Raw genomic sequence first — 71,770 nt, 5'->3', positions numbered from 1 at the left:
AATTAAGAATTATTTAATATTTGTTGACGTGAAAGTTTAGGCCCACAGTTAATCTTGTTAAGAATTTTGTCAATTTATATTTATCCTTAGACATAAAAAGTAATCAGCCTATTATTACTAATAAGGAATAGGACAGAATTGTAGAGTTTAATGTATTCCTAGGCATTAAAGTAGCCAAACCAATGTCCATATATTATTCAAGTATGAAATCATCCAAATTTATTTGCTTTGTATTTCATTCTGTTTCTAAGGTTTTTTTCATTATTTAAAATACATCTGCTTGATTCTTGTTTATATTGCTTAAAGCAGTGGACACATTAGCCGAATCGTTCTGCCGAATCAATCGGCGCCGAATTTTATTCGGCCGAATGGGTGGACACACTAGACGAATGCTTCGCCCGATCAACCTGCCGATTGCATCACCTTTCACGTCACATGATTAAACATGGCGGCGTCTATCTCTTCACTCTATCACGTGACTTCTCAATATGAGTGGTGATTGGCTAATGAATTCTATATTCGGCCGAATGCTTCGGCGAAGCGGACACACCAGGCGAATATAATTCGCCCGAATAAATATTCGGCCGAATTTATCTAACCTGTTTGATTCGGGCGAATCATTCGGGCGAATCATTCGGCCGAATAGAAATTCGGCCGAATGACAGTGGACACACTATAGGCGATTCGGCCGAATCATTCGGCTAGTGTGTCCACCGCTTTAGATTGGTTATTTTGTCGTGTCGGCGGGTTGATTTCGTCGACTTGTCGACTTGTTGCCTTCTTCACAAGTCGACGATTTAGATTCATTTGAATGGCCGCTAACAGCCACCATAGTCTGCTGCCACTTATAGCCACGCCGCCTCTTTAGTCCGGATTAACCAGCCGGAACTATTTCAAGGTAAGAAGTAGACTGGATAACCTGCTCTAATACGCCAGACTCGCCCGTACGTCACTCCGTTTCTGACTTATATTATAGAAAACTTGTGTCGAATCCACGTCCAACAGGAATATGAAAACAATGGATCGAGGAATCCGATACGGAAGTGTTCTTCACTAGATAAATATAAAAGTAGATAAACAAAAGAGACACTAACACTGTTTTTTTTTTTTTGTTTTTTTTTATTAACTTGAAGAAGAAGAGGGTACCTCTTCGAAACGTTGGTCTAATTATATCTGACTGTGAAAACAGTGTTAGTGTCTCTTTTGTTTATCTACTTTTATATTATAGAGACAGGTAGTGGGCAGCCAAGTTTTGACGTAGTGTTACTAAAAATAGACGGGTATCCCTAATGATGGCGTTCAGCATTAAAATGAGTAAGCTAGAAGATTTGTTAAGCTTTTCTTTAATGTCTAAGATTGCTCTAGCCAAATTAAACCTTGATCGTGCGACATCTTATATTGTTAATATTGTTATCTTAAACACAAACAAAGCGACAGTTTAAAATCAGCTCTTTGTAGGAACCAGCCTGGCGTCATTTAGATTAGAACAGGTTGTCCAGTCTAGGTAAGAAGTCTCCTCCTAGACTGGATAACCTGTTCTAAATGACGTCAGGCTGGTTCCTACGTCACTGCGCGGGAAGCATTTTTTTCCATCCACCGCAACAAGGTAGTGTGCGCATGACTCAAATATACGTGTTTTACTAGATCACCAAACTGCACGCAGCGATCCATCTACGTCATACTTCGAGAATAATGATCACTGCCCTAGTTAGCCACCATTTAAAACGCTCATGTGATCATTTTGGGGCGGGACTTATCGACTGGACCACAGCTTTGTGTACACAACAGGGTAAAAATAACCCAATCAAGCACGTGTTTTATGTAAACACATGTCTTTGGGAAAATGTCAACTTCTGCCACTCCGCTAAAAGCGATATATAATATGTGTTAGTGGGTAATATTGCAATACATTCTTTGCCATTGTAAACTGTCTTTAGAGTTTCAATCTGTTTATTTTTCAAAACAAGGTTAGATACTCAAGGTTAGATCTTCGCCATATTGAATAATTAGCTAGAGGACTATTTTGTGATTCGGCTTTGATTAGTTTGACATCTTTCATACACACAGCGGCTAAATAAACATACCGGGAATCCTCGTATTTAAGCCCTGTAGTTATTAAGCCCATGGGCTAAATAACGAGTTTAAATTTCGAATTTAAGCACATGGGCTTAAATTTAAAATTTATTTTAGAGTAGTCTCCCTTTTAAATTTTCAAACCACATGTGAGCTATAGGCTACGAGATGTTCTCCAGTCACATTCCGGTACTGTACTGCCAGGTGAGGACGAACTCAGTGACGACCCGTTCAAGTATTCCAGTTCAGACGAGGACATTGATGGGTAACGGGTGCTCACCATACTAGTAAAAGCTAGCCTTGAGATCTGATTTGTTCAAAGAACTTTGAAATTTAAAGTTTATGGACAGTTTCTTTTTGTATTGCAGAACATTTATGTAACGGTGTATCACAATTGTGTTTTAAAAGCCATTTTTGTTGATGAATTTGGTTCGTTCCATTTAAAATTATAAAAAGAACCCAAATGTTTGTTGTTTTTCCTCTTTTCGAATTTAAGCCCTGGGCTTAATTTCCGAAGAAATGTTTCATCACTGACATGGTCGAATTCGAAATTAAGCCCATGGTTTAAATACGAGAATTCCCGGTATTTAATTTCATTCAATATGACAATAGAAGAGAAATAAATACTTCTAAAAATACTTGCCATGTGCCAAAGCGGGAGCACGTTGTGCGTAAGACTCATCAATGAACTAATTCGCTCGAATGTAGTCGTTTTTATTATATTTTCGTAAAGGAACACTATCGAGAATTATCACTGATATAAACAGATAATATTAGTGTGTATCGGGATTGTATAGAACGCGATTAATATTTTTAAAGGAGGAATAATAATAATGGAGAGTAGTGCCGTACGGTCAGAATCGAACGACGTTAAAGGGCCAATCCCGATAATATTTTGGAGAATAAACTGCTTAATTTTGTGTTAAAATCCCTTAACATTCTCTACCTTAGGGCCGAGCAACTAACCCAATATATGTGATACGTTTTTAAACAACTTAAACCCGTCAGTCTTCATATGGAAATGGAGACCGCTGTTCCAAGCTGTATTATGCGATGTCTGGATAAAACCAGACTTTTATTTTATAAAAATAATATGTAGGTGAAATTTACCTTTCGGTATCAGTACAGCACATGGACCATTCATTGTATATACCTCTAAATGACGGGAATCGATTATCAGGTCACCCAACGAAAAAATTGACCCGAAATCTTAAAAGGGTTACGTGTCCGGGTAAGCCGTTTTGGCGTTCACTTCTAAACGACTCAATATTTTGAGCTGAAATTTTGAGACAAGGTAAATACACCATCCCTCTATATTTTGGGGCTTAAATCTCATATGTACTCAGACCTTTATTTCTGAGACTCTGTTCAAATCGGGGTAGTCCCTTAATTTCGATGTTTTTGGAACTGGCATTATTATATAGACTATAGACTGTTAATTATTGTCGAATCATAAAAGCGTTTTATAACTTTGAAACTTTATCTATGTTGCGATGCCTTGTTTTGAAATTTAATCCCCATAGACTTTTTCAAGGGCACTTTGAAAATACCAGTGCCACGCTCCAGTTTGGATAAGGCCTTTCTTACTTAGGCCTAATTTAAAATTATCACAATGATTTATTTTTTTCCCAAGGGAAATACAATTGGCCCCTAAAAATTGAATTTCAAATAGATTTTTGAGTTGAGCCTTTAATTTTTTTTTCAAGATAAAAAAATACTTCTGGCCCCAACATTACATTGTCTCGCTGTGTTTTCATGATTTATGTTCCGTTAATTAAAGTATAGGCTGTAGTTTAAAAAAAAAATAAAAAAATAATTAAAGATATGAAAATTGAATTTCAAACAAATAGGCCTATAACATTTATCAATAAACGTATTTGGGCTTATTGGTTTATCTTTTTACAAATAATCTTAACCCTAAACCTACATAAGAGTGAATACTTTGCATACATTATATTTAACATAAAATTTCTTGGTGACATGCATAGTATGGTAGGCCTTTACCGGTTTTTTTTTATTTTTAACATATGGAGTATGGAGATAAATTGTAATAACTTTTAGAAATGTAATACAAATGAAATGAAATGAAATTGGATTTAACGTCCTACTGTTCTGCTCAAACCCAATCGGACTAGTCCGATCCTTAATGTAAATCCATCGGCTTTTCGGGTAGAAATCGCGGAATAAGCTTTATTTTAAAGGTTTCGGTGTTTAATGAAAAAAAAACATGTTGACATTTTTTCTGAGTAGGTCTTCATGGTATGGGAGGCCATTATCTGAGGGTAGCCATTTTTGATAATATTCCAACTTATTTTTTTTTAATTTTGACCCTATTTATAATGTTATCGACATATCAACTGTAATTTGGCACTGTATTAGTATTCACAGGGATCATGACTATATTTCAGATTTTTTCTCATCACTTCATGAAGGTATTTCCAAGATAGCGGCCATTTTTAGTGGGAAAATGGGACGATGTGAAGATTTTGTTTAATAGTAGTATTTGGTGTCAATGTATGTTTTCGGGGTCGCAGATTCCATTTCTGACATTTACAAACTTGTAAAATGATCATATGTTCACATAATTAGCATATTTCCAAGATGGCTGCCATTTTTGGCGGGAAATGGGACGATGTGAAGATTTTGATTAAGAAGTAGTGTTTGGTGTCAATATATATGTTTTTCGGGATCGTAGATTCCATTTCTGACATTTACAACCTTGGAAATTGATCACATGATCACATAGATACTTAACAGGCAGTTTTGGTGTGAATTGGGACATTTCCAGATTTTGATTAAGTAGTAGTCTTTGGTGTCAATATATATATGTTTACGAGGGCGCAGAATTCATTTCTGACATTTAAAACTTTGTAAAATGATCACATGTTCACATATTTAGCATATTGATAATATTGCTGCCACTTGTGGCGGAAAAATTGGACGATTTACTGATTTTGTTTAAGTAGTTGTCTTTGGTGTCAATATACATGCATATGTTTTCGGTGGGCAGATTCGGTCTCTGCCATATACAACTGCGCAAAATGATCAATGATCAATTTAGCATATTATCAAGTCTGCAGAACGTTTTCTAAACGTATTATTACCATATATTTAATTGTTGTTATTTAACGTTTCTGCGTCAAATTCTGCTACGTAGGCTATTAGCTTGTAGCACATTCCTGAAAGCCGGTACCGTGTCGGACCCATTTGGAATATTATCCAACGATGGAAATTACTGATCCGAGATGAACACTGAGCTGATATCGATTTTCCTGGGAACGAAAAGGCTATTCACTTGGACTTCTGGCATGAAGAGAGTGTAACGGCAGCATGGGGTTTGCGCCACATTGACACGCGCCCATCATGCTCCTGCCACGACCACATAAAGCGCTTTCTACGCCCAGCGCGCTCAAGATCTTAATACGCTCATGGCCAAGCCTTGGCTACGCGCACCGTATTCCCACCATGCTCTCGCGGTTAGCAGTCAGACTGGGATACGTTCTCACCACACTCCCGTGACGTGCCTACCAGGCGAAAGCCGCCTTTTCGCCGCGCCTATAATGAGTGCGCCATGCTCACTCCGTCCTCATTCACTTTCAAAGCAGAGAACAAGCAAATGCCAAGCAGCCAAGAACATTTTTTAGTTTCTTGATGTTTCCTCTTAGAATGCTAGATTGGAACGGATGAGCGAGGCTCAGTACCTTCCCTATATATACAAAAAGGTCGTAACAGCGTAGCAAGCTTGAAGCATGTGGTGGCTAGGAGCTTCGTTCCAGCCTGGCGGCAACGTGGTTGAAGGTAGTAGGGACGTGGCTGTAAATGAAATACTTACTAAGAAGCCCTCGTGAATAGATTATGTTATCAACTGACTTCCAAGCTGAATGTGGAATGAGCATGTGGAATGATGTTGCGTTGGAAACATAAAGTATGTCACCACTTACACAACGACGTGGCCGGCTACTTTTATATCACTTTCACCAGTTCTTTCAATGGTGATGGCAGTGGTATCATAGATGACGGGTCACGTCGTCGATTAATTGATGATATAGTTTGTTTGCAACAGCATTCCTTTGGACGACTCCTTCCACACGCAGCTTTATGTCAGTTGATAATATAATCTATGCCACGAAGGTTTTTTTTTATAGCAATTGTTACTATTTCATTTGCAGTCGTCCTTGTATATATTTCTTTGTATACCGCTTTATATTTAATATATTTAACATTTCTGTTCTACTTTTTAATTTATTAATTACCTTTTCAAAAGTTGTAAGTCTCACATTTTTAACCATCGTTAATTTTGTATCTATAACTGACAGACAACATAAACTGAAAGTCTCGATGGCGCCACCAAGTCTTAAAATCAGACTGATCGACCAAGTAAATATACTTTTTTCCTGGATAATCGATATTAGCTCAGTCAGTGGTCAAATCGAATGAGAAATTTTCATCGTTGGATATATACCTAATGGGTAAAACCGTTTCAATATCAGCACATCGTCCCATTTTCCTGCCACAAATGGCAGCTATATTAGAAATATGCTATATATGTGAACATGTTATCATATTACTCAGTTGTAAACGGCAGAAATGGAATCTGCGATCCGAAAGCAGATATATTTACACCAAAGACGACTACTTAATCAATATCTGAACACCATCCCATTTTCCTGCCAAAAATGGCCACCATCTTGGCAATATGCAAAAATAGATGAACAAGTGATCATTTTACTCAGTAGTAACTGGGGGAAATGGAATCTGTGCCCCTAAAAAGATATATATTGACACCAAAGACGACCACTTAATCAATATCAACACATCGTCCCATTTTCCTGCCAAAAAAATGGCCGCCATCTTGGAAATATGCAAAATAGATCTACATGTGATCATTTTACACCGTTGTAACTGGCAGAAATTGAATCTGTGCCTGAAAACATATTTACTGACACCAAAATTACTACTTAATCGAAATAAGCATATCGTCCGATTTTCCCGCCAAAAGTGGCCGCCATCTTGGAAATATCTTCAGGAAGTGATCGAAAAAAATCTGAAATATTGTCATGACTCCTGTCAATATATATACATTGCCAAATCAAAGTTGATATGTCGATAACATTATAAATAAGGTAAAAATAAAAAAAAATAAGTTGGAATATTATCGCAAAATGGCTACCCTCAAATAATGACCTCCTAAATTATGGAGACCTACTCAGAAAAAATGTCAACATTGGTTTTTTATCATTAAACATCAAAACCTTCAAAATAATGCTTATTCCACAATTTCTACCCGAATAGCCGACGGGTCGGAATTATGTAACAAAGCCAATCGGACTATGATACCGAACAGTTGGCATTAAACTCCATTTGATATTTCTTTTCACTTTATTACAATTGCCACTCCCTTACAGTATTTTCCTATTTTAGAGAGGAAATTACATATTTATAGATGCTTTGTTTCAATTCAAATATTTGTTAGAAATTTAGCCTCAAATCTAATCTTAACTAAAGGTTTACAGATATATTAGTAGAAATGCGGTTTTGGAAGAACATATATGCCCCTCCCCCAAAACACAAATTCGGTGAACCGTCAATTTTTTGGGCAATGGGCAATCAGAGAATGGAGAATGCGGCCACAATTATAGAATTGCATAATTGTGTAATTAATTAAAAATAAACAACCATCACAGCTTTGTGGAAAATTCGTTTTAGTTAATGATTGATTCATTCAGAAAATTTTGGTGACAAAGAAAATTTTCGGGCAAATAGGCTCAGCCCCCCTCCCCCTCCCAACTGAGATTGGCCCCCAACGCTTTAGCCCCTTACCTGTTGTTCAATCCAATTTAGTTTGTTGAATCAAATATTGTTTAAACTATTGTTTTCCCTCCCATCCGAACGACTGGGCATTGTCCTTCCATCCCACCCCCTTCCATCCCGTACCACTGACATGGGGGGGGGGGGGCGCACCGGGGTTGTCTTGTACATGTACATATCTAATTTGTTTAAGTGTAGTAAATGTGAAAATGAAACAAAAAGACTGTTAAAGAAACCGGATTTGAAGTTTATACATGTAGTGACAGCGATGATGATAACGACGAACTTTGAAGAGATTTACTTCAATAAATAATTAGTTTTTGTCTTATATCTATATTATCTATATTTGATAGCAAATTACACAATTGTAGATACGGTTTCAGTTTAAATGTTTGTAATTTGGCCTTAAAGATCTGAACTAGAGGTTTACAGCTACCTGTAGTAAAAACAAGAGCATCGCTAACACTGTAATATAGTCCACATTCCTGCTTTGATTGATATGGTACTTTTTAAAATGAAGAGAATGAAATATGAAATTGCTGTAATATGCAAAGACACAAAGAAAGGCTAGGCGTTGGGTTTGATTTGCCAAATTTACAGACAAAATATTAACAAAAAAGTGGGTGTGACACTGCCCCAGGGGGTCGGGGGATGCACCAAAATAGATAGTTGCTGTCTATACGGTATACGGAATAAATATGCAAAGTTCCAAGATGATCCATTTGGAATTCCAGCCTGTAGACAATAAACACAAAAATTGGGCGTGGCTCTGCCCCTGGGGGCTGGACAAAGACCAATATATATATAGGTACAACCCTATGTTGGATCATTTCGAATTGGATCCAAACCTGTATAATTGCAACCTGTATATCATTTACAGACAAACTATCAACAAAAAGTGGGTGTAGCACCGCTGAAAGGGCACGGGGTGGGGTGGAGGAGAGGATCGAGCACCAACATCAATAGTTGCCGTCCTTAGGTTATAAGGAATAAGTATACCAAGTTCCAAGATAATCCATTTAGAATTGTGGCCTTCGGGCGCTAAAGGCACAAATTGGGCGTGGCTCTGCCCCTGGGGTCGGGGCATTCACCAAAATCAATAGTTGACACCCTTAGGCTATAAGGAATACATATCCTAAGTACCAAGTTGATCCATTCAGAATTGCGGTCTGTAAACGATAAAAAAAAATTGGGCGTGGCTCTGCCCCAGGGTGTAGGGGAATGCAGTTGTTGTCCTTGGGCTATAAGGAATACATATCCCAAGTTCAAAGACGACCCATAAAGAATCGTGGCTTGTCGGCAACAAACAGAGACACAAAGAAAAAATGGATATGGCTCTGTCACTTGGGGTTAGGCAATCTCCAAAAAACTACATGGTATGGGTTATCTTAAGAATTGTGGCCTGTAGACGATAAACAGTCACACACACCCACACGCACCCACACACACACGGACAGGGGACGTATAATAATAGAGACTTTTGGCAAGCGGAATTTTCCCATCCGTATCACGTATCCGTATCGTATACGTGATACGTTGCGTCAATGTAGTTTTAGAGTTTTGGCAGATTTTCGCGTCGCGTACGTGTGCGTCGATCAGCTGAGCTTAGTTCTATTACAGCATGATGGCAGATATCGACTTCGACTCGACTGCAATTGTTGGTTTCACTGATGTATCATTTCAGAAAGTTTATACCTCTTTACCAGATTTGCAAGGTTCCGCCTCACTAAATCACATCAAATATACACCTTCGTGTTCTAGAATACACAAAGATTCATAAAAACGCTACGATACAACATTTCAGCGTGTAAAAGTAGCAAAAAGACTGTAAAAGGACACGACAATGTTATACGGACTTTTTCCGTATGAAAGCTGTTCGATACGTGCTGCCGTATCCGTGTGCCGTATCACGTATGATAAATACACGCACATTGATGACGTCTCACGCAAAATCCATACGGATACGCGATACGGACCAGAAATTTACGCTTGCCAAAAGTCTCTAATGTATGCTCTAATTGAAAGGATATGTGGATGTGGGTTTATAGGGATGTTCCTTAGGGTAGAAGGGATAAATATGCAAAGTTTCAAGGTGATACGCTCAGAAATGCGGTCTGTAGACGACAAACAAATAAATACAAGAAATGGGCGTGGCATGCACCAAAAACAATAGGGATCATCCTTACGGTTTAAGGAGTAAGTATGTAAAGTTTCAAGATGATCACTTAAGAATTGTGGCCTGTAGACGACCCACAGACACTCACATACACACAGACAGGGGCGACGGCAATATACGTTCACGTTATGAATGTGGACGTATATAATAATGTGTGGTCTAATTGAAAGGGTATGTGGGTGAGGGTTTATATATTAGTGGAAAAAATTACGTGGTTACAATGCGATTTACAAAACTACGGGCAGATTCTGGTCCCCATCATTTCATAACCACATTGCTCAGCCAATGTCAAACATATATCTGTTTGCTCATCAGGCTAGGCGCTCCGCCCATGATTTCTGGGTAAATACCCGCTCACCAACCCTTGAGGCCCCTGGGACCCCATTAAGAATATAAATATTGGGCTTGTGTGCTCACGCATGGTCTTGTGCATCATAAAACAGTCAACCCGTACCTTAAATACTGTTATCAACTCCAAACGGACACAGATCACCAAATATTCCTACGCCGTCTCCAAACGGACACAGATCACCAAATATTCCTACGCCGTCACCCCGTCACCCACGAAACAAGGGCCAAAGCTATTTTTAGTCTTCCTCTCCCTTTTCCTTTTTCCCCCTTTTGCATGGCGATTTTTGTTGACTTTTTGGTGTAGAATTGAGGAAAAGGGTTTGAAAATACATTTTCTGCCAGGTTTTGGTGAATATTCATAATTTTGATGCGGAAGGATACAAGAGTTGAGAGGTTGGTTACGTTGAAATGTAGGGCCTGAAATTGCATGTTTACTTGTCTCTACTTCCAGCTTGTGTATCTCAAGTTTTTCATGAAGAACCTCATACGTGCTTTTGGGCAAGTGGTTGCCACATGTTGCTCCATCTGTGGTAGAAAGCGTTCTACCCAACGAAAATTTGGGAAAAAGTTAGAGCCGGTCTAAGATACGAGAATTAACATTGGAGTCAATGGGAAATCTTTAGTGATCTGTGTCCAAACAGTTTGGCAGAAGGGAGATAACTCTTTAATACCGTCAATGGATTTACAAAAATCTGTATGTTCCCTTGTCCATTATGTTTTCTGCATTTTGGTTTAAATCAAAATTTAACCAATAGCATATTCTTTGCCGAGGATGAAGGCATTGGGTGTTATGGCCAATATTTAATTTTATGTCAACTTCACAATTGTTAGTTTAAATATAGCATTTACTTGACAATTATCAATTTTCATCTGGTCCTAAATAAATCGACGTATTGCAAACATTTTGCTTGGAACTCTCTGGATTTGTGTTCCTAGTGTTAAAGTCTTCCAAAAATGTATAGTTTGTTTAGTAGGGAGGACCTTGTAGCGGAATTGTGTTTCTAAGCAAGCTACAAATTTTGCTTACTGAGGCCCGATGTGATTTGCGTTGAGCTTTGCTACGTGGAACTATATAGCATCATCAGAGATGGTGCTATATACGGACGGTTGAGAGATGAGGTTTGTTATCTAGTAAATCACATGCCAAGGTCAGGAAAGCGGCAAGTTCAAGGCTAACCCGCTGATATACTTTCAATCGAATAAACGGCAATAAAATCATCCCAATCATTCATATCACCTCTCTACGACTGTCTGACCATGTGCAAACATTGCTACAACGTATGAAACTCTCACAATTGATACGTAAAGGTTAGTTCAACCTATGAACAGTTTTTTCTGACAAGGACAGCTGTCTAGTCCATCGGATGACACGAAAAACCGAGGTCCCGTGTATATATTGGAATGCACGTAAAAGATCCCCTGGTAGTTGGAATTCGATATAAGAGTAGGCGATAGTGCCGCTGCCCGGGCAAAATTCCCCTCATAGCACACTGTATGGCGTATGCCCTTCTTCATTAGCCGAGTATAGGAGCAGAACAGTCGGACGTTAAACCCCATTTCATTTCATTTTATTTGTGAACAGTTTAAATTTTAGTTCCGAAGCATATTTGTTTACGTATTCCGGCTGACGAAAAAATCGACACTGCGCAGGTGTAAGCATTTTAACTAAAATCTATTAAAATTCCATTTTGATTTTAGTTAAAATTCATTTTATTGATTTTAGCTTAAACCTGCATTATGCAAGAGCTAAATCTTCCTATTGCAGGTCTTTGCCTGAAATGATATCTAAATTATTATTTTTTATCGTACCGACTTTAGTAATGATGATCGAGGCTGGGCCCAAAATTCAGAGTGGATCAATTTGACTTATATTGTCAGCAAATTCCGTTTCGTTATCTAGTTTTTTTTAACTATTATTCTTATAGTGAGAAATGCCAGCTCTTTATCTAATCTCCGATAATGTTTGTGAAACGGGGCCCAGTCTTTATAAAAATAACGTGTAGGTGAAATTTAACTTTCGTTATCAAGTACAGCACGTTGGTTATTAACTGGATAGACCTGGTGAGTGCTAAATGATAAGGCCAGCTCAATTTTTCGTCATAGGTCACGAGATGTAAACAGGACCAGCACTAATCCCAACCCTAACCCTAGATCTGGACCTAGCCCCATTGCTTACTGATTTGGCAACAATCACAATGTATAAGGCGTAGACTAACACAAGAGAAAAGCCTATAGCTAGGTTAATTCATGCAAAACCAGCTTTACAGACATATTCCACAGCTCTGAACGGTATGGTACATGGCATGTTTACGGTACGGTCCATATTATTAGTAAAACAGTATTACGTAAACAACGTGACTATTTTAAATTTGTGCTCATGACTAACTGGCGAATTATCACCGTGGTATTTTAAATGCATAGCCGTATTTTGATCGAGGATCCACTGGATAAATGTACAGAAGGCACTAGTGATAATATAATCATAATAATTTGTATGTTTACATTTTAGGGCATCCAACGAGATTCACATTATCAGTCGATATATATCGACTTTCACCCCAGTGTCGAATCTGATTGGTTGTAGGTCTCTGATGGAATGCGGGCTGGGTTGTAGTCGGGATTATCTAATATAAGATATTTACGTAGTCTCAAAGACCGAGACTATCTCTACTGTCACGTGACCATTTCAGCGCGACGCCATTTTGCAGTGTATGTGGTGTGCAATAGAATCGCCCATAAGAAGGAAATCCATAATATCTCTCAAGATCGCTTTTATTGGGACGTTATTCCTAAACCCCCAAATTGACAGTTTTTATTTCTATTAATCCCAACAGATCTAGAAGTCTGTATCAATGAATAGGACTATCGGAAAGATTGTTTAGCAAGGAATGTGCTAAGAAACTGTGCAAGAAAAGATCATTTCTTTTTAGTTATCTGTCAGCGGGCAGATAGTCTTTTACACCAATTGACTATCAAATGGAAATCAACTTTAAACCTGGGGTCTGATTTTTATGAAATTTGTCGTCATGATTTTTCATTTCTTGACATTTATATAACGACAAAAGCGGATGGTTTGTTAATTGTGAAAAAGCCATTTAGGAGCCATTTTGTAGCAAGACTAAACTGTCTTGCTACCTCGAGTTGGAACAACAACGAAACATACGATTAAATTCAAGGTAATTTTAAAGCCCATCTTTATAAATATAGATCAAAGTGTCCTTTGGAATCTATATAATTTCATCAAATATTTGAAATATCCAGCCCGGGTCCAGAGTGAAATTCAAGGATAACAGTGGCGTGTTCTCCGTGCCCGTAAAATGTAAATCATAAAATGGAGTTTGTAATTCCGCTTGCTGACTGCTGTTATGAAGAACACAAACGCTTTCTATATTTCGATGGAAGGCGAACGGCCTTAATTCGGGAGGGCATTGCTTTTATTTATAAAAAAATTGAAATTCAAAATTTGCAAAACGGACAAAGATCTTGTTTATAAGTTAATTGCGTCTTCGCTATCCTTTGTTCTAAAAATAGCCTTGTAGATCATAATGAATGAGCACGAGCGCTGTGCGTGGCAATACTGAGCTGCACGCTCCATTGAACAGACACCTTAACCCGACCGTTATGCCATCTGTCATGTAACTGTATCGTTGTTTTTATAATAATTGCATGATTTTCCATTTCTTTTATGCAAAATAACAACGAAAATACCCCCTTTTCTACTAGAAAATATCATCGACGGAAATCGATGATTAAAGGATCGTACGTTTATATTTTTACATCAGCGACTGCAGGTCACGTGCTGTTAAAAATGTATGGAGGACAAGGGAAGTAACCCTAATTATTGATTTCATACCGTAAAACATCTAAAATCATTATTAAAGTGTGTGTGTGTTTTTTTTTTTGGTGTGGGTGGGGGGCTTATATTATAGCATTCTAGATATTTTTTTAGTGATTCAGATGAAATAAATATATTTGAGCATTCAAGATATTTTTTAGTGATTTCAGAATAAATAAATATAAAATAGCCTAATAGAATAATTAGATTCACATTGTTAGATTAAAAATGTTATGAGGGTTTCACACTATGTAGCTTGTGTAAAACATTATTATTGTTTTTGTTCGGATTATTATTTTTATTAAGCTTTCATATGAAAGCTTATTGTTTTTGTTAAGGCTTTTATTATTATTTTTTTTTTTGTTATTTTCCCACAAACTTTTATCTCAGAATCTAACTATGGGATCTTTCTGAAATTTTGACCTACCCCCCGTTTCTTGTAATTTCACGCGTCTCGCAAGATTTCTACTTTTATTTTTCAGTTAAATTAACTAATCACACAATACTGCATTGTTTTATTTTATTTTTAGTAACATACTTTATAAACAGCTGTCATTAGAAACAGAGCCTGCATTGTCTTAAATTTATGAGATATATTGAAGTATAACGTCGGTGGGGAGTCAAAAGGTCGTATCTGGCATATTTTGCGAAATTCACTTTTTTGCTTCTTCAGAATGAGGATTTTCTTGGGCATCTTTTCATCTAGTCGCCGTATTTCTAAGCCAATAAAAATGGTTTTATAGATATTGTTTCAAAATGTCGTATATGGGGTGTTCCAAAAAAAAAAAAAATATTAAGAGTCAAAATGTCATATTTTTTGAAAGAAATCAACTTTGTGTCTAACCAAAGTATTACAATCAAACGAAATGTAGCCAGTATTGTTTTATAGTTAAATATGTATTATAGAAATTATTGTTGAGCGTCTACTGTGTGAATTCTATGAAACTGAAGCAGGTAAAGGTGAATATTTTCCTGAGATACGTCTTTGCTGTATAAAATTGCAAATAACTATCTTTCACTCTTTATTTCTGCACTAAATGTTGAGCTTGATACCTGCGGATAGTTACATATTGTTTTAATGGCTACACATACACTTTGTACAGAAATATTTTAGAAAAGCTTCAGAAATATGACATTTTACATACAACATTTTGACGTGACGGTTTTATTAGAAATTTTGATTCTTAACCTCTGTGTGTTTTTTGGCTCTCCTGGACAATTTAGCAAAATCCAGATAAGACCTTTTGAATCCCCACCGACAATAAACTGGTTCAAATAAACAAAGACCACAACTTGGAATATTAATCAAGTTAGTCCTACATTTATAAACCGATTATTTTATCGTAGGCCTATTTAATTTTATGGGCCAATTTTTCTTGGCGTACACCGGCACAGTATTATATTAGACTAGTATACCAGTCACGAATCTCGATAATAGATTGCTACCGGGGAGTTGAAAAACATATGTCTTATATACCGCTTCGACTTATATATGGATGGAGGTTGGAAAAACAGTAAAATTTGACGATTCGACTTACACGCCACATCGACTTATACCCAGTAAAATACGGTAGTTAGTTGAATCCGTCTCCTATATCTGAAATGAATACATTTGTGAGTAGATGGGTTCAGGGTAAAATTTTTGGTATTTCAAAATTTCGAATTTCGTGCCGACAATGTTGTTTACGTGTGAAAATTTGCATTAACGGCTTTGAAATACTCAGAATAGACTGTTGTTTCGTGAATTCTTCTCCTATTTTACTAATTCTTTTTTCTTTGAGTACCATAAAACATAAACTTTAAATCTGCTATTTCCGATTTTTGATTTTCGAAAATTACGTCCTTGACATTTTGTCCCACAAGTAATCCCAAATTGACGACTTATTTCAATTTAATACAATTTTTGGTATGTGAAAATTTTGAATTTCGTCTTTGACCTTTTTACGGGACAGTTTATGTCCTTAATTTTTAAAATTTTAAAATTTTAAAATTTGACCTAAATATTCGAACAGCTGAGGTCAGTCTCATTCAAAAAATATAAGTTCTCTTCAAAGTTATCTCATTTTTAATATTTCGATATTTTCCTGCTATTTTTTAGTTCTTTCCCACCATTTCTGAAACTGGAACCGAAAGTTAATCCGATTACAGGAATACAAGTCTCTGTTATTCCCTTTATTTTTAAGATTATTTTTTTACCCAGATGCAATGTTTCTCATTATATACTCTTCAAAAAAAGTAGGGGATATTGAAATGCAAATACCTATGCAGGTTGTGATATGATAAATAATCATGGACATTTGACATGCTTTGAGAGTATGTTCACAGATGAAGAACTTGAAGGCCCAACAGAACCACTGAGCTGCACATGCGACACGCAATAGCGCCATACACGTGGGAGGGGTTCATTGTCAAATTTGACACTTCAAGGAAGGGTTGATGAAAACTGCTGCGTGCTGGTTTATCTATCCACATTTGCTTTCCTATCGGTTCTTGCATAAGATTTACTGTTTAGCATATCTTTGCTTTAGTGTGTTACGTTTAATTTGATGTTAAATTTCGAAACAATGCTCTATTATTTTTTATTTTTACAGATTTTCAAAAAAAAGGTTATATACTGTTCAAAAAAAGTAGGGGATATTCAGATGCAAATACCTATGCAGGTTGTGATATGATAACTAGTCATGGACACTTGACATGCTTTGCGAGTATGTTTACAGATGAAGAACTTATCGCCCTAACAGAACCACTGAGCTTCACATGCGACACGCAATAGCCCCATACACGTGGGAGGGGTTCATTGTCGAATTTGACACTTCAAGGAAGGGTTGATGAAAACTGCCGTGTGCTGGTTTATCCTATCCATGTTTGCTTTCCTATCGGTTCTTGCATAAGATTTACTGTTAGCGTATCTTTGCTTTAGTGTGTTACGTTTAATTTGCAATGAGATGTCTTCAACATGATGAACGTCTACGTGCTATTGGCATGCTTCAAATGGGTTCTACACAGCGATCAGTAGCTTAATGTGTCACAATCTGTAATCAGCAGACTGTGGAACTGGTACCAACAAACACACAATGTTGATGATAGACCTCGTTCAGATCGTCCTAGAGCCACTACACAAGCCCAGGATCGATACATTTGTACACAGGTCCTGCGAAATCGAGGACAAACGGCCAATCAGCTTTCTGTAAACTTGTACCAAGTTACAGGAATTCAAGTTAAACCCCAAACGATTAGAAATCAGCTACATGTAGCCCATTTGCATGCGCGACGACCATGTGTTGTGCCTCCCATTAACTCGACACCACATGGCATACAGGCATCAATGGTGTAGGAAGCGTAGAAATTGGGGTAATCGTAGATGGGCTCGTGTAATGTTCTCAGATAGTCCAAATTTACTCTGGATTTCACCGATCGGTGTGCTCGCGTTTGGAGGCGTGTGAATGAGCGTCATGCTAACGTTAACGCCAGACAGCATGACAGATTCGGGCGTAGGTCTGTAATGGTGTGGGGAGGAATCACCATGACTGGCAGAACAGACTTGCATATTGTTCAAGGAAGGCTCACTGGTGTGTACTACCGTGACCACATCCTGGGACTGATAGTTCTGCGCTTTGCTCACCGTGCAGGTCAACGTTTCATCTTTCAAGATGATGATGCCCCTGCCCACCACGCTCGTGTCGTGAATGACTACCTCCAGCGAGTTAAATGGGGCCATCAGATAAGCCGCCCATATGAACTGTTTATGTTCATTAGTAGGCAATTGGCTTGTTATTAACATACACTCCTCTAATAAAAACAGCAGTGAATTTCTGCAGTTTTGTATTGTTTCTGAATATCCCCTACTTTTTTTGAAGAGTATATATTCAGATAGCTGACCTAATTACGATTTTAACGATGTATAATATGTATTGAGTTATTAAAATTTAATTTTCGATATTTTAGATTTTTGCATTTTTGGCACCTTTGAACATACGATATCTCGGGGGAAATTTTATCTGATCAGATATTGTAATATATCATTATAGAGCCATGTTACAATTCAAGTACCAAAATCGGTTGTTAAAACTATCCCAGAAATGATCCCCATACCGAAAGTAATAAAAAAGTTTTTAAAAAATAGGCGCTCATGCTAAAAACTTGATTTCTCCTTCAGCTATTAGCGGACCAAATTAACTAAAGTGTCGTTGGATGGTCCTATTACAGGACTTTCACATGGCATCTAAATAATACGATTTTGATGGTTTGGAAATAAATTATGGTACGCCGAAAATTTAGTATTTTCCGTTTTGGAGCCTTTTGAGACGCCCTTGTCTTAAAACTATTCTTACTCAGAGTCCTTTCGGAGGTCTAGAAAGTTCAGTATCTAAACAACTTGCTAAAACTATCCCAACAATGATCCCAAAACCAGAAGTAGTCAAAAAAATATCTGATATTATGAAAAAAAACAACGTAAAAAGTAAAATAAAAAGAATGGTGCTTTTGCGAAAAAAGTGATTACTACACCAGATTTCACCGAATCAAAACAACTATAGTGTCATTGGATAGCCCAAATAATGGACGATCTTATGACATCCAAATGATACAAATATGATGCTTAGACAATAGATTATGGTACTCTGAAATCTAGTGTTTTCTTTTTTGGAGCCCATTCAGACGCTTTTATCTCGAAAACTACTTGTATTTATTTTCTTAAACTTCTGTTACTCAAGAATCCGATCGGTAGTCTAATGTGTGAACCCAAATTTAAAAGCCTCATTATGATATAAAGGGTCCAAAACTGACCTCAATCTTTAAAAAAAGTTGAAAAATTGCTAAATTACTGAAAATGCTTGTCTAATCTTTTTTTTTTAAACTGCTCAATGGATATTTCTGAAACTTCTGGTACAGGAAGTTAAGTTCCCATACCACTTGTTAAATCTATCCCGACGATGATCTGTAAATCGGAAGTAGTCGAAAAAATATCCGATATTTTGAGAAAAAAACGGGGAAAAAATAGGTATTCTTGTCACTAAATCAAAACAAATAAAGAATCATTTGGTAGCTCGATGAATGGGCTATTGTATGACACTCTTCCTGTTTGATTCCTGAAAGCCGGTTCAGTGCTGCTTGCAGGTCTAGTTGTTATTAGTTTTCTTTGTTATGAAGTCTACGGTTTTACTGGAAAAGTGGGTGTGACTGAGAGGGTAAAGCTATTTTGAACATTCTGCGAAATATCCGAAATTACCAAAGTTGTCGTTTTTATAGATATTGCCTTAATTTTAACAATAACCGTCAGCATATCCAGAGACAGGCCACACGGCTATGCTACATGTACTTTTGGGTTTTAATTTTTGGCAAATCGTCTTAGATATTAGACGCCAAATTTAGAAAATTTAAATTTTTACAAAGAAATTTTTCATTTATGAATATTTTTTTATGGTATTTTACACTTGAGCAAAAATGTGAGAAACTTTTGTCTCAGTAATTTGCGTTAGCCGCCATTGGCTAATTTAGTTTTTCGGTCCTAGATTTATTATTTAATGTTTGATTTGTATAAAACTCTTATTATTAAATTAACAGGATACGTTTGTTTACAGTAAGAGACATTATATAAAGAGATAGAAACATATTGCGTTATTCAAAAATATTGCAGCTTAAATGGTTAAAAGTTACTAAAAGGGGCATTATGGGAGATTAGATAAAGAGCTGACAGTTATCGCTATAATAGTTAAAAAATAGATAACGTAAATAGAATATGCTGAAAATTTAAGTCAAATTGCTCGACTCTGAACTGAGCTCACATGTCAGGTATTAGCAATTGAATTTTAGGCCTAGCCTCGATCATCATTACTAAAGTCGTTACGATAAAAAACAAAGTCTTGATTATGCATTTTGACGTAAAATGTATTCAAATCCAGTTAATATTGCAGGCTAGTGATGACATCAAGAGTTAATTATGGTCTGGATAAGTTGATTAATGATTAATTTAGATAACATTTCAGGCATAAAGAAAGACCTGCAATAGGCAGATTTAGCTATTGCATAATGTATGTTCAATTAATATGCATTTTAAACAATAAGTACATGTAGGCCTATTATTAACAAATTTTTCTGGCTTGCATAGATTTATTGCTGCTTTAGTCCCAATTTCCCTTTTCTGGAACTTCTGAAATAGGCTACACTTTATTAAATTAAACACAAGAGTTCTATAGAAACAATTACTGTATATTCCATAGAACATTGTGTTTAATTTAATGTGTTGAATTACTAGATGCTGTTTAAATGGTATACACTTTATTGTAAAAGAAGAAATTTTTGCCTATATGAAAATATTTGAAACATTTTAGATAAAAGGTTTTCTTTAATTTTGACCAAATTTTAATTAAGGTCAGTAATGGTAAGATCAAAATGTACATGAAAGTAATCTTTTTTCGCATTTTAATTTCCCTGTAGAAATTCTCGTCGGCTAACTTACCGGTACATGTAATTTAGTGACCAATTTTGTCAGGATCACTATTTTGACATATGTAACACATGGTAACAAATGGACAAATGTAAATGATTTAGTTGATTCTGCCTCTGTTTCACAACACTTGTGCAATGTTTGTGTGGAAATCTGTTCAACGGTTTCATTAGTACCGTAAGTTACTTAAGTTCATGGGTAACGTGGCACCGGAAGTGACATAAGTTCAAGGGTAACATGGCACCGGTGAAACCTGTCATTACTGCATCGCAGTTCTAGTTACTTCTAGAGTTATGGCCCTTGTTTCATTTTGTTCAACCTTGTTAATGCTTGATTGATGAAAGTTATCATCCGATATGTATGAAATTTATATGCATCATTTAAATTTGTAAAACAGAGATCTATTGAATTTTTGCAATTTCTGTCAATTATTTCTAGAGCTATGGCCCTTGTTTTACTTTGTGAACCTTGTGAAAGTTCGAAAGACAAAAGTGATCATCCGATTTGTATGAAATTTATATGCATTATTTAAATTAGTAAAACAAAAAAGCCTGTCAAATTTCAACAATTTCTGTAAACTACTTCCAGAGTTGAGGCCCTTTTTATACGCCCACATTGAAATGTGGACGTATATTGCCGTCGCCCCCGTTGGTCCGTTTGTCCGTCGTCGGTCGGTCCACCCGTCCACAATTTCTTCTGAATGCTCTTAACGCCAAAAGTTATCATCCAATTGTTTAAAAATTGATATAATTATGTTGTTTCCATTAGTGAAATGAAGAAGCCTATTTAATTTCAATAATTTCCGTTTATTACGTCTGGAGTTATGGCCCCTGTTTCACTTTGTTGAACCTTGTGAACGCTCTAATGCCAAAAGTTAACATACGATCTTTGTGAAATTTATATGCAATATTTAAGTTCGTGAAACAAAGAAGCCTATTGAATTTCAACAATTTTTTCATTTTGTAGAACCTTGTGAACCCTCAAATGACAAAAATTATAATCTGATCTGTATGGAACTGTCTTGTAAAGGCCCCCAATTACCTACAAAGGAATAAATATGCGACAACCTTTGTTGACCACCCGGACGATTTAGCTGCTGTGGGCGTATGTTTCGTTCCCTGACAACCTATCTTTAACTGGGTAATTTCAATTTTTTGGTGAAACATTGGGGTGATGTGAGGACAGAGGTGATCACAATAGAAGCAACAGTGTTTAACAGATTGTTTTCAAACATGTGAACATGTCAATACAGATCAGATTTTTTGAAGGCAGAAAATTCATATTCAAATCTGATCAACTTCTATGTTTCGGATTAGCTGCTGCCTATGGCTATAACTGCTGTGGAGGTATATTTTCCTGGCTATCTTGTTATATACATTACTGACTTATGCTCTTTTCACAGTACACTGGACCACTTAATATCTGAGCCTTATATTGTATTTTGAATCGAGTTTGAAAAAGAAAATATAAAATATAAGTAGTAATCAAATCACCCACCTTTACCTTATTTCAGGGATACAGTATTAAAGTAAAGTGATTTGTCATTACAATTGTAGGAACATAATCTAGTAGAAAGAATGAATTAAGATGAGTGCTGATGAATGTGATGAACCAGATACGGTGGCTCATGCTGGTGAGGAAAATGTTATAGAAGCCGAGAAGGACAGTGAAATAGAAGATGAAGGTAAAGTCGAGATGAGAGCTGTATCAGATGATGGTAATGAACAGTTAGAAGATGGGGAATTAGAGGATGGAGAAATAGATGATGAGCCTGCGGAAACAGGTACAGATATTCAAAGTGAGTTATTATTCTATGTACTGGTATTGTTGTTTGAATGTTCAATTAATAATAATAATAATAATAATCATAATCTATTTATAAAGCGCTGAATATCCAACAAGCTGTTTGCTCAAGAGCGCCATCTACATAAGACATATTTAAAAGATGAAAATAACCATGATACGAAAAACATTAAAACACATTGAAGGAATGAACAAAATAAATGTCCGAACTGGTAAAGCCTTACACCATGGCAATTTTCTGACCGAGATCAAAATAATAATCTTCTAAATAAAACGATCATTAGCTAAGGATTAGAATATATTTCTTTACTTTATTACTTTGCATGAATGCAGGACTGGAAACTAGAGTAGCCGTAGAAATGGCTTGCATAGATAATAGAGTTCACCTATTATCTTTGTTGTAAAGTCCAAGACAATTTGTTGACCCACCCAAATTTCCTAAAGTAAAGAGAATGAACTTACATTTAACTTTTTATACTCTATAAATTTCTTTATTTCTGGTCCAAGACTATTTGGTGACCCATCCAAATTTCCCAAAGTTAAGAGAATGAACTTACATTTAACTTTTTATATTTTATAAATTTCTGGTACCTTTACTAGCAGGAAAAAAACAAACAGCATCCCAGTTTCATTTTCATCCAAGAAAATGGAAAATGGTACAGTAAGGACTTGAGTTGAAGAAACTGATAGTACATGTATGATTTTATATTTATAGAAGAAAGTGTTGAGAACTTGGATGAAGTCCAACAGGATGATAAACCAAAAAGCTCTAAAAAAGACAAGAGAAAACGTAAAAGATCAAAACGAGATAAAAGCCAAGAAGGCGACGCTAGAAAGGTTGGTATTTGATGGTCAAGCAAAACGATAGCCATAAATAGCAGCTTATCCAAAAGGAAAACTTAAGTGTTGACCTATTTGATAAGGGTCCAAAGGGGCCTTCGTGAAATCTGATCTCTATCTTATTTACAAAATTGAAATAGAAAAAAAAAATGTAAAAAACTGTAGCCTCTATCGCATTCAAAGTTTTTCTGCAAAGGGGGGTTAACTCTTGAAAGGAAGGTCGAGTAACACTAAGTCCTATTTTCTTTGTCCTCAATCCAAGCTTTAAAAAATTCTCTTAAAAGCTGTATCATCTATCGCACTCACAAGCCAATTTTTGACGATCGACTGACAGGGTGATGCGTCCATACTGAAATGTGTGCATATGTAGAAATGGTATCAGGGAATATATTGAATGTTCTGTGTAAATAATATTATACATATTTGTAATTTATTGTTATCAGAGGTCAAAGAAGAAGAGATATGTTGATCATGATCGTATAAATGATGAAGATGATATGACGTGGATAGGTGAACAGGAACATAGTAATAGACGTCAGAAGAAATATACAGATCATGATAATATGGGTAATGGTGGTCATTCACCTACTGGTGATTTATATGATAGTCCATATGATAGTCCACCTGGTTTATATGACAGTCCTTCTGATGGTGAAGGTGATGACAGGTATACCACTTTTTGATACGCCCACTTTGAAATCTGGACGTATATTGCCATCTCCATCGTCCACAATTTCTTATTAACAACAAAAGTTATCATCCGATTCTTTAAAAATTGATATATGTTGTTTATATTAGTGAGATGAAGAAGCCTATTTAATTTCAATAATGTCTGTTAATTACTTCTAGAGTTTTGGCCCTTGTTTCACTTTGTTGCACCATTTAAAGCTCTAACATCTAAAGTTATCTACCGATCTGTATGAAAGTTATATGCGTCAGTTAGATTAGCAAAAAGAAGAATCCTATTGAATTTCGGCAATTTCCGTTGCTTACATCTGGAGTTATTACACTTGTTTCACTTATTGAACCTTGTGAATGCTAACGCCAAAATTTATCGTCCAATCTTTGTGAAATTTATTTGCATTATTTAAATTAGTGAAGCCTATTGAATTTTAGCAATTTCTGTTAATTACTTCTACAGTTATGGACCCTGTTTCACTTTGTTCAATCTTGTTAATGCTTGATTGATGAAAGTTATCATCTGATATGTATGAAATTTATATGCATCATTTAAATTTGTGAAATGGAGCTCTATTGAATTTCAGCAATTTCCGTCAATTATTTCTAGAGTTATGGCCGTTGTTTTACTTTGTGAACCTTGTGAACTTTTGAATGACAAAAGCTATCATCCGATCTGTATGAAATTTATATGCATTATTTAAAAATTAGTAAAACGAAAAAAGCCTGTCAAATTTCAATATTTTCTGTAAATTACTTCCAGAGTTAAGGCCGTTGTTCAGTTTGTAGAACGTTGTGAACCCTCAAAAGACAAAAGTTATAATCTGATCTGTATTAAATTGGCCTTTAAATGCCCCCAGTTACCTACAAAAGAATAAATATGCGACAACCCTTCTCGACTGCTCAGACGATTTAGCTGCTGTGAGCGTATGTTTGTTGCCTTTCAACCTATCTTAAATAAATTATTTTGAAAGCAGTAGTCATACTAATTTCTTTAACCTAGAAAATAAGCATTATAAATATAATCAAAATAATGTCATGAAAACTGGCATTCCTTGGAATTTAAACACAGACATCATGAAGGTAGAGGAGATAATTTCCCATTAATTTTTAGGAATGAGTAATGTTTGTGTGAGGCCAATTCTATTGCAACTCTCGTTTGAAATGTGGTCGTATATTGTCGTCGCCCCCGTCCGTCGGTCCGGCGTCCACAATTGCTTGTGGACGCTCTAGAGGCCAAAGTTAATATCCAATTGACCTTAAATTTATACACAGTGTTTAAGGTCATGAGACGAAGAAGCCTATTGATTTTCAGCGATTTCCGATAATTACTGCCAGAGTTATGGCCTTTAATCACTTTGAAAAATCTTGTGGACACTCTAGAGGCCAAAGTTAATATCCGATTGACCTTAAATTTATACACAGTGTTTATGGTCATGAGACGAAGAATCCTATTGATTTTCAGCGATTTCTGATAATTACTGCCAGAGTTATGGCCTTTAATCACTTTGAAAAATCTTGTGGACACTCTAGAGGCCAAAGTTAATATCCGATTGACCTTAAATTTATACACAGTGTTTATGGTCATGAGACGAAGAATCCTATTGATTTTCAGCGATTTCTGATAATTACTGCCAGAGTTATGGCCCTTGATCACTTTGAAAAATCTTGTGGACGCTCTAGAGGCCAAAGTTAATATCTGATTGACCTTAAATTTATACACAGTGTTTAAGGTCATGAGACGAAGAAGCCTATTGATTTTCAGCGATTTCCAATAATTACTGCCAGAGTTATGGTCCTTGATTTTCAACGATTTCCGCTCTAAAGGCTAAAGTTATCATCCTATTGACTTCAGATTGATACACAGAGTTTAAGATCTTGAGACGAACAAGTATATTGATTTTCAATGAATTTTTATGACTTGAACAAATTCATGATATTAAAAGTTTTGTATACAAAGCGTTAGCATGGGGCAGAACTTTATAAAAACCAAATAAATTCTAATGGTTTTTCTGATAATTACTTCAAGAGTTGTTGCTCTTAATCAGATTTTAGTGTATTATAAATGTTTCATTACCGAAAAAAGTAAGAATATACGACAACTGTTGTTGACTCCCCGGACGATTTAGCTGCTGTGGGCGTATGTTTCGTTGCCTGGCAACCTATCTTTACTGTATTCTGTAAAGATGAAGGCTATATGCATAATTTATTGATCACAGTTTTAACTATTGATTAATTCATGTTATCTTCTGTTAATCATGTCATTTTATGTGTCAATATAGAGGTATAAGCTTTGTATTTAATCCGATTTTGTATAGTGTACAAATCTTATATTATATCAAACACTATGATTATATGATCATGCATATATTTTGATTCCCAGTTAATTTGGATGTAAAATGGTAGCTCTTCCAAAAGTTGTCAAGAAAATGATAGATTCTTTTTTGTTAAAGAATTGAAATATGGATTTGCAGCAGTCAAGCCCTATCCATAAAAATGATTTTTGTACTCATATGTTTCATGAATCATAACTATAAAATAATACGATTTTTTTTTTTTACCTAACATTTATTTATCTGTCTGATTTTAGGGGTCCTATAAGTATGTTAGGATTAGTACAAGATGATTTTATGGATGTCAGTATTAGTGCACAGGAAAAACAATCAGTGGTAAGTTTTACAAATTATGTTATTTAATCAGTGTGCATTAGGCCACACAAAATAAATGTCTTGTTTCTCGGGCAACTGACAGCTGAAACTGTAGGGAGGGAGGGCGGTTTCTTTTTTTTTTTTACTCATTGATGGTGCAAAATAAAATTTGGCTATTGCTGAAAATTGTTGGGGCGGGAGGGCGGTCTTTCTTTTTTTTTTTTTTAAAATGAGAAAGTCATTACTTGTTTACGTTTTTGCTTTCCGTTATATTCAACTTTATTGTACATACTTAAAACATAAACCCAAAATCAAGTCTACTAAAACACTGAGACTGAACACTGACTGAAAGGAAAATAATTTTCCATATTTAATTCACATAATTGAAATTGGTTTAAAATAAAATTCCATACGACTATGTAATAGCCCTCCATAAAGACAACAATATTTTTAAAAACTAAGCCTCTTTCACCAGGTGTATCAAAAATAATAATCATGGTAAACAGTATTTAAAACTAAATCTAGTATCGCCGGTTTATTTATAATTATTTACCGAATTCCAACCAATGCATGTCACACCGTGTCATCGGTATTGGAGATTGCCGGAAATACTGTTTCTTGGGATATTCGGTGTGTTTCTCAGGATATTCGGTGTTCTATCCGGTGTTTATATTGAATGACTATTTAAATCTAACTAACAACTGGTCAGTAAAACCATCAAATCGGTAATCCAATTATTATTTTCCGGATTATCGAAACTACCGTAAATGTGCTAATAATGACCCAGATTCTAAGGTATGCATTATGACGACTATCGTCATCGTATCGTATTCTTAGCTATAATTAATTAACCTGTTCTACGGTTCATTTTTTTATCAATAGGATTTTCCAAACAAGGACCGACTGAAGCCGGCAATAATGAGCCGATTACGATCGAATGATTGAAATATTGTCGCCAATGACTTTTAACACGAATCAAATTCTAGTTTATCAGGGGAGGTAATTAATATCACGTGATACAAAATGGAGGTTCTTTCGAGATCAATAAAAAAGGCAAATCTGCCAAACTTCGCCATTGTTCGGATAAAAAAGACAGCATGTTCATCTGAATCAGTTTTAATACATTTGAATAGATATACATGTATGGCGGATGTAGGTACATGCGGGATATTTTTTTTACGACTTGCTTGTCGATGTGCGGGCGGGCGTTACATATTTATTTTTTTTCATCAAGACTAATAAATAGACTGCACGCGCAACCAATTTTGCGTGCGGGCGGTGCCCGAGAAACAAGTTATTTTATTTGTGTTGCCTTAAAAAGCTTTATGGAAGGCTTATTTTAACCCATTTAACCCTGAGCCAATTAAAAGATTAGCTATCCTACTCCTAAGCTCATTAAATCAGCAGGGCTCATCTCCCTGAGCCAATTAGTGGATTATTGTTAATTCTAATACCCTCTAAAAAATTGCAAATAACTAAAAGAATATTTTCTATACAAAGAAATACTCTGTTACAAAAATGTACAGATTGTCTTGTTCTTTCCAATGATATAAAATTCAATTGTACAAAGTAGCAATTATATTGCTATAAATAATATTGAAAAGTCAGTTCCACTAAAATTATGACTTTTCTCTATCATAATGGTAAAATAACGTGAACAAGTATGGCATGGTTTTTTTTTAAAGTGTACCATAGGTTCCCACTCCCATCTGAATTATGAAATTCCAATTCCTCTTACAGAATCCCTGTCTCAGAGAAGATTGATACATATTCTTCCAAAAAATATTTTAAAAAAGATAATTTTTTGCAAAATAATTTTTTTATTAAACAGTATACCTAACATCAAGGGTCAATATGGGCATGGAAAATTTAGTCTTCACTGGCTACTAAATGCTAAAAATTTACTAGCCAGCACCAAAATTTTAGTAGCCAGAAATTACAATGCTATTAACTGTAGTCTGTAACGTAAATCACTACTACATATTACGCGTTGTTTTTTATACGCCCACATTTTCATGTGGACGTATTATGCCGTCGCCCCTGTCCGTCCACAATTGTTTGTGGACTCTCTACAGGTCACAATTCTTATCCGATTTCGACGAAACTTGAAATATAGGTTTATCCCCAAAAGATCTCGGCTGCTTTTGATATTGGCATGTATCGGATCGAAACTTCATGGATTATGGCCCCTGTTTGTACGAAAAATCACGTTTTTAGTTTGTGGACCCTATAGAGGTCACAATTTTTATCCGATTTTGTTGAAACTTGAAATGTAAGTTTATAACCCAAAGATCTCGGTTCCTTTCGATATTCGTGCATATCGGACCGTAACTTCCTGAATTATGACCCCTGATTGTACGAAAAATCACGTTTTTAGCTTGTGGACCCTATAGAAGTCATAATTTTTACCCGATTTAAAAAAACATATTATTATATCACCGTTACACCCTAGGGAAGACTGAATTCGAATTTCGTGAAAATCGGCCCAAAATTGACAGACAAAATGGCCGCCGTTCGTTCCCAAATAGCGTAAGAATATGGTATATCAAGGTTGTGGACCCTATAGGGGTCACAATTTTTATCCGATTTTGTTGAAACTTGAAATATAAGTTTATAACCCAAAGATCTCGGTTCCTTTCGATATTCGTGCATATCGGACTGTAACTTCCTGAATTATGGCCCCTGATTGTACGAAAAATCACGTTTTTAGCTTGTGGACCCTATAGAAGTCATAATTTTTATCCGATTTAAAAAACCGTTCTATTATATCACCGTTACACCCTATGGATGACTGAGTTCAGATTTTGAGAAAGCTGGCCCAAAATTGACAGACAAAATGGCCGCCATTCGTTCTCGAATAGCGTAAGAATATGGTATATCAAGGTTGTGGACCCTATAGGGGTCACAATTTTTATCCGATTTTGTTGAAACTTGAAATGTAAGTTAATAACCCAAAGATCTCGGTTCCTTTCGATATTCGTGCATATCGGACCGTAACTTCCTGAATTATGACCCCTGATTGTACGAAAAATCACGTTTTTAGCTTGTGGACCCTATAGAAGTCATAATTTTTACCCGATTTAAAAAAACGTTTTATTATACCACCGTTACACCCTAGGGACGACTGAATTCGAATTTCGTGAAAATCGGCCCAAAATTGACAGACAAAATGGCTGCCGTTCGTTCTCAAATAGTGTAAGAAAATGGTATATCAAGGTTGTGGACCCTATAGGGGTCACAATTTTTATCCGATTTTGTTGAAACTTGAAATGTAAGTTTATAACCCAAAGATCTCGGTTCCTTTCGATATTCGTGCATATCGGACCGTAACTTCCTGAATTATGACCCCTGATTGTACGAAAAATCACGTTTTTAGCTTGTGGACCCTATAGAAGTCATAATTTTTACCCGATTTAAAAAAACGTATTATTATATCACCGTTACACCCTAGGAACGACTGAATTCGAATTTCGTGAAAATCGGCCCAAAATTGACAGACAAAATGGCCGCCGTTCGTTCTCAAATAGCGTAAGAAAATGGTATATCAAGGTTGTGGACCCTATAGAGGTCACAATTTTTATCCGATTTTGTTGAAACTTGAAATATAAGTTTATAACCCAAAGATCTCGGTTCCTTTCAATATTTGCCCATATCGGACCGTAACTTCCTGAATTATGACCCCTGATTGTACGAAAAATCATGTTTTTAGCTTGTGGACCCATTAGAGGTCATAATTTTTATCCGATTTAGAAAACCGTATTATTATATTACCGTTCCACCCTAAGGACAGTTGAGTTTGAATTTTGTGAAAATCGCCCCAAAATTGACAGACAAAATGGCCGCCGTTTTTTCTCAAATAGCGTAAAAATATGGTATATCAAGGTTGTGGACCCTATAGAGGTAACAATTTTTATCCGATTTTGTTGAAACTTGAAATGTAAGTTTATAACACAAAGATCTCAGTTCCTTTCGATATATGCGCATATTGAATTGTAATTTCCTGAATTATGGCCCTTGATTGTAGGAAAAATCACTTTCTTGTTAGCTTGTTCTCTATCCATCTCTCAAAAATGTGGGCGTATCCTGCCTGGCAGCCGCTGGTTTTAATCTTTATCATAATGCTAAATATAAAACAATGCAGAAAAAAGAACACCAGCTGGCGACTCAAGTGAAAATTTTAACTAGCCAGAAAATATATTCGATCGCCATGGCGAGTGTTTTAGTCGCCATGTAGGGCCTTGCCTAACATATTGAAATTTTTTGAATCGTATCACTCTAGATGGAAATTATATCAAATGCAAACAATGCACATTAAAATTCATATAAATAGCAATCTCTATAGGTAAAATATACATTGAATTATGTTAAATGAATGAAGATGCTATTATTTTTGGGTCATAAGACAGTAAAGATGACCATTTTAGTAAATATAAAATGTCTCTTTTGAATTGGACAGACGCATGGCACATTTATTTTCCTTTCAGATATTAACTGTTGCTTATATATACTGAGCGCCATGGAAAACGCATCACGTTTTTTTCCCAAATATTTTATTACTAGGTGGTTTTGTATGTATAATATTATGCAATACTATGAACTATTGTTCACACAATGCTCCCAATATCATCCCGTGTGCACAAAAAATATTGCACGAGATACACATGAAAAACCAAATATTCACGTGCAGCATTGTGTGTGAGCCCTTTAAAAGCATGTTTCCAACTTAATGTGCAGTACATGAACTGTGAAACATCAATCTATTGTAATTTGTTGTGTGCAGTACATGAACTGTGAAACGTCAGTCTGTCGTAATTTGTTGTTGGACGTGTGAAGGAATCGAGCTAGAGATGCCGAGACTTACTGAAAATCAACGGAATGAAGCCATGGGAATGTCCAGGGCTGGCATGTCTACACATGCTATTGTCATCAGTCCACTATTCTAAGGTTGGTGAAACGTGTTCGAGTTACTGGATCAACACTTGACCGTCAACGTCCTGGTCCACAACGCGTTACAACCCAGGCTCAAGACCGCTACATCCGGGTCACTCATCTGCGTGACAGATTCCGCCCAGCGACTCGAACAGGTGCAGCAGTCGTCGGAAGACAAGGACCAGTAAGTGCCAACACCATAGGACGTCGTCTAAGAGAAGTAGGACTCCATGCCCGACGACCTTATGTTGGAGCTATCCTCAGGGATCATCACCGTCAGCGGCGTTTGATATGGGCTCAAGGACACCAGACATGGAGAAGAGTAGACTGGCAAAGTGTGCTCTTCAGTGATGAGAGTTGCTTTCATCTTTATCACGCTGATGGCCGTCAACGTGTGTGGAGACGTCTTGGGGAACGTCTTGCAGACTGCTGCGTCTTCGAAACGAATCGATGGGGTGGGGGAAGTCTAATGGTGTGGGGAGGCTTCACATTTCATCACTGGACCGCCCTAAACATTTGCAAGGGTCGTGATGATGGCCCGTGGAAGACACACACGCTACTGACATCTGTGTTGTACTTTTGGTTTTGACCGCTCTGACTTTGTACCCTTGATTACAGATTAAACATCCATAAGTGTACTAATGTGTTGTTATTGATGTGTTCCCGTTTGAATATTGTCACAATAAGAAGCAAAATAAATAAGATATGTTTACCGGATCATTTTGTTATACGAAAAACTAAGTGATGCGTTTTCCATGGCGCTCAGTATATATTAATAATTTTCTTCAAAAGTTTAATGTAATAATACATTATCTAAATCTGAAGTTTCATGGGATATGATTTACAAATTAATTTTTAATTTAAAAATTAATTGCATTGCTAATGTTACATGTGGACAGACATTCTGGCAGATTTGTACCATTAGCACTAAAGTTTGAAGAAAATTTCTATTTATAGTGTTGATGTAAGTAGTTACTCAGATTTTTTACATGCTAAATAAAGCATAAGATTAAGAATTTAAGATTAATATAATCATATATTTTAATAACCTAAAATTTAAACATTTATCGGGCATGCAACTGTTGCTAACGTTACATAAGGACAGACATGGACATTTTATAAATAACCGTATTACTTGAATTATTGTTTTTAACAAAAAATTCAAATAGTCCGCAATGAAAGGTATTAATGAATTGTATAGTATTTCTACCCTTGGGCGAGTTTTAAATTTAAAATCGGACAAAAGGTATTTTAAAAGCACGTGCTAACGTTACTTAAGGACAGACGGTTTATTTAATCGTTCTGACAATTGACACATTAGCACTTTTTTGCGGGGGTCAAAGTCATTTTGATCGAGTGAATAATACAAGAATGCCGACCGCCATGTTTATCCATCGGGAATCGGAAAGCCGGTTTTCTTTTCTAAAGGCTGTAAAGAAAGTGATACATTTTGAGTAAATAATGCAGTGAAAGGCGAATTAGTGGTGCTAACGTATCAAAAGTGCTAACGTTAACATTTTCGAACAGACAACTGTAAAAATGGCATAATCAATCAACTACCCGTGTCAAATTATCCGTATCCTGTGTGGAAGATCGAGACTACACTCACGCTTCGTTTGCAGCGGTTATTCAAATTCTATCACGTATTATGAAGCCGAAAAGAAATATTAAAATAATGCCAACGTTTCGCTAAAACTGGACAGACATCAATTGGACGAAACGTTAGCAATATATAAGCATGAAAATTTGATTTTCCAAACCATTTTCCTGCTTTTTTTAAATGGCATATACTAAAACATAAACAGCCATTCCACAAAGGGACAAATTTATTTCCATGTGACATAAAAATACAAAGTTTACAAAACAAATGTAAGACCACTTCAATAATGTAGTGGATGGACAGACTAGTCAAATTTTCACTGGGGATCTAAACAATTCAATTTTTGGAACTTGTTACTTTTCTCATCAGTATATTTTGAAGTCTGTTTTCAAGAAGACACACTTGCCATTATAATTATACAAAAATAAATTAAAAATTTTAAAACAAATGTTATTTCAATGTATTCTAAAATCTTGATAAAAAATGATGGGAAAAATGTCTGTCTTAAATGATGTAATTCATTAAAATATTTGTAACTTATTTTAATAAAAAAGTACATCAATAAACCTGGGCCCTGTTTCACAAAAACTTAAATCTCCTTAAAATCGTCTTAAACTAAAATTCCATCCTAACTAAAGATAGATGCGTTTCACAAAACGATTTTAAGCATTTTAGATAAAATCCACTAAAATAATATTGTAAGTTAAAATTGTATCTTAACTTATAATAGTGGCGTTTCACAAAACTATTTTAGGGACAATTTTACTAAAATCAATTTAAACTTAGGACAGCCGTCACCCTCTCCTAACTCAAAATCACGACAGTAACAAACATTGATTAGAGCTACGATGTGAAATCTATTGCGACATATAGATAATGATAATATTGCCAATGGTCCGGGTTATATAATTTAAACATACTAAAATAATTTTCATTCAATTTCTTTTCATTGCATGGGAAATATAGCTTCGGCCCACCCGTTTATTTTATTGTAAGGCAATATAAGCAATTAGATGACGACCCAAATTAAAACCCCAATAACAACATCTAGGCATCGGAACATTGGTTATTTCGTGTATTAGTTTAAAAGTTGTTAAATACTTTTAAAATTCGACAATACTTTAGTCTAGTTTAATCGTTTGAGTCAGAAATATCACATGTTTGTGACAATTTCTCAATAGTTTCTGTTATCCAAAATACCATAAAACTACGAAATTCAAGCCATTTAGTATATCGATACGCATTATTTCCATTGACGCCTGCGAGTAAATCAAATGCCAAGGTCACGAAAGCGACATGCAAGTTCAAGGCCAACCAACTGATACATTTCAAAACGAATAATACGCAATAAACTTGTTTATTTCATCTCTCTATGACTGTCTGATCATGTGCAGACATTGTTACAATGTATGAAACTCTCCTCATTGGTATTGTAGCGGTTAGTTTAACCTGGCAACAGTTTTCAGTTCTGAAGTGTTTAAGTTTGCACCCCGAGTGCCCTCGCCGGAATTGTGAATAATCGGTTAACGGGTTGTGGTTGGGTTTTTAATGATCAATCGTTAGATCCTTATTTATAGAAACATAAATGCACCTGTATAACTTAGATCATATTTTTGTACTCAATAACTAATGTACACAGAATGTTATGGCAACTTTTTGAAATTTATCTGTTTATTGATATTCCTGTGTACCATTTTATTAGACAATAAGTTTTCTTTATTTTATCTTTTTGTAGGATATGGAGAAGGGTAGCAAAAGGTTATCAAGAAAAAAACATAAATCAAAACAATCAGAAGGCAGAGGATCAAAACATTGTTCTAGAAAAACACCACTTGTTGAATTACCGAGATCAGAGAGACCTCAATGTAAATTTTTCAAAGAAGGGAAGTGTCAGAAGGTAAGTTTTTTTTTTATATGCCTACATTTAATGAGGATTTATACTGTCTTCATGTCTTCCTGTCAGTCCTTCTAACCTTGCTTACAAATGCTGTGCATACTACAGTTCTTTTTGAGGGGTTGGATGGCCGAATGGTTAGCATGTGCGTGCTGTATCATGACATAAGGTCTGTCATTAAATCAACTGGTGTGGTTTCGATTCCTACAAGGAGTAGGGTCGCCTCTCCAACCTTGTGGGTTTTCTCTGGGTCCTCCGGTTTCCTCCCACTGGTAAATACCCCTATGCACAAGTGTTTGTTGAAATAAAATAGAACCATATGTTAGTCCCAAATGACCTAGTTTGTGTCGAGTAGACGTTAAACTCCATTTCTCTCTTCAGATATTATTCAGATTTGCAGGTAATGTTCAATTGCAGGGGTCAAAATTCACGACGGCGACAGCGACAATTGCCATAGTATTTAGCGAAATTGACGTAGAAAACAAATAAGAATATCACGACGGCAATTTGCCGATGTTGACACTGAATTCGCTACACTCTACAGGTCACAATTTTTATCCGATTTCAACGAAACTTGAAATATAGGTTTATCTCCCTAAGATCTTGGTTCCTTTCGATATTGACATGTATCGGACCGTAACTTCATGGATTATGGCCCCTGATTGTACGTAAAATCACTTTTTTAGCTTGTGGACCCTATAGAGGTCACAATTTTTATATGCCCACATTTTCATGTGGATGTATATTGTCGTCGCCCCTGTCAGTCCGTCCATAATTGTTTGTGTACACTCTACAGGTCACAATTTTTATCCGATTTCAATGAAACTTGAAATATAGGTTTATCTCCCTAAGATCTTGGTTCCTTTTGATATATTGACATGTATCAGACCGTAACTTCATGGATTATGGCCCCTGATTGTACGTAAAATCACGTTTTTAGCTTGTGGACCCTATAGAGGTCACAATTTTTATATGCCTACATTTTCATGTGGACGTATATTGTCGTCGCCCCTGTCCGTCCGTCCGTCCACAATTATTTGTGGACTCTCTACAGGTCACAATTCTTATCCGATTTTGACGAAACTTGAAATATAGGTTTATCCCCAAAAGATCTCGGCTGCTTTCGATATTGACATGTATCGGATCGAAACTTCATGGATTATGGCCCCTGATGGTACGAAAAATCACGTTTTTAGCTTGTGGACCCTATAGAGGTCACAATATTTATCCGATTGTTTTGAAACTTGAAATGTAAGTTTATAACCCAAAGATCTCGATTCCTTTCCATATTCGCGCATATCGGATTGTAACTTCCTGAATTATGGCCCCTGATTGTACTCAAAAAATAGCATTTTTAGTTTGTGGACCCTATAGAGGTCATAATTTTTTATCCGATTTAAAAAAAAACTTTTAGTATATCACCGTTACACCCTAAGGATGGTTGAGTTTGAATTTAGTGAAAATCGGCCCAAAATTGACAGACAAAATGGCCGCCGTTCGTTCTCAGATAGCGTAAAAATATGGTATATCAAGGGTGTGGACCCTCTAGAGGTCACAATTTTCTTCTGATTTTGATGAAACTTGAAATATAAGTTTATAACCTAGAGATCTTGGTTCCTTTCAATATTCGCGCATATCGGACCATAACTTCCTGATTTATGGACCCTGATTGTACGGAAAATCACGTTTATAGATTGTGGACCCTATAGCGGTCACAATTATTATCCGATTTTAAAAAACGTTCAAATCAGTGATGGGATTTCAAACTTTTTCTTGTCGGACATTTTTACCGAAAATAAATGGACATAACTCTTATCGTTATTTAAGATGGCAGTTTTTAGACCACACACAAAAATCATGTGTAAACAAAATATTCAAATTCGTCTGTAATAAATAAAATAGGTGCACCTCGTTATTTTTCATATTTAATTCCTGTATGGTATTCAAATTTATGTCAGTAATATTCCTACAAAATTCGTAATACGATAGAATGACAGCGTGCCGACTACTGCCGATCTGTACTGTTTCAAATTCCTCTAACATTACCGTATTTTTGGATCATAAGTTGCTACATTTTTCAGCAGAAGTCCGGCATTCGTCTTATACTCAGTTACAACTTTATGTACAGAGGGTAAGAATATGATATCCCGAAATTTTTGGCCAATAAACATCGCTATACCACAACGAGCGAATGACACCATCCGCTAAATATTCGCATTCTACTCTAGCACGCGCTATCGTCTAAAACAATTAAGTACTTGCACTATTCCAATCGACATATTCGTCAACATTGCCTAGATTACTTATTTCTTTATTTAAAAACATAAACCCCATTCAAAATATGATCATAAATCTGAGAATATGCCAAAATAAAATCTTTTCTTCAACATTAGAAGCATGTATTTTGTCACATATTCATTTCATAATTTCACGCGTCTCGCGAGATTTCTATTGTACTTTAACCGTCTGAAGCTGTTTTTCTTTCAAGTTTAATCAGATTTTCTTCAAACAAGGACAACTTTGCTCTGAAAATTCTAAACATGCTTCGAACGGCGCAATTTTGATAACTTCTTTCTAAAACCGGCAAGTTCGTAGGTACATGTACATATCACTTTCCGTCATACAGCGGAAACTAGATGTAGAGTAACAGATTCTGCCGAGGTTTCCCGAGTGCTGTAACCGCGTGCTAGCAAAGTCTAGTATTTTTCGTATATGTGTGTGTGAAATAGCTTTATTTAACGCTCGCTTCCACTGAAGTAATATCGCAGACGAATTATAATGACTGTCTATTGATCTGGCTGTTATATACTCTTACAATATGTGACTTCTATGACTAGTTTATACATATTGTCAGCTCACATCAATGCGATTAAAATTATAATGGATTGATGAATAGTCAGACAAAGGGGAAACAATGGCTTCTGTTTAAGATTAGATTGATGAATTGTCCGATAAAGGATTAAGTCAAGTCAATCAAGGCAGATTAAGTAGTTAATCAAGGTAGGTTTATAGACCGTATAACCCGATAAATACGTTGATCACTTAATTACCTAATCAATCCAGCGTATTATGGACGATAATCTGGTTGAGTGGTAGTTATACACTCAGTAAACTATATTAATTTCGGAATTTTGAATATTATTCCCCATGTCTTGATGTCCGATTGGCATATTCCCGGTCAGACAATTTTGGGCGTTTGGAAAAAAGATTCGGACAAGTCCAGAATATACGGGCAAGCCAAAATCCTATCACTAGTTCAAATATATCACTGTTACACCGTAATTTTGGTTGAGTTTGAATTTCGTGAAAATCAGACCAAAACTGCCAGACAAAATAGCCGCCCCTTGTACACATTTTGTGTTAGAAAAATCGCATTTTTAGGTTGTGGATTCTCTAGAGGTCACAATTGTTTTTCCGATTTTAAAAAACGTTTAAATATATCACCATTCCACCATAATGAAGGTTGAATTCGAATTTCGGGAAAATTGAAATGAAACTGCCCAACAAAGTGGCTGCTCTTTGTACGCTAATTGTGTAAAAGTATGTAATACGAAGGTTGTGGACCCTCTAGAAGTCAGAATTTTGATCTGATTTTGATGAAACTTGAAATGCATGTTTATAACCGAAAGATCTTGGTTCCTTTCGATATTCGGGCATATCGGATAGTAACTTCCAGAATTATGGCCCCTGATTGTATGAAAAATCATGTTTTTAGCTTGTTGTTCCTCTAGAGGTCACAATTATTATCCGATTTAAAAAAAACAATCGAATATATCACTGTTACATCGTAATGTTTATTGAGTTCAAATTTTTTGAAAATCGGGCCAAAACTGCTAAAAATAAATGGCTGCCCCTCGTACGTAAATAGTGTATAGCATCTGGTATATCAAGCTAGAGGTCACAATTTTTATCCAATTTTGATGAAACTTGAAATGTATGTTTATAACCCAAAGATCGCTGGTTATTGGCTATTATTGTGACGTCACATTAGCGGACGTATATAACATAGATACCGATAACACAAGTCGTCACGCGGCATTCACAGTTACACTGTTTGCATTTCATTCAGTTTTTTGGTTACTCAGATAGTTGGAAGTCAAATAGCGGCCAATTTTATAACAATGAATTTCACACCATCTACGCATGTTTTCATCTGTTTGACACTAGTTTATAGCATTATGAAATATGTATATATCTAAATAGATAAAACACAGTATCCCCCAAATCATCTGACCTAATTCTACAGGAACATAACATACTGGTGGCTGAAATGGAAATGCACACATCTCGTTGTCTGGGCCCGGTTCCTAGAAAATTCTTAAGCACAAAGTCATGTTTCACTTTTTCTTACATAAGAAACTTCATAAAGTACCGTCTCTAGAAAATTCTCAAGACCGTTCTTACATAAGCACAAGTCAAGTATGAGTCTAAACACAATGTGACTGGTAATCTGAGACTACGATGCTTTCTAAAGTCATAAAAACCATTTTGGTATGCGAAGTACATCATAAATTGGTCGTCTGCTTCCCGGCAAATGGACGATTTAGATGCATTTGACATGACCCCTTTACACATATAAAATGTGCCACAAGCTAAAAAAACCCGCAAGCATGTGCAAACAGACTGAATAATTGTGAGAGCGCCTGATCTTAAAGTAGCCTGTGTGTTTGTGTTGTTTACTAATTGGTAAATAAATAAAATGGTTTCAGGGTTGAAGTGAAATTTTCTATAGCATCCTTCTCGAGAATATGTTTCTAAAGGATTTTCTCTGTCTTTCAATTGTCTCTTTGGTATCAAAAGATGTAGGAAATGCCTTCGAATACCTCTACGGTCAGTCATCTTGTTTGAAGCAGAAACAGGCTTACAGTTGGTAAGCAACCCATTTACCTTGCTTGAACTTGTTCTTAGGTTGACAATGGTTAAGAACGAAGTTGTGCTTAAGTTTTTTCTTGGAACACATAATAATGTGCTTGTGCTTACACTGAAGTCTATTTAAAATCTAAACACAAGAACATGCTTAAGACTTTTCTAGGAATCGGACCCTGGTGTATGTAATCAATTTCCAGAAACAATTTCCAGAAATAAAGACTGTGAATAATTTACTGGAAAATATGACCAAATTAAATATTTAGGTCGGGAAAATATTTCATATAATATAATTTTTAGCATTTTGACTGGATGTGAGAAAAGAATTCCAGGGGGCGTTACATGTCTGCCGCACGCGGTACATAATATGTAATATAATGTCATGCACAGGTGTGAAGTCGTGTTTTGATAATCAATTTACGTTATTACGGATATTTTAGAATTGGAATTCAACACCACATTTGAAGTATTGATTGAAAATGCAAGTTTGGTACCATGATACTTATATTTGGTGGAATTCACGTGGATACGGATTATAGAATTACATGAATCTTCGTGTCACTGAGCCAAAGCAGATTCGCGGGTTTGCAAGAATTTCTAGGCCTTCTGATTTTGAAGAAATAAAACGATTCATATTATGATATTTATATGGACTGCAGTGTACGTAAAGCCCTAAACAATTTAAGGGTGTTTGCGGTGACCTAATTCTGGACGAATTCTGTAATAATGGTGATATGTCTGAATAGACATTATAAATGAAAACATTAAAATGCTGTGCTTTATTATTTATTATTCCTAATCTTTATCAATCAAGGTTTCCCAGTTTAAAAAATGCCGTAGTGATGAAAGTAAATTAAAAGTTTTACCTTAGTCAGTGTACATAAAAACTGCCGTAGTGAAAATTTTGACCCCTGAATTGGTAATAGGAAGAACAAATTTGTTAAAACTTATTGGTATAATGGTATTGTTTATTCCGACGTCAAAATGAACCACATAATTTTTTTTCACCTTAAATCTGAATTCTGCTTTCTGTCCGTCTCTAGAGGATAAAGTTATCATCCGATTGACTTCAGATTGATACAGAGTTTAACCCTTTCAGACTACAATTAACGTGACGTCATAATGCCCACGGAATCCATTTATTTTTGATAATCATATTTTAATTGACTGTTTTCTTATATTTGATCATTATGCAAATGCTTTTGATGGGAACTGACAAAAAGTATATATTTTCCTGAAGAAGAATGAATGGTGAATATTATGTTAGAAACATGAGTTCCCCCAAAACTATTATGCCTTTTCTTGTAACCATAGCAACATACATAAATTCTTGTGAATAATAACAAAAGTAAACCATTATTTAAATTCATTAATAAATTTCAAATATTTATTAATATTCAATAACATTTAAATAACAAAGATAAAAATAAAAATCATTATCAACAATAACAATAAAATTGGATATTTAGTGGTAAAATTTAAAATATCACAAAAATAGATATTTACAGATTTTATCATATTTAAATTTCTATACATAATACAGATACTGTATATATTTGAATTTTAGACAAACCAAGATAATATTTATAATTATTATAGAATGTATACAAGAAACCAATAATTCTGAATGTTCACTGTTTTGTTAAAACGAAAGTGTTACCATGGCAACCAATTGAAAATAATGCCTATTTGGGTTTTTCTAAAAAAGGACACTACATCATCTACAGTCTCAATATCATCATACTTATTCACTACATGTGAGGCGCAATAACCTAACAATGATAAAACAGCAATAATGACAATAAAATTAGATATTTGGTGGTAAAATTTAAAATATCACAAAAATAGAAATTTACAGATTTTGATCATATTTAGATTTCTATACATAGTACAGACACCGCAAAATATATGGAATTTTAGACAAACTAAGATAATATTTATAATTATTATAGAATGTATACAAGAAACCGACAATAACCTAACAATGATAAAACAGCAATAATGACAATAAAATTAGATATTTGGTGGTAAAATTTAAAATATCACAAAAATAGAAATTTACAGATTTTGATCATATTTAGATTTCTATACATAGTACAGACACCGCAAAATATATGGAATTTTAGACAAACTAAGATAATATTTATAATTATTATAGAATGTATACAAGAAACCGACAATACTGAATGTTTACTGTTTTGTTAAAACGAAAGTGTTACCATGGCAACCAATCGAAAACAATGCCTATTTTTTAAAAAAAGGAAAATACATCATCTACAGTCTCAATATAATCATAGCTATTCACTACATGTGAGGCACAGTAAGCTAACAACGATAAAATTAACAATCACGATCAACAATAACAATAAAATTATATATTTTGTGGTAAAATTTAAAATATCACAGAAAAAGATATTTACAGATTTTGATCATATTTAGATTTCTATAAACAGTACAGACACCGCATATATATATATATATAATTTGAGTCAGAGACAAACCAAGATAATACTCATCATTATTATACAGTGTGTATATATAAGAAAGCGATAATATTGAATGTGTTACCATGGCAACCAAATGGAAACAGTGCCTATTGAATGAAAAAGGACAATACATCATATATGCAGTTCGATATCATCATAATTAAGCTAACAATTTGACTTTTTTGTGTTTCCTAGCTGGTGCTGCATTTTCTTTATTTGGGTCCATGTAGGGAAAATTAACAGTATAATGATATCTGTGGAAACAGGGATATGGGCACATTCTTTTACCACACACACCACAACCATAAGTGGTTTCAACGCGGTTTGAATGGACAACACACCTACCCTGATTCTCATATTTATATGGAGCGTGTTCCAATGTTCTATCAAACCTTATTTCTGGTGGTAATGTAACAGATGGACGCCCTCGTTTCTTAGTGAATGTTCTGCCACCTATCAACCCATCAGCCAGTTGTAAGAAAAACTCATGTTGTGACAACTTTGACTGTGAATGAATTTTCTTATGTACAATAAAGGCTTGAACAGCAGAGAGTCTTAACAAATGCATAAACACTTGTATGTACCAAGTCAAAGATTTCATATGACGTCTATATGTAGCAACACGTTGATCAGATAAATCAACACCCCCCATATAAGAATTATAAGTGATAATAGCCCTAGGTTTGCTGATCGTAACTTATTTACCACCCTGTTTCTTGTCTCTTCTCTGTATATCAACATCATCAAGATTACCTACAAAATAAAATGATAAATGAATAAAATACAATTTTAGCTTATTCGTAATTGATGAAATTAATTTTCACTAATATATTTTCGAATTATTTGTTTCACTTATATTCAAAAGTTATTGACAAAGATGGAAGATCTACATACACTTCCGGGGGCTGCGGTAGCTTAGCGAGTACTGTGCTTACTCACTAACCAGGAGGTCGTAGGTTCGATCCCCGGTCTGGGAAAGAACATCCGGATTTTTCAATTCAGTGTCGGTGGCACAGACCTGAGGGGCTGAAATGCAATAGCACCTAGTAGTTTGGATGGGACAATAAACGAAGTCTTGTGTGCTGCATCAGGGCGCACTTTAGAGAACTCAGACAGTTTCCCTCATTGCACATGCCCGTCTCAATTAGCCAATACAAAACGTGCAAAAAAGTAGGACGTTAAACCCCTTTTTATTTCATTTCAACATACACACCCATTTTATATTCAATACCGCAGACACATTTGATTACCGTAACTGTATAATATAACATTTTTTTAATTTTTATTTTAAAAATATGCCTACCTGGGATATTTGTTAATAGATTGACAACTCTCGTGTCTTTCCAGCTTACAGCCAAAACATTGTTTGAGATTCTTTTCAAACTTTCACCTTTCTTTAGTTTTTTAGTTGCACTTTTTTTCATATCAGATGGAAGTCGTTTCCGGTTGCTGTTTACAGTGCCGCAGGATAAGGTTTTTACTTGAGATAGATATTCAATAAGTTCTATACTGGTATAATAATTATCCATAAATAAGTAGTGACCCTTGTTGAGAAAAGGCTGACAAACGTCAACAACGATTTGAGCTGTTTTAGATAATTGTGTGTCCTCTCTTTTTCCAGCATAGGGTATAATGTTTAGCACATATCCACTAGATGATTCTGCTAAAGTAAACAGTTTTATACCCCACTTTATAGGCTTATTCTTAATGTATTGTTTAATTCCAAGTCGTCCTTTGAACTTTAACATAGTTTCATCCACTGCAATTTCACGTTGGGGATTGTACACAAGTTGAAAACGTTTCACAACATAGTCTAATAGTGTTCTAATCTTCCAGAATTTATCTGACTTATTTACAGTTGTTGATGAATTGTCTACAAAATGAATACACGACAATATTTGAAGGAATCTTTTGCTGGTCATTGTCTGATTGAAACCAGGTGTTTGGATAAGCCAATGTTTTGACCAATAACTGGCAATACGACCCTTTTTTTGCACAATACCAGTAGCGATGACTAGACCTAGCCACGTTTTCAATTCGGGCACTGAAATATTTGTCCAATCTTTATGAATATGTCTGCCTTCTTGACATTGTTTAGCGTACCTGTTTGTTTCTACAACAATATCTCGCAAAATATAGTCAGTAAATAAAAGTTGGAATAAATTGACGGCTTCAAAATGTTCAACACCTTCGAGATCTTTATTTACTCCAACAAGGTGTTCAAAAACAAAACTAACATCGGGCAGCTCAGTCAATTTTTTGGTCCATTCACAATTCTTTACCGGCACTGCATTTTCATTAGGAGCTTCACCATCGTCATCATATTCATCCGAATCATCGTGTTCCAAATCAATTTCAACATCCACATCGCGGGCGAGACCGTCTAAATCACAGTCGCTTGAAGCAGACTCACTGACGCTGTCGTCGGAATTTAGTTCGAACGCACTGTCATCATCACTGGCACGCTCTATGTCACTGTCGTCGCTTTCCCAGAAACAGGGGTCCGCTAAAACAACATCCACTGTTCGCTTGGCCATTTCAATCGACAATTTCATAAAAACATGACAGGAAACGCGACGAATCGTCAGGGAAAACAACATTTAGAGTTATTTCCCTTCTATATTGACGGTCAAGGTGAAATTCCTGAATTTTAACCCTTTACACCTCATTGACGTAATATTAGGTCAAGTAGTCGGAAAGGTTGTAAATTATATGACGTAATATTACGTCAAGTAGTCGGAAAGGGTTAAGGTCTTGAGACGAACAATTTTTATAACTTGAACAGCTAAATCCATGATGTTAAAAGTTGAACTTTATAAAAACCAAACAAATTCTAATGGTTTTCTGATAATTACTTAATGAGTTGTTACTCTTAATCAGATTTTAATGTATTATAAATGTTTCATTACCGAAAAAAGTAAAAATATGCGACAACTCTTATTGACTGCCCGGACGATTTAGCTGCTGTGGGTGTATGTTTTGTTGCCTGGCAACCTATCTTTACTATTTATTTTATCCATTAAGAACTGGTTGTGATATCGGTCAATTGTTTTATTGTTTCTATTTTCAGGGCTCATCTTGTCCTTTTAACCATGATTTTCAACCTGAAAAAAGAAATGATGTGTGTAAATTCTATCTGACTTCAGCTTGTAATAGAGAGAACTGTTTATTTATGCACAATATCCTTTTGATAATTGGGAGCCACGATGGCTCAGTGAGTAGGGCGTTGGCTCGCTAATCTGGAGGTCGCTTGTTCGATCCGTGCATTGGCTGAGAAAGTTCATTGGAATTTTCGGATTGGTTTCCCCTTGTCGCTGGTGTAGGACGTTGGATGGAACAAAAAATCAAGATCACGTGTACAAATTGCTGTGCACGTAAAAGAACCACTGACAGTTAGAATTCGAATTAAGAGCAGGCCACTGTGCCGCTGTCTAGACAAATTAATAACAGTAGTCTTCAGCAATACAGTAACACTCATATTTAATGTGCACCTATCTTAAAGCTGATTAATGTAATGCAGGATATATTAATATTTTTAAAAACCGAATAGTGTAAATTTTGTGTGATATGAAGTGTTAAATGTATCTTTCTGTATATATTTAAACAGGGGGGTTGGATGGCTGAATGGTTAGCGTGTGCCCGCTGTATCATAAAGTCTGTCATTGAGTCGACTGACGTGGTTTCGAATCCCCGGTTGTATGTGACAAGGAGTAGGGTCGCCTGTCCAACTTTGTGGGTTTTCCCCGGGTCCTCCGGTTTCCTCCCACTGCTAAAGACCCCTACGCGCAAGCGAATTATTGAAATAAAATTAAAACCATATGTTAGTCCCGAAATGACCTAGTTTGTGTCGAGTGGACGTTAAACCCCATTTCTCTCTCTCTTTAAACATTTGTGGCTCAGTGACTTAAGACGTTACCACACTAAACTGGGAATCCCATGATCGATCCCAGTGTTGGCTGACTAAGTTTATCAGGTTTTTCCAGTGTGATGTCCCCTTTTTATACGCTCACATTGAAATGTGGTCGTATATTGTCGTCCCCACCCCCTATTGTTTTTCAGCGATTTCTGATAATTACTGCCAGAGTTATGGCCCTTGATCAATTTGAAAAATCTTGTGGAGGCTCTAGAGGTTAAAGTTAATGTCCGATTGACTTTAAATTTATACACAGTGTTGAAAGTCATGAGATGAAGAGGCCTATTGATTTTGAGCAATTTCCGATGATTACTGCCTGAGTTATGGCCCTTGATCACTTCAAAATATCTTGTGGACGCTCTAGAGGCCAAAGTTAATATCTGATTGACTGTAAATTGATACCCAGTGTTTAAGGTCATGAGACGAAGAATCCTATTGATTTTCAGCAATTTCCAATAATTACTGTCAGAGTTATGGCCCTTGATCACTTCAAAAACTCTAGTGGATGCTCTAGAGGCTAAATATAATAGACGATTGACTTTAAATTTATACGCATTGTTTGAGGTCATGAGACGAAGAATCATATTGATTTTCAATGATTTCCGATAATTACTGCCAAAGTTATGGCCCTTGATCACTTTGAAAAATCTTGAGTATCCACTGATAAGTTCATAGCTGTCAACAGTTGTATGCCGTCTGACTTGCCATGTTATTTTGCATATTTCAGATATTTTTATATATATTTAGCCAGGTGTGCCACTATTTCTTCATGTGTTCCAAGGTGTGCCGTTGGCAAAAATAGCTTGAGAACCACTGCTCTAGAGGCTAAAGTTATCATCCAATTGACTTCAATTTGATACACGGAGTTCAAGGTCTTGAGACAAACAAGTATATTGATTTTCAATGAATTTTGATAACTTGAACAGCTAAATCCATGATATTAAATGTATCATATACTAAACGTTACCATGGGGCAGAACTTTATAAAAACCAAACAAATTCTAATGATTTTCTGATAATTACTTAATTATTTTAGTGTATTATAAATGTTTCATTACTGAAAAAAGTAAAAATATGCGACAACTTATGTTGACTGCCCGGACAGTTTAGCTGTTGTGGGCGTATGTTTCGTTGCCTGGCAACCTATCTTTATCTAGGTTATGTGGTGGAACCTTATTAAAGTTAAGAATATCTCAATTATAAACCATTAACTTAAGTAATATATTCTTATGTATTTCACCCTGATCTAATATATTTTGTTTCCTTAATTAATGTTCATGTGAATTTCCGTGTAAGTATTTTCATGCTGGTAAAGGATGTTATGCCGGAGTTGATTGTAAATTTTCACATGAGTCATTAACTGAAGAAACTCAGATTTATTTTGATAGAGTAAGTTCATTTGAATATTAGTTCAGTGCGTAAGGTGCTAAACTGGAAGTCCTGGGTTCGATCCTGGTGTTGGCTGAGAAAATTCCTCTTGATTTTCTGGCATGGTTTCCCCCTTTGCTGGTGGTGCAGGACGGGAGTGCCTGGCAAGGAATTGTGTCTTGTGGTTTTGATGGTATGCAAAACCGATTTCCCTTCTTTTATTAGTCCAGATGGAGCAGAAGTGTAGGATGTCTAACCTCATTTCATTTTTATACACCCACATTTTCATGTGGACGTATATATTGTCGTCGTCCATGTCCGTCCGGCAAATTTTGTTTGGGGAAACCCTACAGGTCACAATTTTGATGAAACTTGAATTTTGAAATATAGGTTTATCTCCCAAAGATTTGGGTTCCTTTCGATATTAACATTTATCAATTTGTAACTTACTTCATGGATTATGGCCCCTTAATTATACCCAAATCACGTTTTTAGCTAGTGGACAATCTAGACGGCGCAATTTTTATACGCCCAAAAATCTCAGTCCCTTTTGATAGTTGCACATTTCAGACCATAACTTAATGGATTATGGCTCCTGAATGTACCCAAAATCATGTTATTAGCTAGTGGACACTCTAGAGGTGACAACTTTTCTACGCCCAAATTTTTTTGTGGATGTATATTAGACCGGACGCTCAACGTGAGGGGGGTGTCCATCAAATGGGCACAAAACCAGACCCAACTTTTCTAGAGTAAAATTTTGCGTAGAATACGATGCCGAGTGGTAATCAGTCCGGGATCACAGACTATATAGTTGTCGCCCCTGTCTATCCGGAGTTCCGCCCACAATTTGTTTGTGGACACTCTACAGGCCACAATTTTTATCCAATTTTGAGGAAACTTGAAATATAGGTCTATCTCCCAAAGATCTTGGTTATTTTCGAAATTGGCATTATGGCCCTTGGTTGTACAAAATACATGATTTTAGTTTGTGGACACTCTAGAGGTAAATATTTTTATCCTGTTTTGATGAAACTTATATTTATATTAAAATGTACGTTTTTATAAACCAAAGATTTCGGTTCCTTTTGGTACTGGTGCATATTGGACCGTAACTTTATAGGTTATGGCACCTGATAGTACGAAAAAATCATGTTTTTTGCTTGTGGATCCTAGAAGTCACAATTTTTATCCAATTTAAAAACAAACTTTGAATATATCACCGTTACACCATGATGTGGGTTGAGTTCGAATTTTGTGCAAATCGGACCAAAACTGTAGAATAAAATGGCTTTCCCTCTTATGCAAAAACTGTAAAAATATGGTATAACAATTTTTATCCGATTTTGATGAAACTTTAAATGTATGTTTATAACCCAAAACTCTTGGTTACTTTAGATATTCGTGCATATCGGACCGTAACTTCCTGGATAACAGCCCCTGATTGTACGAAAAATCAAGTTTTTATGCGCCCACATTTTCATGTGGACGTATATTGTCGCCCCTGTCCGTCCGTCAACTATTGTTTGTGGACACTCTTCAGGTCTCAATTTTTATCTGATTTGAACGAAACTTGAAATTATAGGTTTATCTCCCTAAGATCTTGGTTCCTTTCGATATTGGCATGTATCAGACAGTAACTTCATGGATTATGGGTCCTGATAGTATGAAAAATCGCGTTTTTAGCTTGTGGACCTTATAGAGGTCACAATTTTTATCTAATTTTGTTGAAATTTGAAATGTAAGTTTATAACCCAAAGATTTGGTTTCTTTTGCTATTTACGCATTTTGATCCGATTTTGATGAAACTTGAAATGCATGCTTATAACCCAAAGATCTTGGTTCCTGTCGATATTTGCGCATATTGGATCGTAATTTCCTGAATCGTGGCCCTTGATTCTACGAAAAATCACGTTTTTAGCTTGTGGTCCCTCTAGAGGTCACAATTATTATCCAATTTAAAAAAAAAACATGTGAATATATCACTGTTACACCGTAATGCTTGTTGAGTTCGAATTTCGTGAAAATCGGACCAAAACTGTCTGACAAAATGACCACCTCTCATACGCAAATAGTGTAAACATCTCGTATATCTAGGTTGTGGACCCTCTAGAGGTCACATTATTTTGATACGATTTTGATATTTGCGCATATCGGATCGTAACTTCCTGAATTATGGCCCTTGATTGTACAAAATTTAGAGGTCACAATTTTAATCTGATTTAAAAACATGTGAATATATCACCGTTACACACAAAAATCTTGGTTCCTTTTGATAATCGTATGTAACTTCCTGGATTATGGCCCCTGATTGTTCGAAAAATCGCATTTTTAGGTTGTGGATTCTCTAGAGGTCACAATTGTTTTTCCGATTTTAAAAAACGTTTAAATATATCACCATTCCACCATAATGAAGGTTGAATTCAAATTTCTGGAAAATTGAAATGAAACTGCCCAACAAAATGGCTGCTCTTTGTACGCCAATTGTGTAAAGTATGATTTCAAATGTGCAAGCAAAACTAGGATTCTGAAGAAATTCAAGGGGCAATTTTTCTATAATGAAAATACTTTTACTATCTTTGGATTACATGTACAAGCTGTGTTATACATTGGAGTGTACACATATTCCTTACAATTTCATTAAAAAGCTAATGGCTAATAAAACACAAGAATGAACACACAAAACTGCCCTCAACACTAGAGCTGGGCGACATCCCTGAAAACATTGCGATATAATCACTTTATTGCGATATTTTATGAAATGTCAATACTTTCATTGAGTTTATCAGGGTTTTTTTAAATGTAAATAAATATGCATAAAAAGTTGGAAATACCCCTGGAGTATTCACTTGACACTTTTTTGTCAATATTATTATTTCTAGTCAATATTATTTTTAGCATACAGTACTGAATTTACAAACAAAATTTACAAACTTGCAAAAGTTGTCGTTTATTACAGTTTTAATTTTCAAAATATTAATTATAATATTTTATTTAAATTAAAAATATTTACATATGACGGAGGCACAAAAAAACATAAAAAAAATTTTGTGTTCTTTCGTCCGTGCATATTTATTTTTATAGCTACCCTTGAAAACTTGTTTTTTCTCAATCGAGCGTATACCGTCTTGAAGATGCATTATATAATACAAGGATAGTAAATTAAACTATAAAACATAAGTATGTCAAAAAGTGCCCACTGATTTAGTCAAATAGCAATTTTTCGGATCACAGACTGCACACGTCCGACGCTGAATGATAATCAGTCTATCGGAACTCTAAAAATATATAGTTGGCAATGTTGGCAGTATTTATATTTCTGTATTATTAAAATCTATTTCAATCTGAAAATCAATGATTCCTTTGGAAAATCAAAGTATAGGTATAAACAATTGACAAGAAACAGGGATAATGCTAACGGGTGGAAAAGTGAGCTTGTTGAATGAATACTTGGGAGTTTATAACAGTATTTATTCATCATTAATTAATAGATGAGACAAGCCGGTATTATAATGAAACTAACTCAGACATAATACCTAATGGACGATAATTAGGTTTTTGATCATGTCAGTTATATCAAGCTGTTTAAAGTGTTGAAATGAAGGGGTTTGTGCCAGGGATCTTAATCGGCTGTTTTTTGTCGGTTGTAGCTCCTTGAATTTCAATCAAGACGATTGGTAAAACAATGAACCGGCCACTATGGTATCATAAATCAATCTACTTTCAGCTGAATTACAACGGTTTAATTACTTGTTAATTAAGTAGTTAATCAACTTGCTTGTCAGCTACAATGACAGTCATACCTTAGTGAAACTCGGCCATGTAGTTCATAATCCGAGTAATTAGCACAAGTAACTGTAATTTTGATAATCGGTCGGTAAAAAAACAAGCTTACTGATTATTCATAACTGGTCCAGAAAAATGCCCTTGAGGAAATAAGCCATGGATTGGGCATGGATTGTGCATCTATCGCGCGCCTTCAACACTACATACAAATTCCAGGTATTGTCGTTATTATCATTGAAAGCTATATGGCACAGTTGTATGGAATTTGATTTTAAAGCCATTTCAATTATGGCTGTCACGTGATCACAGTGCCATGTGTCTATCATGGATGAATGAATAAAAACATTTGCAAGTTATGTGATAGAAAAAAACCTACAAATTGACTTATGAAGAAATATGACGGTGCCGTATCAGCTTATATCTAACGAAAAAAAACCGAATGTATAATACAGTAATTTATTCAGGAATATTACTGACATGAATTTCATGCCGGTACATGAATTAAATATGGAAAATTTTGCAAACGGTGTACCTATTTGTCATTATTTTTGTGCTAATTACATACAGTACAATAGTATATTCCTCATGACAAAATACCAAAAATTATTTTTATTGAAGTCTGGTTATATTAAAGGGAATGGAAGCTTAAAATTTTAAAAACCAGTACTTACCAGGACCTCATTTGGCCCAATTCTGGCCGATTTGTTTCAAAATGGATTAAGAACCCTGGTTTGTGCCCTCTCACAATTAGAATTCTTATTTGCATGTATGTAAACCAGGAAATTGTAATAATAATTATGCAACTAATACTTTTAATATAACTAATAAAGTAAAACAGGGAGCAATTTGTTGCCTATGCTATTCACTGTTTATTTAGATGAATTGCTCACCCGATACAAAAATAGCCAATTTGGATGTTTGATCGGCAATGTATATGTTGGAGCTATTGCGTATGCTGACGATGTCACTTTGTGGCTCCATGCAGACAGTATCTGATCATGCTGCTATCCATAGCAAATGACTACCCTAAAGAGTACAGTTTAAAATTTAACGCTGATAAGAGTAATACTCCATGTTGTAAATCATAAGATAATATTGAGAAATGTAAATTTTAATTTTGATGAAAGTTAAAATATATGTTTATGTCCCAAAGACCTGGGTTCCTTTCGCGCTTTTGGCTTCTGGACCCACTAAAGGTTTAAATTTTTATCCGATTTTTGATGAAACTTAAAATATATGGTTATATTCCAATGATCTTGGTTCCTTTTGATATTGTCGCGTGTTGGACCGTAACATTGTTGATTATGGCCCTTGATTATACAAAAAAAATCGCTTTTGATACGCCCACATAAACACATACGCCCACGTATAATGCGCATGCGCGAGTTAGCTGGTACCTTCAAACGGTATTGTGAGTGTGTGAGTGTTTTTTTCAATAATGATATATTTATAAATAATGAATGTAATAGATTTTTGATGTAATGTCTGTGTGTGATCACCAGGACCATTTTGATGTGAAATAGTATTGCTTTTGTATTTAGACTTATCTGTCATGGAGAATGTTTACATTGTGTCGATCAGCTGTGAACTTTCAAAAATTCAAAATGGTTACCCCCGATGAGCCTGTCGTTAGCAACCTTTATTGACAAATTGTTTTATCTCTGCAACTATTATTGTAAGCGCCTTAGTGGCTGACTGTGCCTTGCTGTGCTCTGTGTTTTTTGTGCCTGTGTTTTATTGTGGATTAATGTGGATTTCGACATACAAATATATAATGCGCAGGCGTGGTAAAGCCGTTACTTTCAAATAATTGTAAAACAATTTTAGATGTTATAATTTGTTGATAAATTATGCGATAGATTTCAGTTCTATTGTTGTACATGTGGAACATTTTGATGCGAAGTAGTGTTTGCTGTTTAAATGTAACTATTGCGAAGAAACATTCATTTATCGCCTTTTCATTAAAATTTAGGCCTAATTTTAGGAAGCCTAGGTTGAAGACATTATGTAAGCGCCTTGTGTATCTGTTCTGCCGTGTGGTTTTGTTTAAAATAGTAACTCGGAATGCAGCATTCGATCAAAATGTTTCAAACTAATTTGAATCTTTTGGTCTTGGAAGGAATTATTAGTGAGCAGAAATTCGGCCGTGTATCTGTTATCACTTGTCACATCAGTCAGTTATATAGAGGTATGACTCATGTTTTCCTTTGGCGTTTGTCACTTCCAATTCAGGAAACCTGTATTACTCAGCTATCGTAGCAATGATCTCCTTGTTAAAATTATATTTGGAACTTGTTTAATTAGTTCTATCACATATGTGATAATAACTGACACCAATATTGTTGTCGCAGTTGTTGTTTTTTGTATTTTAGAGAGAAGCTGAAAAAAGCTCCCCTTAATGAACAAATTGAAAAAATCGTTCCCCTAAAAAAGCTCTCCCAGTTTCGATAAGAAGAGTGATTAGAAATTAAGGAGAATGATCTGATATTAAGGAAGGAGATTAGTTGTTTGTATGGGAAATGGTTAATCTGAAGATCAATAACTGCGTGTAAGGGGCCATTCTTGGTTACATAATTTATAAATGATAATAAACATCAACTGCTAAATAATAGCACTCGTAGTCGTACTGTCAAGTCAAACTTCTACTGCGGTACGGTATTCCAATAGAAATACTTGTCGACATTTCTAAATATATATAGCTTATAATTATGAATTTTGTTTAAAAACATAACCCCTATTCAAAATATAATCATAAATGCTTGAAAATTCCATCAAAATACAATCTATTTCTTCCGGAATTATTCTCATTGGAAATTTTCACGTGCCACCTTTTGTAATTTCTCACGTCTCGCGAGAGTTTTACTTTTCATTTCAGTTAAATTAAACAATGGTGCATAGGCACCATCTATTTTTAGCAACATATGCATCAGAATTTTATTACCTTGTGCGATCACATTATACTAATCGAATACACCAAATAAATTTTCACAATATGACAATGACAGCATGGTGGCGCTCGGAATGTGAGTCTTTCACACTCTTTTGAAAAAAACCCCAAATACATGTCCATGATTTACAAATATGGAGAGCGATTTTCAATTTTAAGACGATAGAGAAAAACCTCCCCTCGGTCGACTTTCGGGTGCGCGACAAGCGTTCGAGAGCGATCACGGATCAAAAAACATTGACTGTCGTCGCCCCTGTTTGTCCGTCTGTCCACCATCCACAATTGCTTGTGGACACTCTAGAGGCTAAAGTTAATACCCGATTAACTTTAAATTTATATATACAGCGTTTAAGGTCACGAGACAAGTCTATTGATTTCCAATAATTACTGCCAGAGTTATGGCCCTTGATCACTTTGAAAAAGTGTTTAAGGTCATCAGATAAAGAATCCTATTGATTTTCAACGATTTCTGATAATTATTGCCAGAGTTATTGCCCTTGATTACTTTAAAAATCTTGTGGATAACATGAACAGCTAAATCCATGGATATTAAATGTTACGTATACTAACGTTAGCATGGGCCGAACAAATTCTAATGATTTTCTAATAATTACATAAAGATACATTATGGGAGATTGGATAAAGAGCTGGCAGTTCTCACTATAATAGTTAAAAACTAGATAATGTAAAGGCAATTTGCTGAAAATTTCAAATTGATCCACTCTGAACCAAGATTTTAGCGATTGAACTTTGAGTCTAGCCTCAATCATCATTACTAAAGTTGGTACGAAAAATATAGTCTTGATTATCTATTTTTTGATGTAATTGTCAATGAATGCTAAGCAGCAGATAGGATTCTAATTCAGAAAACATTGAGAGTTGATTATGGTCTGCATAAGTTAAGTAATGTCTAATTAATAATTTAGATAACATTTCAGGCCTAAGGAAAGACCTGCAATTGGCAGATTTAGCTCTTGCATAATTTATTTTTATTGAGTTGTTACTCTTAATCAGATTTTAGTGTATTATAAATGTTTCATTACTGTCAAAAAGTAAAAATATGCGCCAACTCATCTTGACTGCCCGGATGATTTAGCTGCTGTGGGCGTATGTTTCGTTGTCTAGCAACCTATATTTTAGCTTGTTCTCTATCCATCTCTTGCAAAATGTGGGTGTATCTTGAATGGCAACTGCTTGTTTAGATTGTTCTTCGTCCATCTCTTGCAAAATGTGGGCATATCTTGCATGGCAACCAATTGGATTTGATGATGATTAAGTTTATACTAAGTTAAAAACAAAACAAAAAGGCGAGATCAATTGTAAGATCAAAACAGAGTTGTGGATATGAATTTATTTTGGTTATTTGAATTTGAGAGGCTTATGTATGGACAAAACAGATTTGAACAACATGCTATTTTTGCTATGAGTTCATACACAAAGCTAATGGAACACTGCAACTCTTTTTTTTTTCATATAGACTGTTTTTCTTTCATTCTAGATGATGGAAGAAGAGATGATACAAAGAAAACCAAGTTTATTAGGTAGAATAGATTTTAAATTATTTTTATATGACCACATTTCAATATGGGTGTCTTAGGTCATAACCTTGTTAAAGATACATTATGGGAGATAAGATAAAGAGATGGCAGTTCTCGCTATAATAGTTAAAAACTAGATAGTGTAAAGGTAATTTGCTGAAAATTTCAGTCAAATTGATCCACTATGAGCCGAGAAAGAAGCGGGTGAAATTTTTGCATAGTCTCGGTCATCATTACTAAAATCATTAATATAAACAGCATAGTCTTGATTATCCACTTTTTCTGATTTAATTATCAACGGCCGTTAGTGGCATATAGGAATCTAATCCAGCCAACATCGAAGGCTAGCCTTGACATCGAGAGTTTATTATGGTCTGGAAAAGTTAATGTCTAATTGATAATTTAGATAACATTTCAGGCCTAAAGAAAGACTTGTAATAAGCAGATTTTGCTCTTGCATAATGCATGTTTAACTGTTGGCTTGTGAATGTGATTGTTGCGAAGTATTGGGGACATAAGGAGAAACTGTATCGATATTCAACATTTCGTGAAAATCGGGCCAAAACTGCTGGACAAAATGACCGCCCCTCATTGCAAATAGTGTAAACATTTGGTAAATCAAGGTTGTGGACCCTCTAGTGGTCACAATTTTGATCCGATTTTGATGAAAGTTGAAATACATGTTTATAAGCCAAAGATCTTGGTTCCTTTCGATATTCGCGCGTATCGGATTGTATCTTCCTGAATTATGGCCCTTGAATGTACAAAAAAATCGCCTTTTAGGCTTGTGGTCCCTCTAGAGGTCACAATTATTATTTGATTTAAAAAAATGTTCGAATATATCACCGTTACACCATAATGTTTGTTGACGTCGAATTTCGTGAAAATCGGGCCAAAACTGCTGGACAAAATGACCGCCCCTCGTACGCAAATTGTGTAAACATCTGGTAAATCAAGATTGTGGACCCTCTAGAGGTCATAATTTTGATCCGATTTTGATGAAAGTTGAAATACATGTTTATAAGCCAAAGATCTTGGTTCTTTTCGATATTCGCGTGTATCGGATTGTATCTTCCTGAATTATGGCCCTTGAATGTACAAAAAATCGCGTTTTTAGCTTGTGGTCCCTCTGAGGTCACAATTATTATTTAATTTAAAACAATGTTCGAATATATCACCGTTACACGTAACTTCCTGGATTATGGCTCTTGATTGTTCGAAAAATCGCATATTTTTTTTCCCATTTTAAAAACCATTTAAATATATCACCATTTCACCATAATGAAGGTTGAATTCGAATTTCGGGAAAATCGAAATGAAACTGCCAGACAAAATGGCCGCACTTTGTACGCAAATTGTGTAAAAGTATGCTACAAAGGTTGTGGACCCTCTATATCCCAAAGATCTCAGTCCCTTTTGATATTTGGGCATTTCAGACCATAACTTTCTGGATTATTGCCCCTGATTGTACAAAAAATCCTGTTTGTTTTTAGCTTGTTCTCTATCCATCTCTTGCAAAATGTGGGCGTATCCTGTCTGGCAGCCGCTGGTTTTTTCGAGACAATGCTGCTGTGTGGGTATATTTTTAGAACTTGATGAGTCTATAATCTATAACAACTTAAAACTGTCAAGTTGCCGTTGTCATTGATTTGTTTTATCTTGAAGGTTCCCCACCGCAGCATGTGATAGACGAAGCTGAAAGAATGAAGGAAAGGATTGAACATGTTAAAAAGATTCCATCTATTTTTGAAATTGAAACATTTCCCCCCGGTCACAGTCCCAGAAAATCTCCACAGAAAAATATTTCTCCTATAAGGTAAGACTTAAAGAGAACATCAAGTGACAAAATAGAATTTTCTGTACTTGTAGCCAGTGGTTACTATATGCACTTTACGGCAAGTTCACACCAATCTGATTAAAATTAAATCAGCCATCTTCACTCAAAGTTGCAAATATAGACTACCGTAAAAAGACTTTGCCAATTATCGAAAACACTCTTAATCCCTGTAGACACCAATGACGTCACAGTGACTGAATGCATATTCAGAATGTTTTCATTCCTCATATACAGCCGGGGTATGTATTCATTAACGCCTGACTAATTCCTTAATCGCCTTTTTTTACGCCAACATGCAAATGTGGACATATATTGCCTTCACCCCTGTCCGTGCGTCTGTCGATAGGTCCGTCAGTCGTCCACAAAGCCAAAAGTTATTATCTGATTTTTTTAAAATTGCCTTTACATTATCTAGTTATCTGTGTATCTTTAAAGGGCCAATCCTGATAATATTTTGGAGAATAAAACTGCTTAATTTTGTGTTAAAATCCATTAAAATCCTCTACATTAGTGCCGAGCAACTAACTCAATATATGTGATACGTTTTCAAACAACTTAAACCCGTCAGTCTTCATCTGGAAATGGAGACCGGTGTCCAAAGCTGTATTATGCGGTGTCTGGATAAAACCATACGTTTATTTTATAAAAATAATGCGTCGGTGAAATTTACCTTTGTTATCAAGTATAGCCCATGGGTCATTCACTGTATAAACCCCAAAAGGAACAGGAATAGATTATCAGGTCACCCATCGAAAAAATTGACCCGAAATCTTAAAAGGGTTACGTGTCAGGATAAGCAGTTTTGACGTTCGCGTCCAAACAACTCAGTATTTTGAGCTAAAATTTTGAGACAAGGTAAATACACCATTCCTCTATACTTTGGCGTTTAAATTTCATACATACTCAGACTTTTATTTTTGAGACTCTGTTCAAATTGGGAAAGTCCCTTTAAGTGAGAGTTCTGAAATTTGGTACATAGTTGTATTACATCAATACATTGACAAAGTTCGATAGTGAGCATTTTCTGCTCAGGGTAAGCAGAGCGATAAGCAATTTGATTAGTCAAGACTTTGGAACACGATAACTCTCATTCTAATTGAGCTACAATGTTCACACTTGGCGTAGGTGTTTCTTAGATGAATGTCTTGATGGAGTTCGAAGATGAGAATTTTCTGCTTAGGGTAAGCAGAGATAAGCAATTTGATTGGCTGATGCTTTGGGACATGATTACGTTAGTTCTAATTAAGAGAGAGTGAGGACACTTGTTGTATAGTTTTATCACATCAATAACTTGACTAAGTTCGATAATGAGCATTTTCTGCTCAGGGTACGCGGAGCAATAAGCAATTTGATTGGTCGATACTTTGGATATCTCTTCTTCTAATTGAGGTAGAATGTTTAAATGTTCATTAGATAAATGTCTTGACTGAGTTCAATGATTAACATTTCGAGCTAAAGCTAAGCAGAGCGAAGCAATTTCATTGGTCGATGCTTTGGGACAAGATAAATTTGATTCTATCTGATAGAGAGTGATGAAACTTAGTGTATAGTTGATAATCAGTTTGATTGCTTGATACTTTTGAAAAAAATAAATGTGTCATCTATTTATTTTGGAATTTCGGCGGGGACATCAGCCTCACTGTTGGCTTGTTTAAATTAGTAAAACGAAAAAGCCCGTCAAATTTCAACAATTTATATAAATTACTTCCAGAATTAGGCCCTTGTTTCAGTTTGTAGAACCTTGTGAACCCTCAAACGAGGAAACTTATAATCTGATCTGTATGAAATTGTCTTGTAAATTCCCCCAATTACCTACAAAAGAATAAATATGTGACAACCCTTGTTGACCGCTCGGGCGATTTATCTTCAATGGGCATATTTTTCATTGCCTGGTAAGTGGCAACCTATCTTTAAACAAAAAAATTGACTACGGAATAATTTGTTTTGTAATTTATTTTCATTTAAGATCCAATTAATCTATGTGATTAACCCTTGATTTCTCCATTGTGGGACGTTTCAATCTCCTTGATGTTGGCCGACAACACGTAGGAATTAGTCATATATGTCATGTATCCTAATAGTATATAAAACCCCAAATCAATACATTGTATCCGATTGTTTTCTCTCTAGTAGATTGGGTGGAGCTTAACCGTGCAATAATTTGCACTCTTTTGCTGGTTTACACTAGTTTTAGTAGAAATCATATAGAGAAGTGGGGTGGGTTTTCTGTGCAATAATAACAAGTATGTTGAGCAGGTGTCAATGTTAGAAGTCATTTATAGCACGCTTTATTCATTAACACTATTAACAGGTTCGTTCTCAAATAGCGTAAAAATATGGTATATCAAGGTTGTGGACCCTCTAGAGGTCACAATTTTCTTCTGATTTTGATGAAACTTGAAATGTAAGTTTATAACCCAAAGATCTTGGTTCCTTTCGATATTTGCGCATATCGGATAGTAACTTCCAGAATTATGGCCCCTGATTGTACGAAAAAACACGTTTTTAGCTTGAGGTCCCTCTAGAGGTCACAATTTTTATCTGATTTAAAAAAAATGTATGAATAATCGCGGATACCTGAACTTAACTTCCTGGATTATGGCCCCTGATTGTTCGAAAAATGGCATTTTTAGCTTGCGGATTCTCTAGAGGTCACAATTTTTTTTTCCGATTTTAAAAACCGTTTAAATATTTCACGATTCCACCATAATGAAGGTCGAATTTGAATTTTGGGAAAATCGAAATGAAACTGCCCAACAAAATGGCCGCTCTTTGTACGCAAATTGTGTAAAACTATGCATTACGAAGGTTGTCGACCCTCTAGTGGTCACAATTTTTATCCGATTCTGATGAAACTTAAAAATTTGTATCCCAATGATTTCAGTCCATAACTCTCTGATTTATTGCCCCTGATTGTACAAAAATCCTGTTTGTTTTTAGTTTGTTCTCTATCCATCTCTTGCAAAATGTGGCTTATCCTGTCTGGCAGCCGCTGGTTAACAATTGACAAATGATAATTGGTTTATGCATCAGTGTGATACAAAACAAAGTTCTCATTGAACCTATTTGAACTTAGTGAGATTTTTCTTTGTTCTTCAAAATGCTTCATAGAGGCGTTTTTGCATTCACATTTTTATTTTTAAAGCTTAGTACATAGTTTGTAGTACAAAAAATTAAAACCTGCTCTGGGGGCCTTTTTGACAGTGATTTTTAGATTTTTGCTGCTGGTGGGTGTGTGTGGAGTCGACTTTCCCCCCAATCCATGTTTTGTAGTATAATGTATGTTTTTTTTTTTCAGGCCACCTGGTCCAGGGTTTTATAATGAAACTGGTCCACCATTACTTCCCCAGGGACATCCACCCATGAACAACCAGGGACCTATACAAGGTCCGCCGATGAACAATTTAGGATCACATATGAACAATATGGGACCACCGTTGAACAGTCCACCAATGAATAACCTAGGTCCTCCAATAAATAATTTAGGTCCATCTGTGACCAATCTCCGACCTCCTATGAGTATTCGCCCACCGTTTCCAGGAGGCCAGGAAATACCTCCAAATCAAGCAGGAGCTCAAGGTTCTGTGCTCAACATGATTGGTGCAATATTACGGACTGCAGCACCTCTGATTGTGAATCAAATATCTGGACAGCCACCCAATAATTATTCAGGACCGAGGGATAGTGATTATGGACAAAGAGATAACGATTATGGACAAGGGGGTAGTGATTATGGACAGAGGGATAGTGATTATGGACAGAGGGATAGTGATTATGGACAGAGGGATAGTGATTATGGACAGAGGGATAGTGATTATGGACAGAGGGATAGTGATTATGGACAGAGGGATAACGAGTATGGACAGAGGGATAGTGGTTTTGGACACAATAATAATGAACAATCCATGACAGAAAATGATCAAAATTATCCGACTGATGTGATGGGTACCAAACCTACATTTTATGGACAGAGTCAGGCTGTGTTAGATATGGACAAACCCAAACTTGAAAACAGTATGAACAAATTATATGAATCCAAAGATGTTTTATCTGAAAAAATGAGCAATTTTCAAGATGAAAAAGATTCTAAGGTGGCGCCCAATAAAGTACATCTTGATCCACGTAGTGCTAGAGCACAACTTGCAGCTCGACCTTTAGAGACGGAACCACCTTTAGTTTCATCTGCACCTTTATGTTCGGAGGATGCCCATCCAAAATCTCATCTAGATGGTGATGAGGGCAGTACATTTATGCAACAAAAAGATGACTTTCCTACTCCCAAACTGGATATGGACTTTGGACCAAAGTTTGAATTTAGTAGTTTGAAAGGTAATTTATTACAACATTTTATTTACAACATAATCTCATTTTATCAACATCAGATTCAGAGTGAGTACAAATTTTCAATAGATTACACATGTAACTTTATTTAAATAGAATTGCTGTATTTTGTAGATGATAATTGGTATTCAAGTGATGAAGAAGAAACAGGTGATGATGAAAAGCTCTGTATTGTACAGCAGGTAAAGTTGTTAAACTTGTTTGTTTTCATGAAATATTTGTATCTTTTAGCAATTAAATTACATATCACTCAATGATTTAAACTTATTTTACAAGAATAGTAGCATCCATTTTTTAGATTATAAAAACAGTTCAGTCTGTTGGATTTCAACAATTTTCTGTTCTTTGTTTTGATTTATTGCAATGAATATCAATTACAGCAATTCCTAATAATTTCTTATGTGATAATTGCCCTTGATTTATGATTATGCCATATAATCTAGACAACATATGTGAGCATATTATTATGTTCAGTTGCATGGCAACCCAGATTTGTACATTTGTGTATTCAAGAAATCCGGCTCAATTTGAAGCTCTCTAAAATTGTGTGTATTGTACTTTTCAGCTACCTGTATCTAGTTCAGTTCCATCATTAAATAAAAGTTCTACTATTGATATTATGGAGATGATATCAAATGTTAGAAATGATAAATCACTACTTAGTTCATCTTCATCACTAGAATCAAAGTAAGTACCATCTATCAGACAAATAGTAAAAGGTAAACTATGTCATTCACGACATGTTTGATATCCTTATTGTAAAGAGAATCCAGATATTGTATTCTCAAACATTGATGTTTAGGTTTGCATAACAGGGTAGGGCTGATCTAAAGAGCAAGATGGAGTAACCTTCTATTTTGCTTTTATGGAAGTTCTGTGGATATAGATACTGCATATCAATCCTAATTGTTTCAATAATGAGTATTTGTCAACTATAATCTGGCCAGGAAAGATCATGGTCCTGTGGGTAGCACATTAACACGCAATTGAACTAAAAATAAGAGTAGACCATAGAACTGAATAAACCTAATTAAATTGGCAATGTTTAATTGTGATTTCTCTTTTATAGAAAACCTGAAGTTAGACCATCATTTTATTCTCCATCCATGACTTTGTCTCAGTCGTACAATGTCAAACCTCAAGTTGAGGTGAGTGTTCCGGTCACACACTGTGTTCTGAAGAATATGTTATATCGAATCAAAACTTTTACCTTTTCGAGTCAAGATAAACCTTACGATAAATTACCAGTTGATGTGAATCCTGTAGACAGTAGGTATCAAAGTGATCCGCGGGTTCAAAAATACAGTCAAAGATTAGCACGAAAAACTCTAATGCAACCTAAATTATTGGCGCCGGAGAAAAAGGTGGATCGTGTGCAATTACCCGATTTAAACATAAATTCTGATGGAACAATTAATGCACCAAAGCCTCGTGCTTTAGATCCGCGTATGTCAAGAAATTTAAGTACTGGTAGTGATGATTCAAGACCACAAATTCCAGATCAACGTTCTTTACAGCAAGATCAAAGATCTGCAGCTCAGGATCCAAGGTCTCAACTTCAGAGATCTCAAGACCCTAGATCTCCAAGCCAAGATCCAAGACCCCAACATCAAGACCCAAGGGCTCAGAATAAGGATCCTCGATTCCAAGATCCACGTTCTCAGGCTAAGGATCCAAGAGCGCAACATCAGGATCCAAGATCCCAACATCAAGATCCTAGATCCCAACATCAGGATCAAAAATCACAACATCCGGATCAAAGATCACAACAGTTGGACCTGAGATTGCAAAATCAAGATCCTAGATCCCAGCATCAAGATCCTAGGTCACAAAGGCAAGATCCCAGGATGCGTAGATCCCAAGATTCAAATGATAGTGCTCTAACATTGAAATTAAAGAACATGTTATCAGACCCTAGTGATGCTCAGCGACCAGGTTTACAGAGAGCTGACCCCCGTGTATCGCGTTCAATAAGTCTTGAGGGGAGCGCTCAAGGCAAAAATGCTATGGAAAAATCAAAATTATCTAGTTTGTCAGATTTTCCCTCTCTATTGAATAGACCAAATCCTGATCAGTTTGGGTTACACTGAGAAATTGTGATGTGTTGAGTTGTGAAAGTGATTCGTAAATGATGATATACAGCGAATTGGTGTGGTACATGTACTTTGTAGTCATTTATATAATTGTGTAGCGCAGAGAAATAAGGTGCAAGTAGTAGGGCACTTTCAAAGTAACATAATGTCAATGTATCAAAATTATTCTGTGTTGTGTGTGCTGATGACTAGATGGTAATGAATGACATGATTATATAAAATAAGGTATTTTTTTATTACTGGAAATAATTGCTTACTTTAATTTGAAACCATAAATTCATCTAGCCAAACTGATAGTTCAATACTTATTTATTGCCAAAATATGTGATTGCATATAATAGATATATTACAAAATCTTTAAAACACACAGTGGTGTAAATTTATCTTTACAGATCTACATGTATTTGAAAACAGATATTTATGCTTTTATATTATAATTCATGTATATGTGGTTATCACCATCTGGCCGTTTACAATTTTTGTAATTAGTAAAGTGAGTAATGAGTGATTATGACTAGAATCGTAAACATTTCACAGGGGTACTATGATACTTTAAGATCACAAGTATAAAATGGATCCCCCAAAATGATGTGCCCTGCTTGCCGAAATCTTGAATTCCAAAATGGTCAATAAAATAACCTATTTTTTGTTCAAATTCTCCTATTCTACTGCATTTCAGACAGGATATTAAGTATCTGTGCCCATGTTAAACAGGGGTCAAAATTCGTGAAATTGGAACGAAGGCATTTTTTTCAAAAAATGCCACAGTAATTCCTTAGTCACTACGGCAGTTTTTATTTGCACTTAGGCAAAACTTTTAATTTACTTTCGTCACTACGGCAGTTTTTTAAACTGGGAAACTTTGACATACATATCGTTATTATTACGAAATTTGTCCAGAATTAGGTCACCAACACACCCTTAAATTTACGTACACCGAAGTCCATATGAATATCGTAATATGAATCCGTTTTATTTCTTCGAAATCAGAAGACCTAAAAATTCTTGAAAGTCCGCGAATCTGCTTTGGCTCAGCGACACGAAGATTCGTGCAATTCTATAATCCATATCCACGTGAATTCCACCAAATATAAGTATCGTGGTACCAAACTTGCGTTTTAAATGAATACTGCGCCGTTGAGGTGTTAAATTCTGATTCTAAAATATCCATAATAATACCGCAAATTGATTCTCAAAACACGACTTCACACCTGTGCATGGCATTATAATACTACATGCACATCGTGCGGCGGACATGTAAAGCCCTCTGGATTTTTTTTTCTTCTCACAACCCGTCTATATTTACTCTAACAATTATATTATATGCAATATTTTCCCGACCTAATTTTTTTATTTGGTCAAATTTTCCAGTAAATTATTCATAGCCTTTATATCTGGAAATTGTTTTGAACTTCTTAAATGATTAAATACACTAGACAACAAGCTGTGTGTATTTCCATTCTAGCCACCAGCATGTGATGTTACGGTAGAATTAGGTCAGATATAAAAATACAGTCACGAGAACTCAGGAAAGAAACAAAACAATAAATTCCTACTTTCGATTATGCCGTGGATTACGCACGTATACAACAGTGATTTTATTGTCAACATCGGCAAATTGCCGTCGTGATATTCTTAAATAAATTACCACGGCTAAATATGCCGTAGTTATTATTTATTTTCTACGGCAATTTCGCTAAATACTACGGCAATTGCCGCGGGTGTCGTCGTGAATTTTGACCCCTGGTTAAAATTTGCTTACAAAAGCCGCCATATTAGATTTTATGATGGTCTGCATAATTTACATGTATATTGTCATTCATTTGTATGCCCTTATATGCTTTCCAACTGTATATCCAACTGTTAAATTCGCTTGCGACATCCCCCATACTGGATTTCAATATGACAGACTGTTTTTATACATTCATTTGTATCTTAAAAATTATAAATGCTGGAAGCAAAATTCTTATGCCCTGCTGCACCCAGTTAGTATATTCGATTTCATATGCTGATAAAATTCATTTACAGTAGCCGCCGTATTGGAATTCAAGATGACCGCCATTGTATATGGCTTTCCCAATACTATGTTGAGATTTAGAATTATCAACTTTATGGATATATTTGGACATACTTACTACTTTGATTTCATAGACAAACATGCCATAGTAAATGTACCCCTGTGCAAAGTTTCATGCTTCACTAAATGCTTGAGACTTGTTGGGATTTTTTTATCTAGTCATAACTAGGATCTTTGTTAAGATTTAGAGTCATACATCAGTGTTGTGCAGAGGTTTTGAACAAACTGTTTTGAGATATTTTTAAAATCTTTGCTAGTTTGGTTAGGTTAGTTTTAAGATGGAAACTTGGGTTCTGGTTCTGACCATTCATCGAAAACATGTAAATTCCAAGTTTGTTACAAAATATTAACTCCAAAAGTCGATAGCCTACATCTTGATATTGTAATGAATGATATTTTTTTCATTTCTGAAAATATTTCCTTCTTTCATTGTCAGAACTCTTTAATTTACAGAATAATGCCTCTGCAGAGAACAGTGACTATTTGACTGATTGTTGTTGGTTAATAGACACCAATAACCTTATCACTTTATTTTCAGTATTAAATAAATTAAAGACCAATTGTCACTTCACTTACTTTTTAGACTAATGCCCATTACTTTAATAAAATTGCAAGTATTACACAATTTTCATATTACACAATATACAGAGATACTGATACAGCGAGTAGAAATACTCCCAAACATCATTATAATTTTCATCTGCAATATATTCAGCCCCAGTGAACACTCAAAAATGAACACTCAAAAAGACCAGAGGTGCTCTTGTACTACCCGAAGTTTGTCACCCTGCAATCTGATTAAAATACAGATGATTAACCAAAATTTGGAACTATAAACAATGAAACGAAATAGGATCTGTGTTTTAATCAGATTAGTCACCCTTGAACCATTTGATGAACTCCATTGTGAACAAAGCGGCACCTGGGCATATGATTTTGTTACCTGTCAGTACTGTTTTATTGATTATGCAGAACCTATTTAGATTTCAAATTCTACTCAAACAAACTTGTATAAATTACGTATGTAGTGAACATGATTACTTCCCTTTGAAATATCCACTTATACATGAAGGTAAAAGATTGTATAAAAATAATTTTAAATCGATTGTACATTGTAATTAAATTGATTTTAGAAATGAATTTTAAATTATTTCATGATTCTTAGAAATTTTATAAACATTTAATTTAATGTACCGTAGTTTTGATTGTCAGTATTTTATCTGAGGTTTTCTTCTAATTTTTACGGAAATTACAAACAATAGAATGTTGAAATGGCATTACCAAGTGTCATACCTACTTCGATTTTCCTGTAATTTGGTTTATATTATACTAGTGTTGGCTGACAAAACTGATATTCTAAATTTCAGCTTGATATGAGTAACAGTTCCTGAGTTATGACCTATTGAAATTTGGCTATTTTGGTTAAAATGGGCCTGCTGTCTGTTCCTATTCAAATGCCCGTAGTTCCGTAACCAATTGGTCAAAATTTCTGCATTGGGTATTGCTGGGAAAGCCATTCCACAAGGATTCCAATTTCCAATCAATCTAATTAGAACACAGATCCTGTTTCGTTTTGTTATTTATAGTTCTAAATTCTGTTTTACTAGTCTTTACTACACTAGGATCTGGTTGATGTGAGGGATTATCCAATGAAATGGTCTGTTACAGCGAGTTCTTGGCGTGAGGTGCATGGAACTGTGGGTATCCCACTAGAAACACCAATGCGGATTGGTTAATCAAATGTCTGATGTCGTAGTGTCAAAAGCCGCTTGTATGACCCCTGACCACTACAACCGGTCAGATCTTCATGTAGTGGATGCCAAGGAAAGTTTTTAAAAAAAATGAAACGAAATATAGATTTGTATTTTAATGCGATTGATTCCAAATTGGGTAAAATGACAGAAGTTTGATATCTGATATCTATGTTTGACTTGATTTTACAAATTAACCCTTGGCAGTTGGAATTCGATATTTCCCTCATAGCACACTGTATGGCGTATGCCCGTCTTCATTAGCCCAGGTTAGGAGCAGAACAGTAGGACGTTAAACTCCATTTCATATACACCCATTTTTTATATTGAGCAGAAAGCATTGTAGGGCCAATATATGAATGAAGTTAATCGCAAGTTCATGCCTGTCACAAGGTCAAGTTAAAGATCAAAGTAAATATCATAAAGTTATCACCCTTTAAAACACAAGTAGTCATATATAATTTCTAATTAGGAATCCTTGTGGAATTGCCCTTCCAGCAATACCCATTACAGCAAACTGGACCAATCAGTTACTGAGCAGCTAAAATAAGCATATAAACCAAATTTCATCACAATCAAAGGGGGTACAGTATTGGGTGATTTGACATGGATTTACCCAGTAATGTATTATTTATGTGAGCTCATTTAGTATGGATCAATATTTGACACAGTCATCATACATTTACATGTGTGTAATTGATAAAGGAGCAATATACTAAATAGTAGATTCTATTTCATTATAATAATTATTAAGTTATTGTAGATTTAAATTTTGATATTTAATCACATCTTATTGTCAGCTACAATACAATAATCAAAGATTGCCAGCCCCTTTTCCCTCGTTTATCTAACAGTGTCAAAATTTAATGGATACTATTCTTTTTTCCCTAATAGTATTAATTTCTGAATTGCTGTCTATAACAAATTTCTAGAGAATTTGTGTGTGAGTAGGCTACTTTGATTTTAATGTTTTTTCTGCCGCCTTTATGCTACATGTACTTTTGTACATACTTATTAAGGACTAAATTTGTATATTTGGCAATATACTTAAACTAATAATAGTCTGCTTTATACATGATAAATATGTATTGTATATTCATATTTCATCCAGAATCGTTATAGATAAAAGACAATACAAAATTATTCCCACAGTTTTTTGTACTGGCTGTGGATCTGGTGTAGATTCAAACCATTCTTAGAAATCTAGTTATGACAAGAATAAATTCGATTTGGCTACCTTTACTGTTGTAGGTGGAGGGTTGGGTGGTCTAATACGTGTGCTTTAGATCATAAGGTTTCTCATTGAGGCAAGTGGTGTGGTTTCGATTCCCTGCTTGTATGGGAGTAGTTGAGAAAAAGCTGCTGTGTGTGCATATTCCAGCTTTGCGTGGCTTTCATTATTGTCCCACGCCTTGCAAAGAAAGCAGGGGACTATTAAAATGGGTTCGTTCGCCCGTCTGTCTGTCTGTCACACTTTTTGGGACACAATAACTCTCCTTCTAATTGAGCTAGAACGCTCAAACTTGGTGTAGGTGTTTATTAGGTGAATGTCATGACGGTGTTTAAAGATGAGCATTTTCTGCTTAGGGTAAGGAGAGATAAGCTTTAGGACAAGATAACTCAGATGCTATCTAATAGAGAGTGATGAAACCTAGTGTATAGTTGATAATAAGTTTGATTGCTTGATACTTTTGAAAAAAAAAAATAAATAAATAAATGTGCTATTACATGTAATTAATATGTGTCATCTATTTATTTTGGGTTTTCGGCGGGGGGGGGGGGGGCGACATCAGCCTCACTGCTGGCTTGTTCAAATATATCACCATGCACCCGATTCAACTGAAGTTTCAATAGGAGTTAGGTTAGTTGTGTTAGCCGCTTCAAGAGGACATATACTATTAATCTATAATACATTTTATATTAATATGCCTTCTTTAATTAAGCGGCTAACTTTAACACACATGTACCGGTATTCTCTATGGAGAACTTTGACCAATCAAAATCACGGACGACCAAATGGTCCGCTTTTTATACGCCCACATTAAAATGTGATCGTACTGTATATTGTTGCTCCCGTCCGTCCGGCGTCCACGATTGCTTGTGGACGTTCTAAAGGTTAAAGTTAATATCTGATTGACTTTAAATTTATACACAGTTTTTAAGGTTATGAGACGAAGAATCCTATTGTTTTTCATCGATTTCTGATAATTACTGTCGCGCTCTGAAGTCTAAATTTAATATCCGATTGACTTTAAATTTATTCAGTGATTTAGGTCATGAGACGAAGAAGTCTAATGACTTTCAACGATTTCCGATTACTGCCATGGTTATGGCCCTTAATCACTTTGAAATATCTTGTGGACGCTCTTGAAGCTAAAGTTAATATCCGATTAACTTTAGAATTATACACAATGTTTAAGGTCATGAGAGGAGGGATCCTATTGATTTTAAACTATTTCTGATAATTACTGCCTGATTTATGGCCCTTGATCACTCTAAAAAAATCTTGTGGCCACTCTGGAGGCTAAAGTTAATATCCGATTGACTTTAAATTGATACACATTGTTTAAGGTCATTGTTAAAGGTTAAAGTTAATATCTGATTGACTTTAAATTTATACACAGTTTTTAAGGTTATGAGACGAAGAATCATATTGTTTGTCATCGATTTCTGATAATTACTGTCGCGCTCTAAAGTCTAAATTTAATATCCGATTTAGGTCATGAGACGAAGAAGTCTAATGACTTTCAACGATTTCCGATAACTGCCAGGGTTATGACCCTTAATCACTTTGAAATATCTTTTGGACGCTCTAGAAGCTAAAGTTAATATCCGATTAACTTTACGGGCGGGGGGGGGGGGGGTAGATGATCGAGTGACATTGATGATCAGCATGACTACACATGCTAAAATTGATTACTGTTATATCTTTCAAATTAACATTGGATGTACACTATATATATATATATATATATATATATATATATATATATATATAGAGAGAGAGAGAGAGAGAGAGAGAGAGAGAGAGCTGTTACGTAAATGGCATTGTTCGACGGGTGCGTCTCTTCACTGTCGACTATCTTTAAATGACCGCTGATTATCACCTTTTCTTCCATGGTTGGTTACATGAACGTGCCAAATAGGTTATTTTGGTCAAACATATTTTTGGAATTACACCGCGCTTATTCCCATCTGTATTTAGAAGCCTATCTGTATAGAAAGTTATTGAAAATCAGGAGACAACATACATTACATATATTAAAATCAACTGAAGGAGAAGATGACATATACTATATAGACCAAAAACGTCATTACAAAAATTTGGTCCCAAAACTAAGAACATAAGAAGGCAGGTCAGAATCTACGTAAGTGAACACTACTGCTCGAACAGTCAGAATTATCCTGGAGTGTAGGGCTGCAACGAAGAATCGATGAACCGTGATGTTTTAAAAATCCGCGATGCACGATACAATCAATGGCCGTATCGCGATTCGTTATCCAAATAATAATTTCACAAAAATTAAAATAGACCGATATTCCTTTAAATCTGTAAATAAGTCCATGAGGAAAATAACGTTTGTGTCTTTTTCCAGATCAGAAAAGCAACAAAAACACTGCTGTTTGTGAAAATTATGGAAATAATACTGAATGAGTGTTGGGCTTAACGAAACGATCATGAAATGG

General features: G+C 35.3%; 3 protein-coding genes across 3 annotated transcripts; 2 read left to right on the top strand and 1 right to left on the bottom strand.

Annotated features, from left to right (window-relative positions):
* The first annotated feature begins 13,093 nt into the window (after nucleotides 1-13,093).
* Nucleotides 13,094-46,817, top strand: LOC130013104 (zinc finger CCCH domain-containing protein 6-like). Its single transcript, XM_056101634.1, has 7 exons — nucleotides 13,094-13,584; nucleotides 22,245-22,486; nucleotides 23,207-23,328; nucleotides 23,775-23,998; nucleotides 26,600-26,678; nucleotides 34,922-35,083; nucleotides 45,503-46,817. The coding sequence occupies exons 2-7, from the start codon at nucleotides 22,276-22,278 to the stop codon at nucleotides 45,668-45,670; spliced, it is 966 nt and encodes a 321-aa protein (XP_055957609.1). The 5' UTR covers nucleotides 13,094-13,584; nucleotides 22,245-22,275; the 3' UTR covers nucleotides 45,671-46,817.
* LOC126825401 (piggyBac transposable element-derived protein 4) lies at nucleotides 41,953-45,167 on the bottom strand. Its single transcript, XM_050555061.2, has 2 exons — nucleotides 43,736-45,167; nucleotides 41,953-43,185 (listed from the first exon to the last, which is right to left on the bottom strand). The coding sequence occupies exons 1-2, from the start codon at nucleotides 45,030-45,032 to the stop codon at nucleotides 43,130-43,132; spliced, it is 1,353 nt and encodes a 450-aa protein (XP_050411018.1). The 5' UTR covers nucleotides 45,033-45,167; the 3' UTR covers nucleotides 41,953-43,129.
* Nucleotides 46,818-47,630: 813 nt separating the features above from the next.
* LOC126825378 (zinc finger CCCH domain-containing protein 4) lies at nucleotides 47,631-69,226 on the top strand. Its single transcript, XM_050554980.2, has 7 exons — nucleotides 47,631-47,734; nucleotides 55,945-55,987; nucleotides 57,650-57,800; nucleotides 61,120-62,150; nucleotides 62,277-62,344; nucleotides 62,728-62,849; nucleotides 63,232-69,226. Exons 2-7 carry the CDS (start codon nucleotides 55,945-55,947, stop codon nucleotides 64,250-64,252), a joined length of 2,436 nt encoding a protein of 811 aa, XP_050410937.2. The 5' UTR covers nucleotides 47,631-47,734; the 3' UTR covers nucleotides 64,253-69,226.
* The last annotated feature ends 2,544 nt before the right edge of the window (nucleotides 69,227-71,770 follow it).

Source organism: Patella vulgata, chromosome 6, assembly GCF_932274485.2.
Source record: "Patella vulgata chromosome 6, xgPatVulg1.2, whole genome shotgun sequence".
Classification (NCBI taxonomy): domain Eukaryota; kingdom Metazoa; phylum Mollusca; class Gastropoda; family Patellidae; genus Patella; species Patella vulgata.
Note: the sequence above shows the minus strand (reverse complement) of the source record. Positions and strands in the feature narration are given on the sequence as shown.

What these genes read in the sequence shown, in the direction of transcription:
- LOC130013104 (XM_056101634.1), top strand. Translation starts at nt 22,276, where the DNA reads ATGAGTGCTGATGAATGTGATGAACCAGATACGGTGGCTCATGCTGGT. An exon ending in AAGAAGGCGACGCTAGAAAG is followed by an intron (nt 23,329 to 23,774) that starts GTTGGTATTTGA and finishes TATTGTTATCAG; the next exon opens with AGGTCAAAGAAGAAGAGATA. An exon ending in AAGAAGGGAAGTGTCAGAAG is followed by an intron (nt 35,084 to 45,502) that starts GTAAGTTTTTTT and finishes TTCTATTTTCAG; the next exon opens with GGCTCATCTTGTCCTTTTAA.
- LOC126825401 (XM_050555061.2), bottom strand. Translation starts at nt 45,032, where the DNA reads ATGTTGTTTTCCCTGACGATTCGTCGCGTTTCCTGTCATGTTTTTATG. An exon ending in TCTATTAACAAATATCCCAG is followed by an intron (nt 43,186 to 43,735) that starts GTAGGCATATTT and finishes TTTATTTTGTAG; the next exon opens with GTAATCTTGATGATGTTGAT.
- LOC126825378 (XM_050554980.2), top strand. Translation starts at nt 55,945, where the DNA reads ATGATGGAAGAAGAGATGATACAAAGAAAACCAAGTTTATTAG. An exon ending in TGAATTTAGTAGTTTGAAAG is followed by an intron (nt 62,151 to 62,276) that starts GTAATTTATTAC and finishes TGTATTTTGTAG; the next exon opens with ATGATAATTGGTATTCAAGT. An exon ending in AGCTCTGTATTGTACAGCAG is followed by an intron (nt 62,345 to 62,727) that starts GTAAAGTTGTTA and finishes TGTACTTTTCAG; the next exon opens with CTACCTGTATCTAGTTCAGT.